Source organism: Pan troglodytes, chromosome 16, assembly GCF_028858775.2.
Source record: "Pan troglodytes isolate AG18354 chromosome 16, NHGRI_mPanTro3-v2.0_pri, whole genome shotgun sequence".
Lineage (NCBI taxonomy): Eukaryota > Metazoa > Chordata > Mammalia > Primates > Hominidae > Pan > Pan troglodytes.
In genome coordinates this window covers 70311645-70377674 of record NC_072414.2, presented here as the reverse complement: position 1 = coordinate 70377674, position 66030 = coordinate 70311645, and the positions used below count along the sequence as shown (strand labels likewise).

At 46.5% G+C, this 66030-nt stretch overlaps 1 long non-coding RNA gene and 1 pseudogene across 3 annotated transcripts; both read right to left on the bottom strand.

Annotated features, from left to right (window-relative positions):
• Nucleotides 1–20180: 20180 nt before the first annotated feature.
• On the bottom strand, nt 20181–38266 carry LOC107968532 (uncharacterized). Of its 3 annotated transcripts, XR_010151432.1 has the most exons (6): nt 38008–38266; nt 23075–23121; nt 22043–22186; nt 21734–21828; nt 20605–21069; nt 20181–20508 (listed from the first exon to the last, which is right to left on the bottom strand). It is a non-coding gene; the product is annotated as an uncharacterized LOC107968532 (long non-coding RNA). The 3 variants fall into 3 exon arrangements; XR_008539360.1 differs by having other exon boundaries at nt 20181–21069; XR_001709713.2 differs by having other exon boundaries at nt 20181–21069; nt 22043–22139.
• A 5984-nt stretch (nt 38267–44250) lies between these two features.
• LOC134808493 (RWD domain-containing protein 1-like) lies at nt 44251–65648 on the bottom strand (annotated as a pseudogene).
• Between the last annotated feature and the right edge of the window lie 382 nt (nt 65649–66030).

Genomic DNA, 66030 nt, shown 5'->3' with positions numbered 1-66030 from the left:
TCCCTGAACACAAGCACCAAGTGTTTACTCTCTCTCCCTATCTCCTAGCACAGGCCCTGGCATATGGCCATTGCTCCAGAAAGTCTTGTTGAATAAATGAATTGATAAGTGAATGAATAAATGAATGAAAGAAACCTGATTCTGCATGTAAGAAGTTCCAAACCTGTGCAACAGACAAATGAGACATAAGTGATTTGAATTATGAAATGATTAATCTTTCAAAAATAATTTTCTACAGGAATTCTGTAAATAGCAAGCTATCCTACTGATTTTGAAAATATGACTTATATTTTAAAATCCCATCGATGGAAACCTGACTCTTGTAAAGTGGTGGCCTGGACACTTTGGTTTGGTTCAACCACCATTTAAGTATTATGTACTAATATCAGAACAGTGAGGAGGATGAGACCGGCCCTTGAGAAGCTTACAAATAGATAACATTAGTACAAGTGATAATAAAAGTAATAATAGTTAACACCTATTAAACCTTGTTAAGGCAGAGGGCAGTGGTTCACACCTTTGGGAGGTCGAGGCCGGCGGATCTCCTGAGCCCAGGAGTTGGAGATCAGCCCAGGCAACATGGTGAAACCCTGTCTCTACCAAATATACAAAAAATTAGCTGGGTATCGTGGTGCATGCCTGTGGTCCCAGCTACTCAGGAGGCTGAGTTGGGAGGATTGCTTGAGCCCAGGAAGTGGAGGTTGTAGTGAGCCAAGATTGCACCACTGCACTCCAACCTGGGTGACAGCGTGGACTCCATCTCAAAAAAGGAAAAAAAAAAAAAAACTTGTTAAATACTTTACATACATTATCTCATGAGCACAGTGGCTCACCTGTAATCCAAGCACTTTGGGAGGCCAAGGCAGGGAGATCATCTGAGGTCAGGAGTTCAAGACCAGCCTGGTCAACATGGTGAAACCCTCTCTACAAAAAAATACAAAAATTAACTAGGTATGGTGGCACACACCTGTAGTCCCAGCTACTGGAGAGGCTGAGGTGGGAGAATATCTTGAATGTGGGAGGCAGAGGTTGCAGTGAGCTGAGATCTCCGCACCACTGTACTCCAGCCTGGGTGACAGAGTGAGACCTGGTCCCCCCCCCCAAAAAAAAAAATTCCTCAAAACACCCCTAGAAGGCATGGTATCGGGTTGTTTTCAGCTATAACTAAAAGAAACATTCAACTCAAACTGGCTTCAATATAATACAAGCCACACTTTGTACCAAATGAAGTTCTTGTATTTTCTCAGAAACATTAGCCAGCTGCATGGGTAACAGAGCAGCTCCCTTACAGAATTAGAGAGAGGTGGAACTTGAGCAGCTTTGTGAATGTCTCACCTGCCAGTAAAGAGCAGTCCCATTGAACAACACACATGTATCTGATGGCTGATCTTAGCCAGGCCCTGTGGTAAGGGCTGGGGGCACAGGATATAAAGCTAGCTCCAGGATATAAGGGTTGTCCCTTAGTTTGAAGAATTGGGACAGTGAGAAACAGACAGTAATAATGTGTCTGAGGAGTCAGAAAAGATGTTACTGAGAGGCAGTAGTAATTGAACTCAGATACTTGGTGGTCAAGATCTTTGTGGACATTTGATAGTCATTTCCTGTGTCTCCTGTTCAGATGACTCTGAACTTCCCCTGGGCAATTCAGCTCTTCCCCAATTCCCATCCATAGGTCCACCATGGATCCAGTATTCGGATCAGAAATTGGGGATGTAACCTAATTAGAAGCAACAACTCACAACAAGACTTGTTGGGGCTTCTGAGAAAGGGAGGCTTTCTTTTTTCCTCAACAAGTTGTGAGAGTGAGGTTCTGACATCTGGAACTGCTGCAGCCATTTTATCACCACAGGGGTGAGTTTGGAGGTGTGGCCTCCACTGTGTGGCACCTGAGAATAAAGCCATTCTCGGTTGAAGGCACAGATAAGAGAGAGAAATTCTGGATCCCGGGTGTCATTCTTTCGGATTCTGAATCAAGCCTTACCTGTTCTCTACAAGAACTTCCTTTGGAATTCTCTTCAGTTATGTGAGCCAATGAACTTCCTTTATGGTGTTAAAATGTATAGGAGGTCGTTGGTTTCAATTGAGCTCCTGCACTAGGCCCAACAGACCAAACCATAATGGAGTCACTCACATTGAAGTTCCATGCCACCAAGCCTAAATTAAATTGTTTACCTGACCTTAGAAGAAATCAAGAAAGAGAAGTAGTCAAATCCCCAAACAGGCCAGCTTTAGCTGGTGTGATAAGGAAGTCCCTTCTGCTTCTACCTTATAGGGAAGGTAACTTTGAAACAACCAATCTGCTTTTCGTTCTCTGTTTCTACTTTCTTCAGCCCTTTTCTGCCCATAAAGCCAACCTCCTCTGCTCAGCTCATTGGAACACTCATTTTATTTTATAGTGTCAAAAGACAAAACAAATTAGGCTGAGCTGAGGCTTGAGCCAGGAGTTTGAGAGCAGCCTGGGCAACATCATGAGACCCCGTGTTTATTTGTTTTAAAAAAGTATAAAGAAATTAAAAAAAAATTTTTTTTAAGTAAAAAAAATAAATAAATAAAAAACAAATGTAGTTTTGTTTAAATATCTCTCCATATCAAAATATCAATGACATTCTTCACAGAAATAGAAAAAAAAATCTTAAAATTCATACGGAATCACACAAGATCCCAAATAGCCAAAGTTATCCTGAGCAAAGCTGGGGGCATCACACTACCAGACTTCAAGATACTATTACAGGCTGGGCACGGTGGCTCACGCCTGTAATCCCGGCACTTTGGAAGGCCGAGGTGGGTGGACCACCTGAGGTCAGGAGTTTGAGACCAACCTGGCCAACATGGTGAAACGCTGTTTCTACTAAAAATACAAAAACTAGCCAGGCGTGGTGGTGCGTGCCTGTAATCCCAGCTACTCGGGAGGCTGAGGTGGGAGAACCACTTGAATCCTGGAGGTGGAGCTTGCAGTGAGCCGAGATAGCACCACTGCACTCCAGCCTGGGTGACAGAGTGAGACTCTGTCTCAAAAACAAACAAACAAACAAACAAACAAAGCAAAATATTACTACAAAGCTATAGTAACCCAAACAGCATGGTACTGGCATTAAAATAGATGCATAGACCAATACAACGGAATAGAGAAGCCAGATAGATGTAAACCCACAGGTTTATAGCCAAGTCATCTTTGACAAAGGCTACACATTTATAGCCAGCTGATTTTTCATAAAGGTGCCAAGAACATACATTGGGAAAAGAACATACATTGGGGAATATATTCAATAAACAAGGCTGTGAAAACTGGATATCTATATGCAGAAGAACAAAACTAGACCCTCGTCTCTCATCTTATATGAAAATTAAATCAAAATTGAATAAAGACCTAAATGTAAGACCTGAACTATGAAACTACTAGAAGAAAACATTGGAGAAATGCTTCAGAACATTAGTCTGGGGAACGATTTTTTGGATAAGACCTCAAAAGCACAGGAAACCAAAGCAAAAACAGACAAGTGAGATTATATCAAGGCTTCCGTGCAGCAAAGGAAATGATCAGCAGAGTGAAGGGACAACCTACAGAATGGGAGAAAATATTTGCAAACTATCCAACTAATAAGGAATTAATAACCAGATATATAAGAGGCTCAACTCAATAACAAAAAAGTAAATAATTCAATTAAAAAATGGGCAAATGGTTTGATAAACATTTCTCAAAAGAACAAGTATATGAAAAATGATCAATATCACTAATCATCTGGGAAATGCAAATCAAAACCATAATGAGATATCATCTCATTCAAGTGAAAATGACTCATCAAAAAGATAAAAAATAACTGGTGAGGATGTGGAGAAAGGGGGCCTCTTGTACACCGTTGGTGGGAATGTAAGTTAGTATAACCACAATAGAGAACAATATAGAGGTTCCTCAAAACTAAAAATAGAACTACCATATGACCCAGCAATCCCACTGCTGGGTATATATCCAAGAGAAAGGAAATCAGTATATCAATCAATGAGATTCTGCACTCTTATGTTTATTGCAGCACTGTTCACAATAGCCAAATTATGGCATCAATCTAAGTGTCCATCAACAGATGAATGGATAAAGAAAATGTAGTATATATACACAATAGAGTATTATTCAGCCATAAAAAGAATACAGTCCTATCATTTGTAGCAACATGGATAAAACTGGAGGTCATTATATTGGGGGTCCCGAGTTTTTATTTTTCTTTCACAGAGCCATGCACAGAGATACAAATATCACATGTTCTCATGCACACGTGGGAGCCAAAAAAGCAGATCTTATGGAGTGAGAGAGAAGAATGACAGTTACCAGAGGCTGGGGGAGAGTTAGGGGGTTGAGGGGTGAATGAAGGGAGGTTGGTTAAGGGGTACAAAAATATAGTTAGAGAGAAGGTACAAGCTCTAGTGTTTGGTCTTGCTTTGTTGCCCAGGCTGGAATGCAGTGGCACTATCTCGGCTCACTGCGGTTTTAACTTCCCAGGCTCAAGCGATCCTCCCACCTCTGCCTCCCGAGTAGCTGGGACCACAGGCATGTGCTACCAAACCCCACTAATTTTTATTTTTTGTAAAGACAGGGTCTTTCTATGTTATCCAGGCTGGTCTCAGACTCCTTGCCTCAAGCAATCCTTCTGCCTCAGCCTCCCAAAGTGCTAAAATTAGAGGCGTGAGCCACTGAGCCCAGCCCAATTTGTGTTTTTGTTTGTTTTCCAAAACTTGCACCAAAGGAATTTAACTGATGTAGCTATTTACTAGCTGTGCAGTTTTGGGCAAGTTACTTAACATCTCTGAGCTGCAGTTTCCTCAGCTGTAAAGTGGGGACAATACTACTGACTACTTGGATTGTTGTGCCAATTAAATGTATGTGAGGGTTTGTATTTATTTCCAATGGTGGCTGTAACAAATTACCACAAACTTAGTGGCTTAAAACAGCACAATTTAATTATCTTACGGTTCTGGAGAAGTCTGAAATGGGTCTTATTGGGCTAAAATCAAGGTGTCAATAGAGCTGCACTCCTTTCCAGAGGCTCTAGAGGAGAATTCATTTTCTCGCCTTTTCTGGCTTCTGGAGGCTTCAGACATCCCTTGGCCCTGGCCCTCTTCCATCTTCAAAGCCAGCAATGGTGTCACTCAGACCTCTGCCTCGGTCTTCACATCTATCTCTGACTCTCTACCTCCTTCTTTCATTGATAATGAATCTCGTTATTACACTGGGGACATTGGATACTGAAGGATAATCTCCCGATCTCAAAGTCAGCTGATTAGAAAACAATTCCATCCTAAGCCTTCATTTCCCCCTTTGCCATGTAACATCACCGATTCACAGGTTCCAGGGACTACGGCATGGACATCTTTGGAGAGGTGGGGGAATTATTCTGCCTACCATAGTGGTCTATTCGGGTATGGACATGTATCTAGCACTCAGTGAATCATTCCCATAGACTTTTAAGCACAGATGAAGAACATTTAACCCCACTTGGAGGGAATTAAAAAAGGTTTCTAAGAAACGTTAAGAGAAAATGATTTTTTTTTTGAGCTGTGTCCATTTAAAAACAGTGTCCAAGGCAGGCGCAGTGGCTCATTCCTGTAATTCCAACACTCTGTGAAGCCAAGGAGGGCAGATCGCTTGAGCACAGGAATTCGAGACCAGCCTGGTCAACACGGGGAAACCCCATGCTGAAACTCTACAAAAAATAGAAATATTAGCCTGGTGTGGTGGTGCACACCTATGGTCCTAGCTAGTTGGGAGGCTGAGATGGGGGAATCACCTGTGCCCAGGGAGGTCTGGGCTGCAGTGAGCCATGATCATACCACTGCATTCCAGCCTGGGTGATAGAATGAGACCCTGTCTTAAATAAATAAATAAATAATAGAATAAAATAAAAGCAGTCTGCCATTTATTGAATACCTCAGACAGTGTATTCAACAGTTTAGGCTGTTTGCATAAACTATTTGTAATCCTCATAATAACCTTGAAGATAAATATTATTAGCCCTGTTGTACAGAGAAGAAAACTGAGACGTGGAAAAATATAATCCCTCATTAGCACTCACTCATTAGTTGGTGGAACTAGGAAAAGTCGTTTTTGATAAGAGCAAAAGAAGAAAAAATGTCTAACGTTTAGGGCCCCTGCTAAGAGGAAGATGGGCCCAGGAGGGGCCTTGCACTGTGGTTTCCCAGATGGCCAGAGAACAGTGTCTGGGTGCTGGGAGGGATGTTTGGGGAGAGAGAGAAAAAAGGGTACAGGAATATAAAGGGAATTTGGGATGATGTGGAAGCCATGTCCCACTTAATTTACAGATTTCATAAACACTTTAAAATGTCACATGGCCAAGTGTGGTGGTTCACACCTGTAATAAATGTGAATAAAATAATAAAATTAAATGTCAGCACAAGAAGGGAAGATAAGAAACCATCTAGTTTAATGGCTTTATATATGAGCATGGGACTTGCTTAAATTCCCACAGTGAGTTATCCAGTGAAATAATGGCAGAGCAAGAATGGGAAACCAGATTGTGGGCCCCAGTCCCATATGTCTTCCACGCTCTTCTGCAGGCGGAACCAAATGGTTTGTGCCTAGAAAATAGGTGAAGTTCAGAAGTTACAGCTTGAGCTGCTGTTAGGCCTAGTGGCCTCCAGGGGGCAGCAGTAGGCATTGTCCCTTCCAGTGATGTAAAGAGAGACAATAAGCAGCGTCTGACCTTGACATCCGTAGTTAATAAAACACTGAGGGAACAATAAGGGATTGAAGTTCACACTGTATCCTGTAGCATGGCAATAAAAACGGATTTTTTTTAACATTTAAAACACCCAAATGGCCCTTTCAATCAAAGCCAAAGGGTCTTGCTCTGTCGCCCAGGCTGGAGTGCAGTGGTGCGATAGCTCAGCGCAGTCTCGACTTCCCATGCTCAAGCGATCCTCCCACGTCAGCCTCCCAAGTAGCAAGGACTACACGCCAGGTGTACGCCACCATGCCGGGCTAATTTTGTTGCCCAGGCTTGTCTCAAATCCTGGGCTCAAGCAAACCTCCCACCTCAGCCTCACAGAGTGCTGGGATTTCAGGGGCAAGCCACCATACCCAGCCTCAAAGCAGTTAATCTACTAGACTAGATGTCTATTCCAAATGAAGCTGTCCCTACTCAAAACATTGCAGTCACTCTTCTTTTAGAGTGGCCTTCAGAGCTGGGACTGGACCAGAAGGGTCAGGCTTGAGGGTGAGCATCTGCTTTGGAGGCCATTCATCTAAAGCCTGTAAGACTAAAATCTGACTTTTTGAGGTGCCCTGGGCCTGTCTCCTACAAACTTCCACTCCTCCCCCACTGATAAAGAAATATTATCCTGGACTGGGCATGGTAGCTCACACTTGTAATTCCAGCACTTAGGAGGCTGAGGCAGGAGGATCGCTTGAGGCCGGGAGTTGGAGATCAGCCTGGGCAACAGAGTGAGATCCCATCTCTACAAAAAATAAAGAAATTAGCCAGGTGTGGTTGTACATACCTGTAGTCCTTGCTATTTGGGAGGCTGAGGTGGGAGGATCACTTGAGCCCGGGAGTTGAAGGCTGTAATGTGTTATGACTGTACCACTGCACTTCAGCCTGGGTGACAGAGCAAGACCCTATCTCTAAAAAGCATATATATACACACACACACACACACACACACACACACACACACACACACACACACACAATCCTGGTTCAGGCCACCATCATCTCTGCTCTGGATGATGACAGCAGCCTCCTAACTAGTCTCAGCACAACAGCCAGAGGATGCTGTTAAAGTGGAAGCCAGCTCATGTCATTCTTTGCTCAGAACTCCACACTGGCTCCCATCTTAGTCAGTGTAAAATTCAAAGTCCTCACGATGGCCTCCAGGGTCCTGATCTGACTCCTCCTCTTTGGCCTCATCTCCTACCTCCTTTGCTCACTCTGCATTAGTCTCATTCCTTGCTCTTTGCTGTTCCTTGAACACCAAGCACAATCTCTTCTTTAGGCCTCTGCATTTTCAGGTGCCTCCTCCTAGATAGCCACATAGATTGCTCCTTCACTTTCACTGGGTCTCTGCTCCAATTTGCCCAGCTCGGTGAGGTCTTCCTGAACACCCAACATATATGGCAAACCCCAGCACCCCTTATACTCATTCTTTTCATTCCTCTCCGTAGCACTTATTGATACAGAATGGCTGAGCGCCCAGCTAAACTCCACCCTTAAGCCTGGAGCCATGGCCCTAAGTGAAAACAGCTGACCCCCTTTTTTCCATGAAAATGTTGCTTGTTTGGTCTGCCCTGCTCCTCTCCCGTGCCCATAAAAAGACTTCAGCTGGCAAAGCAACACAAGCGGATGACCGGTGGGGATGCAGGCTGCTGGGAGTTGGGGATACAAGAGGCTGAGCAGTGAGCAGAGAAGCAGCAACTGAGCGTTGGAGACTATGGATAGATGCAGCTAACTTCAGACAGTGCGGCCTCAGGGAAAGATCACCCTCTTCCCGCACCATCCCCTTTCCAGCTCCCATGTTGCTGAGAGCCATCACCCAATAAAATCCTCTGCATACACTACCCTTGAACCCGTTCTTGTGACCTGATTCTTTCTGGATGCTGGACAAGAACCTGGGTGCTGAGAGGGCAGGGGCTTGGACACTGCTGCAGGGATGCACAGAGCCTGCTCTCACCAGAGAGAAGTGACTGGCCGGTTCCAGCATTCGTTCCCTCCAGTTCCTGTACTCGCTTGCACGCTCCCTCTTATGAGGAGTGGCCAGCGGTGGGCTGAGTGAAACAAGCCACTCCAGTTCCTGCCCACGAAGGGGGTCAAGGTCAAGGGAACCACCCCATCTCATTAACATGGTCTAATATGCTGCACATTTAACTCATTTGTTTGTTGTCTATTTCCTACTAGAACGTAGGTTCCATGAGGCAGGGACTTGGTTGTTTTGTTCACTGCTGTATCCCCAGCCCCTAGAATTGGCACATGGTAGGTGTTCAATAAATATTTATTGGAAAAAAAGCATGAATCAAGTGATCCTGCAGGCAAGCTCAAAGAGAGACGCAACTTGTCTCTCTGAACCTGGAGTGGGAAACATCAGAGGCAAAGGTACCTCTATTGATTCTGGTCATATTCACCTCTGTGACTTCCGTTAAGTGAGCGCTTAAATTTTCAAGTTGAAAAGGTTTTTCCCCATTGAGGGTGTATCTATGGTGTTGGCAGGAGGGATGGTGGAAAATTGCTCAAGCAGCAGCAAAAAGCAGAAGCCAGACAAGCTGAGGCTCCTCCAGTCCATGCGGTGGAGAGACCTAGGGAAGGTGTCTCATTCCTGGGTCAAATGTCACATAACCTAGTGCTTTTTCTCTCTTAGTTTTAAAACTGCCTTTGGAAAATTATGACAGTAAGAGAAATCTGACATAGTTGACTCCATCTTGCTTCTGACTTCCAAGCTGTTCTTGGTCATTCCTGGGTATAAGTCAAGTTAACCTTGGGAAGAATTCATAGTTTAACTTGAAAGCAAAGATGATAATAGTCCCTTCCTAAAACTAACTCCCTCCTCGCTCAGGGACTGACAACAGCCTATGTCAGACTAATGAAAAGCCATAAGAGGCTAGGTGCAGTGGCTCACATCTGTAATCCCATCACTTTGGAAGGGGGGGAGGTGGACAGATCACTTGGGGTCAGGAGTTCAAGACTAGCCTGGCCAACATGGTGAAACCCCATCTGTACTGAAAATACAAAAATTAGCTGGGCATGGTGGCACATGCCTGTAATCCCAGCTACTCAAGTAGGTTGAGGCAGGAGAATCGCTTGAACTAGGTAGTTGGAGGTTGCAGTGAGCCGAGATTGTGCCACTGTACTCCAGCCTGAGCAAAAGAGCAAGATTCTGTCTCAAAAAATAATAATAATAATAACTTTTTAAAAAAAGCCATTAGAATATGGGAGGGGCTTGAACTCTGCTAGAATGTAGGCATAACTTCTATAATCCCTAAAACATGAGCAGTAATGCTCAGGGGTCACGTGGCCAGAGGTCACAAGACTTGTGACTTTCCTAATTGCTCCTATAGATAACATCACTATTGTAGAACCTAAGATTAGATTTTTTTGAGATGTTTTCCAGACTGACCCTACCTGGACTCGTGACTCATGACTCAACTGGTCCTGTGGCCCCACCCAGAGGCGGGCTCTGTGCATGAGGACTGCTTTCCACGCCCTTGTAATTTTATCCCCAACTAATCAGCAGCACCCATTCCCTAGCCCCCTGCCCACTAAATTGTCCATTAAAACCCTAGCCTCTGAGCCTTCAGGGAGACTGGTTTGAGTGATAACTCTAGTTCTCCTGTCTGGGTCAGCCTCGTGTCAGTTAACTTGCTCCACTCCAATGCCACAGTTCCAGTGAATTGATTTTGTCTGTGCAGCAGGCAGGAAGAACTCATCTGGTGATTGCAGTTTTAGGACCCAGAATACCTTTGTGTGTTCTTAAAACAAGAAGCTTTGTCCCTGGAAATGTAATGACTTGATCCTGACATTCAGAGAGAAGGGAGATTAACATACAATGTTCATGGAAGGAATTGAAGTTTGGTTCCATAGCTCAGAGCATGCCACATCCCTCTCCTATGTTCTCCCTTTCCATGCCCTCGCCATCACCTCATGTGGGGCTGGATTTCCCTGGCCTCCTGACTCTATCTGTAACAGCCAGCTGAGCTTCCCGAGGCACCAAATTGATGACAGCCACTTTCCTGTTCAAAACCCCCAGTCTGTGCACAAAAGATCAAAGTCTAAACTCTAGCTCGGCTGGGCGCGGTGGCTCATGCCTGTAATCCCAGCACTTTGGGAGGCCAAGGGGGGGCTGATCACTTGAGGTGAGGAGTTCGAGACCAGCCTGGCCAACATGATGAAACCCCATCTCTACTAAAAATGCAAAATTTAACCCGGTGTCGTTGCGGGCGCCTATAATCCCAGCTACTCGGGAGGCTGAGGCACAAGAATCGCTTGAACCCAGGAGGCGGAGGTTGCAGTGAGCTGAGATGGTGCCACTGCACTCCAGCCTGGGTGACAGCAGGAGACTCAGTCTCTAAATAAATAAATAAACTCTCCAGCTTGATATTTGAGCCCTCTCACCTTCCTGGATCTTCTGCGTCATCTCACTGAGTCATCTGCTTTCCAGGGGAAGCAGGCCCTGAGCTTCCCCACATCAGCCTCTCTGTTTCTGCTGTTCCTCCCTCACCCCCCATTCATCTCCCATGAATGCCACCCCCTTCCTCTCCAGCTAGGCAAACCCACCCATCCATCACCCTGCACCCTTTTTTTCCCTGAAATCTTCCCAATCTTTCACACCTCAATGTCACTGCTTCTCTCTCAACATGGGTGACATCATTATTGCAGCCTTCCTGACAGCTCTTCCGGCAGACCCATGGAAGCGCTCTTTCAAACCAGGCACTGCTGAGCAAAAGGGAGGCCGGGTTGGAAGGATTTGGCAGGGCTACTGAGGACCCTTCAGCACCACTGCCTCCCACTAGGCCCATCTCTTGAGGCCCTCCCCCAGCCTCTTGGCCTTTGAACTTTCAGAGCCCTGCCCTACACATTCTGCCTGCTCTTTGTCACCCCATTCCCTGAGCTCAATCTTTCATAATGTAAGCATCTATCTCCTGGCACCAGGTATGTCTGTAGGATTGAACTTTTTTTTTTTTTTTTTTTGAGGCAGGGTCTCGCTCTGTCACTCAGGCTGCAGTGCAATAGTGTGATCTTAGCTCACTGCAGCCTCTGCCTCCTGAGTTCAAGCAATTCTCCCACCTCAGCTTCCTGAGTAGATGGGACTACAGTCATGTGCTACCACTCCCAGCTAATTTTTGTATTTTTAGTAGAGACGGGGTTTTGTCATGTTGCCCAGGCTGGTTTTGAACTCCTGATCTCAAGTGATCTGCCTGCCTCAGCCTCCCCAAGTGCTGGGATTAAGGCATGAGCCACTGCACCCAGCTGCGTTGAACATTTTCTATTTTTCATACAATTCAGCCCAAAACATAAGCCCACTACTGTATCTGGTACTCAGCTGAAGAAGCTGCTGTCTGTCTATGCTGGAGGAAGAGCTGGCTGTATTGATCTTATTCAAAGATACTTTTGTCATGCAATAATGCAATATATAGAAAACCTAGAGGATTTTCAAGGTCATTTTGACTAAATAGGATTTTTACTTTAAATGCTGACTTTAGAACCTATGCCTGTATAAGATGTGGCTCTGCTATGTAGAGTTTGTGAGATTATTAGGAAGTATGACTCCATTTGGAAAAATAGCTGCTCTGAATAGGTAGAGACCTTTGCAAACTGTCTCTGAATCCTAGGATGTCTTCTCCTGTAGGGCGTGAGCCTTGGGAGGAAGCTGGGAGCTGATTCAACTGATGCGACAGTGTTCTGACCCCTTTTTGTCAAATGAAGCAAGTGAGGCCTGAAGGAAATAATGTATACAGTGGTCCATTTCCAAGAAAATGTGCCTTAAATCAGCTTAGGTTAGCAAACTACATAAGAAACAGGATATACTAGGCCCCTGCTTGGATAGCCGATGCCTGCTTGTTGTGCGCAGCCCCCTCACCACCCCCTGCCGCCTTAGTTGCCCTCACCCGAACCAAAGAAGTTTAGTCTAAAATGAAAGTTTATTAGTCTGCAAAATAGCTTGCTTTGTCTGTTCTTATCAGCCTGCCCAGCTACGTAGGTCATAAGTCAAATACTTAAAGAGCCCCTGAGCTAACTAGGATTGCGATGCATTGTGGGCTGCAACAAAATGCAGCAAGACAACCATAAAGAAAACACCTAAAGCCCCTATCCAACAACCAATAGACGACGTCCAGGAAGATTGTGACCCCATAGTACTCAAGCCTATGAGGAACAGGGGAAGGGACCTGCTCACTAGGGTATAAATTGCTTGTTAAAACTGTGCTGGGTGTGTCTGCCCATCAGACACCCAATCTTGCAAGACTATCATTAAAAGTCTCACTTTTGCTGATCTCCAGGTCTCCGAGTTCACTCTTTGGGTTTGGACAGGTAAGTTTGTTTCTCACAAGGCCCAGAGAAAGGAAGCAACTTATCAGAAAGTCTGAAGGAGAAGACAGCAGGTGAGACCCAGCTTGGCAAATTGTCACAATCAGGACACCACCATGATCAGATACCACGACTGCTGCTGCTAGCTGAAGAGTCACTCTGTGCCTGCCACCATCTATACTAGTTAATGCCTCATGCTCTGCTTCTTAATACACATAAAGTGTGTGACTGGACACTGGAATTCTCAAGGGCCACTGAAAAATCAGCAGACCCAGCAGAGGTATGGCCTCCTCCTCACCTTCCATGCAAGCCCATCTGATATGCTGAGCCCAAATCACACCACAAATCCTGCTACAGGGGAGTCTGGGAAATACAGATCTGAGCTTTCCAGCTTCCTCAGTGGAGGAAGGCACACAAGGAGAATGAAATTGATGCTGAGCACCAATTCATCATTATAAACTTGTTTCTGTTAAACAATTAGCTGCAGTAGATTCAGATTCAAGTGTCTACAAATCAAAACCCCTGTCCCACACAGGTTCTGTCTCTGGTGAGAGTGTCCCTTCTCACTTCCTCCAGGAGATGCCTGTTCCATTGTGTGACAGACTGTCTATGAAGATGTTTTCTTTTATGTTGAGCTGAAACCTGTGCTCATCTGGTTCTCACCTGTCCCGACTTTGCTTTCTGGGACCAAACAGAATGCATTGACTCCTGTTTCCTTTTAACTGCCCTTTGGCGATCCGAAGATGGTGATAGTAATGTTCCCCATACTGTTCAGCAGCGCTGAAAACACTGGTTTCCAAATGAAAAAGCACTGAGGCAAGCCAGGCACCAGTGTAAAGGTGAAGAGAGTTGTGGCATTAAAGAGATGACAAGGGCAACCATTCATTGTCTTCCACTGAGGGGAGAATATATTCACCTTGTCTTAGCAAAGGTAAAAACCACAGCCAATCCACAACTCCCAGGCTACTAAGAGGCTGTAGAAACCAATTAATTCAAAATGCATTATATACCATGCGCTAAATTGGTCACCAGAGGGAGTCTAGGTATAACAGGATCTTTGGCTAGAACCATCATTATGACAGTTTGTATTTGGAGAGCTTTTTCCTTCTCTCATCCAAAGGAGTCCCAGCACCTTGCCACCACCTGTCTCATTAATGAACACACTCTCTCAAGTGAGCGAGGCAGGTGGCCAGTCTCATTATCTCACTTTTTAAAGAAGGGCACCTAGAGGTCAAGTGACTTTTGTTTCACAGCACGCTAATTAAAACCTTCTGTAGCTGTTATTTGCAAGTTCATGGGCTCCTTAAAAGCTTTGTCAGTGATTTCAAAAGCCTATTTCACTTACTGACTGCTTTAACACTCCCATTAAGAAGCGAAGTAAAAAACAAACCAAAAAAGAGCAGTTTTGTTTTCATTCTGGTTATGTATGAATATGTCAAAGGATTTGGTTAAAAAAATTAACTGCCTGCTGAGGCAGGATTTATTCATTCACAATCTTGCTGGTTTCTCACTTTGAGTAAATATTATGGACTATACAAAGACCAAGACCTTGGCCCCAAGAAATTACATTTATGGACTATAATTAAATGTTATGAACTATACAAAATCAGGACCTTGGCCCCAAGAAATTACAGGTGGGAAGGCTATAGGGGTGGGCTAGAGGAGGATAAAGCCATTTCTGGCTGGGGTGATATGGAAATGCTTCGTAAAGAGATGGCAAAGGATGGGGGAAAAAACAAAGAAAGCAGTGGGCATTCATTCCCTACTGTGGGGCATCCTGGGCACCTGGCCAAGGCGTGCTGGATGCCCAGTTCTTGTCCTGCCTCCTGCTCTGCTCCCCAGGCTCTCACAGATTCTGGTGCATCCCACCATCTTTCCAGCAAATTCCATTTTGGCTTAAGCCAGTCTGAGTCTCTGGGCGGTAGACTACTTTCTGGGCAGTACCAATGAGTGAACAAAGTCCTGGAGGAGGAGAAGACCAGGCCTTTCAGTGGATTGGACAGAGTAGATTTGCAATGGTAAGGTGTGAACTGCCAAATCTTCTTCCAGATGGTTCCAAGTACCAAACTCACATTTTAAAAGTGTGCTGCCATCATATAAAATGTGACCATTGGAGGAAGCTGGGTAGAGGGTACATAGGATCTCTCTGTATTTGTTTGGCAACTTTCTGTGAGTATAATTACAGCAGGTCCTCAGGTAATGTCATTTTGTTCAATGTTGCTCCATTTTGTTTCATTATAATGTTGATGAGAAAAAAATGGATTCCTGGCTGGGGTCACTGTCTATAGGGAGTTTGCACATTCTTCTATATCTGCCCGGGTTTTTTCTCTACTTACTCTGGCTTCCTCCCACATCCCAAATATGTGCACATGAGGTGAATTGGCATGTCTACATTGTCTCAGGACGAGTGTGTGTGTGTGCATTTGTGCGTGCACACACCCTGCGATGAGATGGTGTCCTGTCCAGGGTGGGTTCCTACCTTGCACCCTGAGGGGCCAGGATAGACTCTGGCCGCCTGTCACCCTGAACTGGAATAAGCAGGTTGGAAAATTAATGCATGAATAAATTAAAATTATTTTAAAATAAAAATTTGGCCGGGTGCGGTGGGTCATGCCTGTAATCCCAGCACTTTGGGAGGCTGAGGCGGGTGGATCACGAGATCAGGAATTCAAGACCAGCCTGGCCAACATATTGAAACCCCGTCTCTACTAAAAATACAAAAATTAGCTAGGCACGGTAGCAGACATCTGTAATTCCAGCTACTTGGGAGGCTGAGGCAGGAGAATTGCTTGAACCTGGGAGGTGGAGGTTGCAGTGAGCCAAGATTGAGCCACTGCACTCCAGCCTGGGTGACAGAGCAAGACTCTGTCTTGGGAAACAAATAATAGTAAATAAATAAATAAATAAATAAATAATAAAAATTCATGAAGTGTATGATAATCATCCAGAAGTTCAACAGTATACACTGCAGTACAAAAGTGCTCAGCAAGCTCTCTGGATCTGAGATTGTTTTGGAACTCCAACTCCATGGTGGTAGGAGGTGCTCCTTACAATGTTGACTTTGCAAACATTTGTTCCTTGATTTTCTTTTTTAACATTTTTTATTTATTTATTTTGAGACAGAGTCTCTCTCTGTTGCCCAGGCTGGAGGGCAGTGGCATCATCTCAGCTCACTGCAGCCTCTGCCTCCTGGGTTCAAGCAATTCTCATGCCTGAGCCTCCCAAGTAGCTGGGATTACAGGCATGAGCCACCACACCCGGCTAATTTTTGTATTTTTAGTAGAAACGGGGTCTTGCCATGTTGGCCAGGTTGGTCTTAAACTCTTGACCCCAGGTGATCCACCCACCTCGGCCTCCCAAAGTGCTGGGATTACAGGGGTAAACCACAGTGTCTGGCCTTTTCCTTGATTTAACCCATCACTATGACAGCTGTCACTCACTGATTCGCCAAAAATGGGGTAATTGCCTACTTTTTTTTATTACTCTTTGTTAAATGCATGTATAGCTCACATTTATTTTGGTGTTTAATATTATAAGTGTTTTGGGTCTTTCTTTATTTAGAAGTTTGGTGATATTTTAATGACCAGAAATGTGCCATAAGAACTTAACTCTTATTTCTACCAATTAGCCTGTAGTGGCTGGGCTTGGTGGCTCACACCTGTAATCCTAGCACTTGGGGAGGCTGAGGCAGGCAGATTGCTTGAGACCAGCCTGGGCAACATGGTGAAACCCTGTCTCTAAAAAAAAACCAAAAATTAGCTTATAGTAAAATTGGTTTTCTTATACATCATTTCACTAAAGTCATGGGTTACAAAAACCTATTGACAACATTAAGTGAGAACTCACTGTATTTTTAAAAAGGTTTTTTGGGGTTGAGGGAAGGCTGAGGCAGGAGGATCACTTGAGCCCAAGAGCTCAAGTACAAACTGGGCAACATGGTGAGACCCCCCAACTCTACTAAAAATAAAAACTTAGCCAGGCATGGTGGTGCCTGGAGACCCAGCTACTTGAGAGGCTGATGTGGGATGACAGAACAGGTGAGGATGTGAGAAATTGCCTCCTGGATCCACTACTGCCTGAAGTTTAGTCTTACAAACTGCTGGGATGTGATGTGTGGGTGTGTTGGCCCCAACTAAAAAGGCCAGGGGAGAGGTGAAAGGACAAAGATGGTGTCTTCGTCCTTTTGAACTGTCAAAACAAAATACTATAAATGAGTAGTTTAAACAACAGATTAACAAACGTATTTCTTTTCCTTTCTTTCTCTCTTTTTTTTTTTTTTTTTTTTTTTTTGAGACAGGATCTTGCTCTGTTGCCCAGGCTGGAATGCAGTGATGTGATCTCAGCTCACAGCAACCTCTGCCTCCCTGGCTCAAGCAAACCTCCCACCTCAGCCTCCTGAGTAGCTAGGACCACAGGCCCAAGCCACCACATCTGGCTAATTTGTGTGTGTGTGTGTGTTTAATAGAGATGGAGTCTCACTATGATGCCCGGGCTGGTCTTGAACTTCTGAACTCAAGCATTCTGCCCACCTCAGCCTCCCGAAGTGCTGGGATTACAGGCATGAGCCACCTTGCCTGGCCAGAAATGTATTTCTCTCAGCTCTGGAGGTTGGGAAGCCCAAGATGAAGGCGTTGGCATATTCAGTGTCTAGTGAGAGCTCACCCTCTGGTTCATGGATGGCGACTTCTCACTGTGTCCTCACATGAATGACAGAGACAAGGCAACTCTCTGGGGCCTCTTTATAAGGGCACAAGTCCCACTTATAATCCTTCTATATCACCACATTGGTGATTAGGTTTCGACATCAGAATTTTGGAGCAATAAAACATTAGCATAGCAGATGGGAAGAACAATAATCAGATGAATGGATAAATGGCTGCTCACTGGTCATGCGCGAGACACTGAGCCAGGGGCCATGTGTGGATTTCATTTAATCCTCACATCAACCCTTCCTGGCAGGGAATATCATCTGCCTCTACAGATGGAGAAAAGAAGCAAAGTGACTTGTCTTAGCTAGTAGGTAGCAGAGGTATGATGAATGTACAGGTCTATTGGCTAAAAGGCAGTACCGCGGCCACCAGGCACTGCTCCACCCCAACCTGCACCTCCAGCCCCTCCTCAGCTCTAGGGGCACAGACTATTTCCCCTCAAGGTACTAAAAAGGCTTCACATTACCTCATTACACCCTATCCTGTTTCGTTTTGTTTTTTCATCTGTAGCTGTTTGATTTACAAAACAAAAGCAGGAAGCCACTCAAATATCCATAAACAGATGAATGAATATACAATGACATTTTACAGCAGAGTATATTTATCAGCAATGTAAAAAGAATGAACAATTCATATGTCTACACTGATAATATCAAAATAAGCATGATGACAGAGCACCCAGGGATTATAAGAGGAAATACTTTATTACATCAGTCCAAAAATTCCAGAAAGTGGAAATTACTCTATTGTACAGCAAAGTAAATCAGTGGTTATCTGGAGGGCAGAGAGAAAGACTTTATAAAAGGCTCCAGGTAAATGTAAAGGTGATAGATAAGTTCATTATTGTGACTCTGATGATGGTTTCATGGGATTACATGAAACACAAGACTTATACTACAGCTTAAATATGTGTAGTTTATTGGATGTCATTTATACCTTTTATTTTATTTTGTTTTTGAGATGGAGTCTCACTCTGTCGCCCCAGCTGGAGTGCAGTGGCACAGTCTCCGCTCACTGCAACCTCTGCCTCCCAGACTCAAGTTATCCTTCCCATCTCAGCCTCCCGAGTAGCTGGGACTACAGGCACATGCCACCAAGACTGGCTAATCCCATCCTGTTTTAAGTGAAGTTGCCCCTGCCCCATGCTCCTGGCCACAGCTGATTGAATCTGGCGTGGTCGCCGCACCTGAGGGCCAGCAGTCCGCAGCTGTCTACCACTGGTGCAATACCGCGGTGCTGGACCCACTGGCATGTATGTTAATAATTTTGATGAATCTTGCCAAATTGCTTTCCACAGAGCTTGCACCACTGGATACCTCCACTTCCCTATGCCCTTTGATAACCATCTGTTATCAGGATTATTTTTCTTTTTTTTTTGAGACGAGGTCTTACTCTGTCACCCAGGCTGGAGTGGGATCATAGCTCACTGTAGCCTCGACCACCTGGGCTCATGTAATCCTCCTGCCTTAGCCTCCCAAGTAGCTGGGAAAACAGGCACACACCACCGTAGCTGGCAGATTTTTTTTTTTTTTTTTTTTTTGAGACAGTCTCGCTGGAGTCAGGCTGGAGTGCAGTGGCGCGATCTCGGCTCACTGCAAGCTCTGCCTCTCGGGTTCACGCCATTCTCCTGCCTCAGCCTCCCGAGTAGCTGGAATTACAGGCACCCGCCACCACACCCAGCTAATTTTTTGTATTTTTAGTAGAGACGGGGTTTCACCGTGTTAGCCATGATGGTCTCCATCTCCTGACCTCGTGATTCACCTGCCTTGGCCTCCCAAAGTGCTGGGATTACAGGTGTAAGTCACTGTGCCCGGCCGCTAATTTATTATTATTATTATTTTTTGTAGAGAAGGGGGTCTTACTATGTTACCCAGACTAGTCTCGAACTCCTGGCCTCAAGTGATCCTCCTGCCTTGGCCTCCCAAAGTGCTGGGATTACAGGTGTGAGCCACTGGCCAGGATTTTTTTTTTTTTTTTTTTTTTTTTGAGATGGAGTCTCGCTCTGTCACCCAGACTGGAGTGCAGTGGCGCGATTTTGGCTCACTGCAAGCTCCGCCTCCCGGGTTCACACCATTCTCCTGCCTCGGCCTCCCGAGTAGCTGGGACTACAGGTGCCCACCACTATGCCCGGCTAATTTTTTGTATTTTTAGTAGAGACGGGATTTCACCGTGTTAGCCAGGATTGTCTCGATCTCCTGACCTCGTGATCCGCCCACCTCGGCCTCCCAAAGTGCTGAGATTACAGGCATGAGCCACTGCGCCTGGCCAGGATTTTATTTTTTTAAGAGGGTCTTGCTATGCTGCCCAGGCTGGCCTCAAACTCCTGGGCTCCAGCAATCCTCCCACCTCAGCCTCTCAAGTAGTTGGAACTACAGGCATGAGCCACGATGCCTGGCTTGTTATCAGGATTGTTGATCTTTACAATTCTCAGGGTAATGTTTTAAAAATCAGCTTTATCAAGGTATAATTTCATATGATACCCAGGTAGTTTTGATTTGCATTTCCCCCTTTAAGAAGTGAGGCTCCACCTCGTTTCATAAGCTTAAATGATGAGAAGATTTCAGGGTCCCTCAAGGAGAAATACTGTCCTGCTTGGTATCTTACCTTTGCACAAATTCCCATTTTGTGCCAGGCAGTAACACACCCTGTTTATCTTAAATCCCCAGGTACAGTCGTTTGGGTCTTCACTGGTTTTAATCCCAAAGCTGTATGAGCTTCATGTACATTATCCTGTCTGTTGCCCATAACACTTCTATGAGATGATGATGATGATTTTCATTCTAAGAATGAGGAAGCAGAGGAGACACAAGTAAGCCAGAGGCAATGCTGGGTTTAAACCCTGGTTGGCTTGAGGCCACAGCCCACAATCTTCTCACCCTCTCACTCCAACTTGAATTGGAATCAGACCACCAAGACTCCCACCGCAGCTTGGCCATTAGTTGCTGTGAGACAGTGAGAAAATCCCTTCCCCTTTCTGGTCTCTGTGCAATGAGTGGATGGAGTTGCTGACTTCCATGAGCTGGATGGGAGAACAGGGCAGGAAATGATCCAGGACTGTGAAGCTGTCAGTCTTCTCCTTGTTCATCAGAGTGAGTAAGTAGCAAAGCAAAGGAAAAGCAAAACTCCCACTCCCCAAAATGCAGGCAGCATCCATTCAGTCCTGAATTCCGGGGAAAGGCGAGAGATGGGGACAGGTCCATATTTCAAGCGTTTATCCAACATATGCAGGGCAGGCCAGCCTCCTCAAGAGGCTTTCTTTGTCCCAGGAACAAATTACAAAGGCAGGTGGAAGTAGTTATCCTCGTTGAAAGAAACAGGGCACAGGAACTTGCTCAGAGGCCCTGAAAGATGATGAGAATGAAAACCAGATTTCACAGGGTTAAGGGAGCAAGTAAAGGAGAGCTCCCATTTAGTTTTAGAAACACAAGACACACATTTTAAAGGAAGGGGAAATGAGGCATAGACAATCACAAGACTTACGCAAGGTCACACAAGTTTTAACATGTGAACACAGGTCTGTTGATTCCCAACGTGATGTTTACCATCTCCCCATCCCCCTGCCAATCAGCCAAGCTTTACCCACCTACCCATGTGCAGGGAGACTTGAGAAGGCCTACACTGCTGGAGAGGAGCAGTAGGATTTAAGTCTTGATGACGCTAATAGGATACATCTGCTGGGCTTCCTAATTTAATTGGACTGTTATTACTTGCACACTGATGATGCTGTTGAATACTTTGCCTTTGGATGTTTGGTTAAAATGACTCTGTGTTTTGCCCCACCATTTGCTGGAATCTGTAGGGACAGAACTATACTCTCTAAAGAACTGTACTCTCTACAGAACTATACTCTCTAATTGTTCTTTGGAACAATTCCAAAGGTGTGGTTCATCCTAACACATGGGAATTTTTACCCACAGTTTATAAAACGTCTCCATCCTTTTAAGCCCCTCTCGGCTGTCCTAGTACATGAACTATATTTCCCCAGGGAAGCTCAGAGAAGCTCACCTCTCTCAAAGGTGCCACTCCATGTTGACCACAGTTCTGGCGCATTCTGTCATTGGGGTGGGTGGATGAGCTGTGCTGGGGCGAGCCTGGTGGTGCTGAGAAATGAGGAAGGCAGTGCTGAGGAAAGGCCAGTCCATACATTGCTGACTATTGTCCCAGCTGTCTTTTGTCATTACTATCCATGCCCTAGATTGCCAGGGCCTGGAAAAAGGATACAGCTTTGACTCTAGTTCTCAACCAGGATGAAAAGGCTGAGCACCAAGGCTTTGAAGTTCAAATAAACTGGGTTTGAGTCCCAGCTCTGCTTACCAGCTGTTGACTTTGGGCAAGTTACTCCACTTCTCTGAGTCGCAGTTTGTTCATTATCAAAGTATGAATGAATAATAACAGCACATACACTATAGGGCTGTTGAGAGGATGAAATGAGATAATGTGTGCCAACTGATTAGGACTCTGTAAAACATAGCAAGGTACCATTGTTTTACATACCATTAAAAAAAAGAAACACTCTCAATTAAACTATTGCATAAGCCTTTCTTATCTAAAACAGATAGATACTATCTTTCTTCAAATAAGAAAGATATCTATGAAAAAGCTCTGACTTTACAAGTTGATATTTAATAATGTCACTTGTATACATATATAAAAGGGAAAATGTAAGCAGAATAAATTCACTTCAGAAGGGTGCAACTCTTTTGAATCAATTTAAATTAAAAAAATTTTTTTCTTTTTCTGTACTTGAATGGATGCAAACCGAATCACTTTTTGATTTAGCATCACTGGTGACCATATTTGCCACATAATATTGTTATGGACACTTTTCTGGCCAGAGAGCCGTGGCCGATGGTGCCTTTGCCCAAGTTTTGCTTGGGCTGCTGGGCTCGTTCCACCCACTCAGGTTGGTTGCTGGCAGGTTGCACTCAGCTCACACTACTGGCCTGGATCTCACACCTCCAAGAGAGACTGGAGTCAGGCGTGGAGTGGTCAGGGGTACGTGAGCAAGCTGAGCGAGTGTGGGGTCTGGCCACCACGCAGTCAGACACACTGGTTGCCATGAGACAGACAGCTCCAGTTGCTGGCATGGGTGCCAGCTCTCTGTGAAGCTGCAGCTGGACCAGGTGCACTGCAAGCAAGCATCTTCCCCAGCTGGCACCAGGGAATATGGCAGCACCCGGAAGTTTGGAGATGCCAGGAACCACAGGGCCTCAAGGAGGGAGTCACAGCCCTGGCTGACGGACCAGGTCTGGACTCCCTGAAGGGCCACAGCTCTTTGCCCACAACGTGGCAAGCAAGGGGTATGTTTCAGGCCTGTTTGTGTTACAGCAGCTCTTTTAGCCTCACCATTGTGTGGGTCTTGAGTTCTTGTCCTGCAGTCCTAAGTTCTTGTCCTGCAACCAAGAAGAATGATGTAGTCAGACAAGTGGAGGGTGAGCAAGATGAGGGGGAGTTTTATTGAGCAAGAGAACAACTCAGAGAAGAACCTGCACTGTAGCCAGGGTGTCTGGAGGAGTGTTCGGCCCCTAGCAGAGAGGGTAGCTCCTCTCTCCAGCTGGTAGTCCAGTCATCCCTGTGTCCTCAGCTCTGCTCTGCTCCGGCTGAGCCCACAGCTTTTATGGGCCTCAGAGGGAAGGAAGTGAGCACCAATTGGTCCATGGGCAGACACAGGCGGGCCAGAAAAGACACAAGTCTCCACTTTGGTCCATAGGATTGGCAGCCCAGTCCCCAGCCTTCAGACCTTCCTTGGCCTGAAAGTGGAGCCTCACCAGGGACCTGCCCCCCTCCACCCAGGAGCCCATCTGCCTGCTGCGCTGACCATGGCACCCAGGCTGCTTGTACCAACGGGCACCTGCAGGCCAGCACCAAGCCACCCTCAGCCCCTCACTCCCCGACCCCTCATTGTCCAAAGTCCAGAGGGGAAAAAGGCAGCAGGGCGCAAGCACGTGCACACCCTGCCTGGGCTCAGTCCCAACCCCACTCTGGGGTTGGAGCAGGTGCCAGCAGTGGGGAGAGACCAGGCAGTGGAAAGAGGCACTTCCGAGCCTGCAAGGGCAGTGCAGGGCCTTCCCAGGCCCCCAAGAGCACATGGAGGCCTGGGTCCACAAACCCAACTTGGGCGGCTGCAGCTGCACCCAGGAGGGCTGGGCTGCTGCCTGTTGCCCGCTCCTCCTGGCTCTGTGGAGCATGCAGCCCCGGCGGTATCCCCTCACAGCCTGAGGGAGGGGCTCCACGTCCTCTCTGGGCCCCAGGTGAGCATCCAGGGCAGAGGTTACATCACCACAAGCTCCCCGATGTTCCCCGGGTGCTCAGGGGCGGCCGGGCCATCAGGAGTGTCAGGCTCAGCGGTCACCCTGACCCCAGGGTGGCAGCGCCGCTCCCACTTCCAGCCCCGGCGGGGCTGTGGTGGCAAAACGGGGCCCCAGCTCTGTGCTCCCTCCCCAGTTCCTGCATTCCTTGTACAAGTGCAGAGCCACCCCGGGCCCAGCTCCGCTTCCAGGCTCTCTCTGCCAGACGGCGCTGCTCCCCCACCAGCTGGTGACTCGACCTGGCCCCATCACCCACCAGGGCAGCAGGCTGCAGTGGTGGTGGGGGTTGGTGGGGGTGGCTGTCTGCCTCCTCCCCATACCCTCCCTGCAGTGGCTGGCATGATGGCAGTGGCTGCTCCTGACGACCCGCCACCGCCATCGGTATCATCTTCCAAGCCATCAACAGTGTGAGTGATGCACCATTTCTTACAAGGGATCTTTCCTACTGTCCCCAGGATTTCCTCACAAATCACCCAGCCTCCCCAAGGTTTATATATGTGTGACAGCTATATCTGATGGCCACATGCTAACCATGATTGTAAGATGCATCCTGCGTTCACAGATGTCAAAATGTGAAAGTGTCAAAGTGTGTGTTATTTATTTATTTATTTATTTTTGAGACCAAGTCTTGTTCTGTTGCCCAGGCTGGAATGCAGTGGCACGATCTCTGCCCACCGTAATCTCTGCCTCCCAGGTTCAAGCGATTCTCCTGCCTCAGCCACTCGTGTAGCTGGGATTACAGGTGCGTACTTCCATGCCCAACTAATTTTTGTATTTTTAGTAGAGGTGGGGTTTCACCATATTGGCAAGGCTGGTCTCGAACTCCTGACCTCAAGTGATCCTTCCGCCTCAGCCTCCCAAAGTGCTGGGATTACAGGCGTGAGCCACCATGCCCAGCCGAAAGTGTGTGTTTTAGAATAATAAAACATGATACTACTGATGTGTTACAATCGGTGATGAAATGTAGTGAGACATTGGTAACTAACAATAATTAAAGCTTTTTATTTTTTTTTTGAGATAGAGTATTGCTCTGTCACCCAGTCACTGCAACCTCTGCCTCCTGGGTTCATGTGATTCTCGTGCCTCAGCCTCCCGAGCAGCTGGGATTATAGGCATGCACTACCACACCCAGCTAATTTTTGTATTTTTGAGAGAGATAGGATTTTGCCATGTTGGCCAGGCTGGTCTTAAACTCCTGGCCTCAAGTGATCTGCCCACCTTGGCCTCCCAAAGTGTTGGGTTTACAGGCATGAGTCATCATGCCCAGCCTAATTAAAGCTGTAAAGTTTGTAAATTGCTTACTTCAAAAATTAGAGTATTCATTTCTACTGTTCTTCACAGCCAAGTTGCTACTACTGTTATCACTATTACATTTACATAACATTCTCTAAGTGCCATTCACGGACATAAATGCTTTACATAAATTAGTAACACATTTAATTCTCACAACAGTCGTATTAGGTAAACATAATTATTATACTCACTTTACAGAGGAGGAAGCTGAAGCAGAGAGGTGAAGTAACTTGCCTGTTTGTTTCGAGTCTTGTTCTTAACTACTGCAGCAGGATTTCTCAATCTCAGCACTACTGACATTTTGGGCCAGATGAATGAATCTCTGTTGAAGGGGCTGTTCTGTGCATCGTAGGGTGTTTAGCAGCATCCCTGACCCGTATCCACTAGATGCCCATAGCACCTGTTACCCAGGTGTAGCAACCAAAAATATCTCTAGACACTGCCAAATGTCCCCTGTGGGGAGAAATCACTCCAGTTGAGAACCACTGCATTATACCTGGCCCCTCTGGGCAGCCACCGGGGAAGCCAGATCCCAGGCCTTGATGCAGAGTGTTTCATTCAAGTCTAGAAATTATGAGAAGAACCCAAGACTATGGTCATGTGGCTGGTCAGCCTCTGGTGGAGCCATGTAGACCTGCAGAGAGCTAGCTGCTGTGGTAGTGGCTGAGGCAGAGCCAGTGGCCAAGGGTTCAGGAGATAAGTGAGGCCAAGAGAGCTTGGGAGATGCATCAGCCGTGTCTGACATGACAACAACCTCACAGAGAAAGTATTAAATAAGTCTGCTTTGTCCTTCAGACCCATCGCACTCCTTTTTTTTTTTTTTTTGCTTTGAGACAGGGTCTCACTCTCTCACCCAGGCTGGAGTGCAATGGCGTGGTCTCAGCTCATGGCAAACTCCACTTCCTGGGCTCAAGCAATCCTCCTACCTCAGCCCCACTCCTCTTTGTTCCCTTCTCAGGGACAATCACTATCATGGATGTAGTACATATCCTTTTATATGTACATGAAATATAGTACATGAAAGTGTGTTTCATGCTTTCACTTTTATACATTTATATTCATCAATGATAAATACATAGAACTGATTTTTGTTTGAAAACATATAAATACATTTTTTTTTTTTTGAGACAGAGTCTCATTCTGTCGCCCAGGCTGGAGTGCAGCAGCACAATCTCAGCTTACCGCAACCTCTGCCTCCTGGGTTTAAGCAATTCTCCTGCCTCAGCCTCCCAAGTAGCTGGAATTACAGGCGCCCACCACCATGCCCAGCTAATTTTTGTATTTTTAGTAGAAATGTGGTTTCACTGTGTTGGCCGGGCTGGCCTCGAACTCCTGACCTCAGGTGATCCACCCATCTCGGCCTCCCAAAGTGCTGGGATTATAGGCGTGAGCGACTGCGCCCAGCCATAAATAAAATTTTAATTTTGCATGATACAATTCTGTTTTCACTCAACAGTATATTTTGAGATCTATCCATAATAACACATACAGCTTTAATTCATTCCTTTTAATTGCTGTGAAATATTCCATTGTATAATTATGCCATATTTTACCTTGCCATTCTCTTATTGGCAGACATCTGAGTTGTTTCCAGTTTTGCATACCTACCAACATCTGCAGTGAACATCCTTGGATGTGTTTGCTTGTGCGCACACTGAGCTTCTCTTGGGTATATGGAATTGCAGGCTTATAGAGAATGTAATTGAAATTAAATGTTCCATTTTGTGAGATGCTGCCAAGTTGTTCTCTACTGGGTCTATATCAGTTTACACTCCCACCAACAATGCATAAAAGTTAGCCTTTTCTACACTCTTACCAACACTTGATATTGCCATTTTAAGAAATTTGTGTGAATCCAAACGAGTCTATTCTTACTGGGGGTGGGTCAAGCATGTGAACAAACATCGTCCATCATGTGCGTCTCAGAGGGGAAAAGGCTGAGCGTCGCTCGGTCTGTGAGAACAGTCATGTTTGACCACAAACATATCGAGATTTAAAAGTTGATGAATTGCTTAACAACCCCTCATAGTAAGTCACTTTAGCCAGTGAAACAAAAACTGCTCTTAAAACAAAGCAGTCATCAAATTAACTGCTGTGATGAAAGGACTTCCCAGTGGATTTCATCAATGTGGTCTGAAGTTTGCACAGCAGGTCCCCGTAGATGTTCCTCAGTGGTGCAATAACATTGAATCTGGAGGTCTGCCCTCCCGTCCATGAGGCTCTGCATGTGGGCAGGTGTGAAATGAGAGCCTTGCCCCTATCCCGATGCATGATCAAGTATTGGTAGGGTAGATCGTGGTGGTCTGCATCTCTGCCCATCATGGAAGAAGCTGGGGTTGACCTAGCAAGACTGCTTCAGGAGGTGAGCTCTGCTGGTTTTAGTCCTTTTCTGTACTGGGACCACCTCTTGACCCAGGCCTTTTGGGCCCTTCTGGCTCACCTGCTGGCTCCCAGTCATGCACCTCCTCCCCTCCAAGTCACAGCCTTTAGGGTGTTACAAAAACACAGCAGTAAGCCCAGGAATCAGACCTGGGTCCCACTTGTAACCCATTGCTCAGTGGGCTGGCAACTGCATCTGTACAGTGGGGACAATCCCTTCCCCTGGGATCTGCAGGGGTTAGTGTGAGGAACAGCACACAGCAGGAAGGTCTTTGGAAACTACCAAATGTCAGGCCAGGTGCGGTGGCTCACGCCTGTAATCCCAGCACTTTGGGAGGCTGAGGCGGGCGGATCACCTGAGGTCGGGAGTTCGAGACCAGCCTGACCAACATGGAGAAACCCTGTCTCTACTAAAAATAAAAAATTAGCCGGGCATGGTGGTGCTTGCCTGTAATCCCAGCTACTCGGGAGGCTAAGGCAGGAGAATCACTTGAACCTGGGAGGCAGAGGTTGCGGTGAGCTGAGATCACATCATTGCACTCCAGCCCAGGCAACAAGAGCTAAATTCTGTCTCAAAAAAAAAGAAAAAAAAAAAAAAAAAAGAAGGAAACTATCAAGTGTCGTAGGTAACAGGTTAGTTGGGAGGAAAGGCGGTTTAGTGGAGGGAGCTCCAGTTTGGCTCTTCAGTAGCCTAGTCTTCACCACTTAACCACCTAAGTAACTTCAGGAAGTCTCCTCCTCTCTCTGGCCTCAGTTTCCCCATCTATGAAATTAGAGCATTGGACTAGATTGGCACTCCCCCAGCCAATGTCACAGAACTCCCAAGCTATTTCATAGAAAAGGGGTTCCGTTGTCTACTCAGTCTGAGTTCTTACCGAATGCGGTAACTACCATGAGCTCACATTGAAACGCAGCATTTAAAAGCTCTGAAACATCTTGCAGAAAAGGTGTCTCCCTAACATCTTTGGCTTTGGAACCCTTTTGCTGTTGGGTGAATTGTACCATTTTAACATCTCTGAAATCAGGGCTGTGTCTCACAATGGCTGTATCTTAGAATCTTTCAATTTTTTTTTTTTTTTTTTTTTTTTTTTTTTTGAGATGGAGTCTCACTCTGTCGCCCAGGCTGGAGTGCAGTGGTGGGATCTTGGCTCACTGCAACCTCCACCTCCTGGGTTCAAGTGATTCTCCTGCCTCAGCCTTCTGAGTAGCTGGGACTATAGGCACATGCCACCATACCTGGCTAATTTTTGTATTTTTAGTAAAGATGGGGTTTCTCCATGTTGGCCAGGCTGGTCTCAAACTCCTGACCTCAGGTGATCTGCCTGCCTCGGCCTCCCAAGGTGCTAGGATTACAGGCATGAGCCACCACGCCCAGCCTCAAATATGGTTTAGTAATAGCTATCAATCTGGAGTGTCAACTAAATGCAGGCACTAAGTGTTTAATAAATTAGTATTTATTTAGTTTTTTATTCAGTATTTCCAGTAATCCTGAAAATTAGGGACTGTTATTATCCCCACATTGCAAATGAGAAAACTGAGTTGCAGGGAGGTTAAGAAACTCACCCAGGATCACGTGGCTAATAAACAGAAGAGCTGGGACTTATATCCTGATGAGGCCAAACTCTTTTTTAAAAATAATAATAATAATAATTATTATTATTTGTACAGATGGGGTCTCGCTGTGTTGTGGGTCTTGAACTCCTGGCCTCCAGTGATCCTCCTGCCTCAGCCTCCCAAAGTGCTTGAGATTATAGGCATGAGCCACTGCATGCAGACAAGACTGATCTCTCAGGCCCATTTGGAATCCTGTCTGTGATTCAGTGACCATGAATGACATACGGCATGGTTCTCAAAGGCCTTGAAAGTACCATGTTCCTTTAAAAAGAGCAGAACCTTTCTAGCACTGGCATCAGAAAACAAGACAGTGGGCCCCTGAATGCGCCCAGGCTAGCATGTGGAGCAGCAGGGGAGTGGCAGTGGGAGGCAGGCAGGCAGGCATGCATGGAAGCAGAGGGACCTGGATCTGGCCTTCCAGCAAGGGGTTTTATGAAGTGGCTTTGCTGGGCAAAGGGGAGATCAAACAACTGACCCACCTAGCAATAAGGATTGCACCCTAGACCTGGATCCTGTTCTGAACTTTGCAAAGCCTTTCCCACTCTTGACAGTGCTCAAGGCACACCTGTGAGGTAAGCAGGTAGATTCACTGCCCTCACCCACCTAGGTGAGGATGCAGAGGCCCAGGGGAAGTAAAACCCAGAAATCCCTCTTTGCAGCTGTTTCTCACTGGGGTCTACACAGGCAGTCTGTTCTCCCAACTCTGCAAGATGCAGGAAAAAAGCATGCAGAAAAAAAGACATTGCTTCACCTTGGGATACAGATTTCTAGGCCAACCCGTTTCTGATGATGGCAGTTACAAAGGCCATCCCTTCCACTTCCTCGTGTCCCTCAACAGCCTGGTGGCCCCGCTGGGTTCCTAACATCCTGCTTCCCAGAGAAGAGCTGAAACTCATTCCTGTTGAAGTATCTCTGTCTGGTATCGGCTGTGTTCCTCACGCAAGACGGATTTGCGTCTTGCGAGGGAAGGAGGCTCTTATAACCAGGCACGTTTCTCAACCTGTAATGTGCATACCAACTCTGGGGGATTGTGTTTAAAATGCTGAGTCTGATTTTGCAAGTCTGGGCAGGGCCTGAGATTCTTGCATCACAAGCTCCCAAATAACTCTACGACTGCTGGTCTAAGGACCACACTATGAGGAACAAAGACAATGGTTTGGTGGAGAGCCTGGGGTTGGGATGTCTGAGCTCTGCTTCAACGCCTTCTTTCAGACGAGATCGGGTGCATTCAGGGTGGTATGGCCATAGACTTCAATGCCTTCTTTCTATCTAGCTGACTTCGGAAAGCTACTGACCAACTACTCTCAATTTTCATCTGTAGAATGAGAAATGTTTTTAGTAATTAAGAAATACCCAAATATTAGTAAATACTGAAAATAGTAGTACCTTCCTAGTAGAACTGTTGAGAGGATTAAATGAAAAAAGTACATACAAGGTACTTAGCTCAGAGCCTGGCGCTTGGTAAACCCTCGCTAAATATTAATTAGCAGCTATTATTAGGGGGAATGGAAAAGCTAGTCTGGTAGAATCACAAGCACCAGGAAGCCATCAGGGAGGTGGGGAAAAAGGGGGGTTCTTTCTGGAGTCAGGAAGGTAAAGCCATTCTTATCCGGCCTTGGAGCCTTGGAGGCAAGGTCCCCTCCTGTCATTCGTCAATGTTGCCCACTGGTTTCCCTGGAAAGAATGAGAATCCTGGGTCATTCTGGGCAGCGGTGACAGGTCCAGCCTCCTATCTCTGCAGCTTTGTCTTCTCAGGAGTGTCACTTGCTTACAGCCACCCTCGGCTGCTTCTTCTTAAATCATCTCCACATCACAATCACAGAGGGTTAGGAGCCCGCCTGCATCTCAGGGGCTCCAGCTGTCTCCCATGGAATACGAATAGCACTGTCGGGCTGTTTGTCTTGTTGCCTTTGCAATCTGCTTTCTGCACAATGTCTAGGTTGAGCACATTTGCAGGCTCAGTGAAGCCATTATTTTTCTTGGTGACATTTTCTGGCAGCAGTCTAAATTCATGAAGAGCTGAGGACAGCGTTTGCCTATGCCTGGAACTGGGTGGCCTACTTCCCCATTGCCATCTGTGTCTATTTGTCCCTGGACTTAGACACAGACTCATTCACACCCAGACCAAAGAATCCCAGGTCAGTGGAGCTCAGGTGTAGCTCTTGTCAAATTAAAAGGTATGTGGGATGCCCCAGGGATCCTGTTAAACTGCAGACTCAGTAGGTCTGGGGCCAGGCCTGAGAGTCTGCATTTGTAACAAACTCTCAGCGCCATTTCATCTGATGGTGCTGGTCCATGGACCAACCACACTGAGTAGCCTAGTGGTTCTCAAGCTTCATCCTGCATCAGAATGACCCTCAGGTCTTATTAAAACACAGATTGCTGGGCCTTTCCCAGTCTGATTTTGAAGGCCTAGGGTAGATTCCAATATTTTGCATTTCTAAGAAGTTCTCAGGGGATACTAATGCCGCTATTCTAGGGACTACACTTTGAGAACAATTGTTCTAGTTTCCTGACCTTTCCATTACCTTTATTATTACTCCTTGAGTTCTGTGACTTTCTTCGAGTTCTCTAGTCCTGACCACTTGCCACAGTTCAGTCCTGCTGAGTACCTCCAGTCTGTCATATCTATAACTGACAATGCCCCAACTTGGCCAATGACACCTTTGTGTTCCTTTTGGCCTCTGTCTTGAACCTGTTGCCCTGGCTTGCTTCACACTCTGCAAACTTGCCAGCCTCATTTTCTCACCCACAGCTTCTCCTGGTCCTTTCAGCCTGAGCCCTAACGTGGTATCTCCAGCCTTGGTCTTTGTATCACTGCTCTGCCAACCCCAGACTTCCTGCCCTGGCTGGCCTGGGTGAGGGGTTCACTCCTGCCCTAGGCACCCCCCTCTTTTTCTGGCTCCTCTAGGGGCACCAGGCAGCTGTCAGGGCCCTGGCATGCAAGGCTGTGCCCAAGGGAAGCGGACATCATGGAGCTAATTAAACCAACGTGGACCCAAGTGCCTGGAATTCAGGAGGCTGTCCTCTCCCACCCACCCTAACAGAGCCCCGTAGACGCTGGAGTGAGTTAGTTTGACCTTCTGGATTGATGCAGTTAATGAGATGGTTGTGTAATGCTTTGTTTAACAGAACTGGTTTCTGGGCCCGGCCCAAGGCTAGGCTGGACTCTGGCTGGCTTCCATGCCCCAGCCCTGCTTGCTCCCTTGAGCCTCCCCCTGGCCAGTGCGTGACAGCTCGAGGCCCTGGTAGCCATACCTCTGTGACTAATAATCTTTGGCCTCAAAGATGCAATTTCCTTTATCTTCCTTGCTATAGCTCCCAAAGTTCTTTCTCACCTATATGACAGCTCTTGCTTCAACTATTCTAGGTCGTCTTCCCGGAGTCTAGCACACGGGAAGGCCAAAGGCTTGGTATCAGACTGGCCTGGGTTTGAATCACAACTCCATCACTTTCTAGCTGTGTGACCCTGGGCAAGTGATGTAACCTCTCTGAGCCACAGTTGCCTCATCTGTAAAATAAGGAACACAGTCCCCATCACCTCACTCCTAGGGACAGTCCAGGGAGAAAGTGAGAGGATGTGGTGAAGCACCCAGCACAGTGTCCAGTACACAGGGGTCTAACTGGTTACCCCCATCCAACCTCAGCACCCTCCAAGGGGCTGGGCTTCACACGGCTCAGCTCTTCAGACAATAAATGAGTGAATTGGGCCGGGCGCAGTGGTTCACACCTGTAATTCCAGCACTTTGAGGGGCCAAGGCAGGTGGATCACTTGAGGTCGGGAGTTCGAGACCAGGCTGGCCAACATGATGAAACCCCATCTCCACTAAAAATACAAAAATTAGCCAGGTGTGGTGGTGCATGCCTGCAGTCCCAGCTACTCAGGAGGCTGAAGCAGGAGAACTGCTTGAACCTGGGAGGCAGAGGTTGCAGTGAGCTGAGATCGCGCCACTGTGCTCTAGCCTGGGCGACAGGGTGAGACTCTGTCTCAAAAAAAAAAGAAAAAGAAAAGAAAGAAAGAAATGAGTGGATGGGATTCTAGGCTGGTTTGGTTCCTTCCTGGCTCTAACTTGAGTGAGAATAGCAGAGTGGACTAACAGATAGTACCAGGGAGAGGACCTGAAACCTAGGCCTGGTTGAGCACCCCTCCCAGCCTGTGTGACCCCAGGGAACCCACCTTCCCTCTCTCTGCCTTGGTGGTGTCATCCGTAAATGAGACCACTCAATTGTAAAACCCAAGTTCTTTCCAGCTCCATGATTTGAAAATAGCTACTAATAAAATCAATAAACATGTCCAATTTTTGACAATTTTTGTCAGTGAAAAAAAAATTGAATAAACACGTGCTGGCTGGTGGCTGGGACTTGTGTGACCATGTGGAGTTGCTAGGGTAGGTTCTGGACCCTCCTTAATCCCTGCTCTTGGTGAATGCTGAAAACTAGGACACAGTTCCTCCAACCCTAGGTCACCCTTCCGTGATCCCGTCTCCATCGCGGAATTCCTAAGCCCTTGACTTCTAAATCGTGCTGTTATGGTGTCTGTGTTTTTCCTCTTTCTCATCCAAGAGCTGCTTCCTGGTGAGTCGGACATGTTGAGCCACATGTGGTAGAGCAGTGAAAGGTTCCAAAACCTGTAGGTGGTCCCTCCCCAGTGGGCTTGTAATCACTTCCCGGATTCCAAAGCCTCATTATGTGAAATCCAAGCTGGAAGCCCCATCCAGGGTTTGCCTCTCCCATCTCAGCTGTCAGCGGGTGCTTGAATTGTTTAGAACTGTTTGGAGGGAGGTGGGAGGACTGAGGCTCAAGAAGGTCTGTTTGCAAACTGCCCCTCCCATCTTCCCCTTGTTAATGTTGGCCCTGGTGGAGTCTCCTTTAGAGCCGTGGTCTCATCCTCTGGTGTCCCTGCTGTGGGTCTGCCAGCCTCACTGGGCTCAGAGGCGGAGCATTTGACCTGGACCTAACCCTCTCACTGGGGTGGGGGCTGTGGGGCAAAAGGCGGGGCTCTCAGGGAACAACTATTTTCCTACTTGTTCGCATTATCAGAATTAAACTTGAAATGAATCTAGACATCTTGTTGTACCATTCCTTCCTTAATACCTTCCATAAAGAGGGACTGAACACCTCCTACAACCCAGAACAGGTACTATGGGAAGCTTCAAAGAAGTATCACATACTAACCCTGCCCTTTAGGAATGAATAATGTAGAGACAGGTAGGAGGTAGTCAGCTCTTCATTTATTAATGTAGAGACAGGTAGGAGGTAGTCATCTCTCCATTTATTCTTTTTTTTTTTTTTTTTTTTGAGACAGAACCTCACTCTGTCACCCAGGCTGGAGTGCAGTGATGCAATCTTGGCTCACTGCAACCTCCACCTTTCAAGTTCAAGCAATTCTTGTGTCTCAGCCTCCCGAGGAGCTGGGACTACAGGCGTGCACCACTATGCCCAGCTAATTTCTGTATTTTTAGTGGAGATGAGGTTTCATCATGTTGGCCAGGCTGGCTCGAACTTCTGACCTCAAGTGATCAGCCTACTTCGGTCTCCCAAAGTACTGGGATTACAGGCGTGAGCCACCAGGCCCAGCCTCCATTTATTCTTTTATGTATTGGGCCAATAATCTGTCACTGAGCCCTGCTTTGTCTCTTAGCTCTCAGGTATAAATGGATGTTTTTTGAGGGAAGAGGGAGGACTGAGGCTGAAGAGATTCTGATTCTATATGTCCACTCCCTTCTTGGGGCTAGTGCAAACAGGGGATATTGAGTTGGGAAAATGCAGCCCTTAACCTGGGGTTGCACCAAGCCTAGCACACAAACAACTAGATATGAGGCAGACTCTTTTAAGTGCCTTTATAAGGCAGAAAAAGTGAACTGGGAGTGTGTAGGAGGCAAAGATCACTCCCAACTGGGGAACCCAAGGCGGCTTCCTGGAGTAGCTGTGCCTGTAAGAATGAGGATAGAATCCCTTCAACTAGAGATGGAAAGGAGAGAATTGCAGGTACTTATAGATAACGGCAATGTGTAAGAAAACCCATGGAAGGGCTGGAAAAAGCAAGATGTGCTCAGGGAACAAGTTCGTTAGAAATTAAGCAGGAGAGATTATCCTCCTCTACTGAATAGCTGTATGGTCTTGGCCAAGTCACTTAAACTCTCTGGGCTTTACTGCTTTGTGTATACAATGGGGAAAAGGCAGACAGCTCCTGTGAAGTCCCTTTTCTTCCTTCCTTCCTTCTTTCCTTCCTTAATGAACAAGACTAAGTCCCCGCCCTCCTGGAATTGGGAGGAAGAAAATAACAAATAGGACAGGCCGGGCACAGCAGCTCATGCCTGTAATCCTAGCACGTTGGGAGGCCAAGGTGGGAGGATCACTGAGATGAGGAATTTGAGACCAGCCTTGACAACATAGTGAGGCCTTGTCTCTACAAAAAATACAAAAATTAGCCAGGTGTGGTGGCGCACATCTGTAGTCCTAGCTACTTGGGAAGCTGAGGCAGGAGGATTGCTTGAGCCCGGGAGGTTGAGGATGCAGTGAGCTGTCATTACACCACTGCATTCTAGCCTGGGTGACAGAGCAAGACCCTGTATGAAAACAAAAGCAATAACCAGATAATAAATAGGACAGAAGGTGCTAAATGCCTTGGAGAAAAATAATGGAAGTGGAGAATGGGTAGCAGTAGGATAGCAATTTAAGCAGGATGTCAGGGCCAGGCTTGGTGATTCACACCTGTAATCATAGGACTTTGGGAGGCTAAGGTGGGAGGATTGCTTGAGCTCAGGAGTTCAAGGCCAGCCTGGGCAACATAGTGAGACCCTCATCTCTATAAAACAATAGAAATTGAAACAAGATGTCAGGAAGTTCTCACTGATAGGATGACAATTGATCAACAACCTGAAGGAGATGAAAGAGGCAGCCACGTGGATATATGGGGAAGAGCTGTCTTCTGGATAGAAGAGACAGGGAGTGCAAAAGCCCTGGGGTTGTTGCAAGCTTGGTGTGTTCAAGGCCCAGCAAAGTGGAAAGCATGGCTGGGATAAAGAAGAGTAGATCTGCTGGGTGTGGCAGTGCACACCTGTAATCCCAGCACTTAGGGAGGCCGAGGCGGGTGGATCACCTGAGGTCAGGAGTTCGAGACCAGCAGACTAATGGTGAAACCCACCTCTACTAAACACATAAATTAGCCAGGCATGGTGGCGGGTGCCTGTAATCCCAGCTACTTGAGAGGCAGAGGCAGAAGAATCGCTTGACCGAGATCACATCACTGCACTTCAGCCTAGGCAACAAGAGCAAAATTCTGTCTCAAAAAAAAAAAAAAAAAAAGTAGATCTCCATGGAAACTGGCTCCAGAAGGATGTATAAAACTGGTCCTCTTTTTGCCAGGGTAAGTTTCATTGTGTAATCAGAAATAGCTTGATTGGGCTGGTTAGCAGGAAGCACTTTCAATGCTAGCATTAGCAGCTGGCCGAGTGCCTGGGGTGCCTGGTGCACCTGGGGGCAGTGATTGGCTGGGCCTGTTGTCTGAGAGCCTACTTCCTGATGCACCGACTGCAGGGATTCTCCAGGAGCTCCTGCCTCGGACTCAGTTTGCAGCTGTCTTTGGAGTATAGCAGGGTATAGCACAGTGTCACCCATGCTGCAGCAGCAGGCCTCTGGCACTAATGCTGCTACTTCTCTCACTGGACACTAGCCCTATGCTGATCCTCAGTAAGGTGACAGGACAGTGTGGGGAGAGAGCATTTGATAATTTAACAGAGCCCTGCTTCCCAATCCCCAATATTTCCTTTTGCCCCTGGCCTGGGAAGTTATTCCTTCCCTCATTCAACCAGCCAAAGGATCCCTCGCTTGCTACTCAAGGGAAGCAAAGACTCATCAGAGCTCCGAGAACAAAGTAATTTTGGCTTTGGAGTCACCAAGGCTCAGGGATATCTATGGGGCTGAGAGATGAGGATGAATGAGGATGGGGCTCTCAGGTCCCAGGCGAGAAACAAGATTATGATTGGGAGGTAGGAGAGGAGGCAGAGGAAGATAAAGACTGCAAATGGTGGGGTCCCTTTGGAAGGACACTGTGGATGCCGGGGCCCTTCCAGGTCAAGTGCACAAGCAGAAGGGGTCACTGTGGGCTGTCCAGGCTGACTGGTGTCCTAGACGGCATTACCCAAGCTCTGGGTCCTGCTTGATGCTGGCTCCGTCTTATGGTTCTGTATGCTCAAGAATGGGCTGGATGTGGACCCTGTGTCCTGGGAACCCAGAGGCCAGACCACTGGGCTTCGGGGAGGATAACAATGTCAAACCCCCATATTAAGAGAAGCAAATATTTATTACATGTAGCATTCATTCCACAGCACTACACTTGTAGTACCTCAGTTAGTCCTCACAACAACCCATTACAGGAGGCACTATTTTTCTCCCCATTTTACAGATGAGAAAATTGAAGCCATTAGGAGGATAAATAACTTACCTAAGGTCCCAGGGCCAGCAAGAAGCATGGCTGGGATTTGAACCCAGACAGCCTGGTTCCAGAATCTCTTCTCTTAACAGGTTCCTAACATCCACCCCCAACCCCCTTAACTCTCCATAAATCTTCCCAGAGTTTACATGCAATCCCAGGTAAAAGTGAAGCGGAATCCCAAATTGACTACAATTACATTTCTACCACCTTCTGGAATGGGGCTCACCAGTGACATTTAGTTTACTTACAGGTTAATGAAGAGTGTGTGGACTAAGATTTATTCCCATTATGATAGCCATCCAGAACTTGAGTACCACTCCTGCTATTGCTGCTGCTCCTCCCGCAGTCACCACCATTAGGTCACCTTCCATGGAGCAGGTCAGGAAATTGAGCCACCGCACCTAGGGTAAGAACAAAGGTACACCCACTACCGTGAATATGGCTTCCCCTTTCCTGCTCAGGGGTTTCTGGTTCTTGGGCTGAGCCATTCTAAGTGGGTGAGGTTGAGGCACTTCTCACTGACTCCAGCAGAAGGCTTCCTGGGATTGACTGGAGGCATCCGTCACCCCATTCATTCAGCCTATTACGCCCGCGGCTCTACCCTCATCTGGAAAGAATGAAGGCAGAAAAGCCCTATGGTCCCCTAATGCAAACCATTTGTGGAGTCAGAAGGTAAATGGATGTGATTCACATGAACATTCCAGCTTCTCTTTCAAGAGCCAGTGGTCAGCGTGGAGAGGGCAGGGCATTTTTGCAGAAAAGGGACATTTCTGGTCAGACTAGACTCATTCTCCCATAACATCCCTGGACCTCTTTGGGAAGCTGGGTCTGATCCCCTTTTGGTTCCCTCCAGATGAACTATGTGTGTGTGTGCAAGAGGTCGGTGTTTTAGAAATTCCAATTGGACAACTTTGGCACTATCTTAATTTCTTACAGGTCATGGCCCAAGATACAATAATAGATTCAACATACCAAAGAATACTGAAAGGACACTTCACAGTTATCATCCCATTTCAGCAGAATGTAAACTCCCTGAGGTCAGAGGTGTTTATAATTGGTTTGTTCTCCACAATCTAGGACAATGCCAGGCCCCTATGAACAGTTTTATCTCAACTCCCTTTCCAGTCTCTCTTTTCTCTATATGTCTCCTGACTGCCTGCCATCCTGCCACACCCATCCTCTGTCCCTTGTATACTGCCAAGCACTCTCGTGCCACAGGACCTTTGCACATGCTGTGCCCAGTTAACCCCCATCACTTCTGAGCTCTCAGCTCAATTATCACATGCACAGGGAAGTCAGCCTCCCAGACTCGGTCAGTTCCCCCATTACAGATTCATGTTACATTTTGTAACCCTCTTTGATGCATCTGTGACAGTTATTTTGTACTTTATATGAATCTTTGATTAGTATCTGTCTCCCTCTCCACACAGTCAACCTCATGAGGACAGGAACTGTGTCACCATCTCCCCCACTGCCTTGCCCAGGGCCCAGCACCTAGTAAGTATGAAATGGTTACATCAGCATTTGTTGAGCACCTGGTACTGTGTACCAAATGCTGAACAACTCTGAAAAATAGATATCAGCCTTCTTTTACAGATAAGTAAACTGAGGCCTAGAGAAGAAAGGAGAAGTGCTGAAAGTCACACAGTGGCAAGGGCCAGAGGCCGACTGATTCCAGTTCTTCTGACTCACACCCCAGGATCCTTTCCATCTGTGTTGCCACCTACATGTCTACAAATTGGTTGAAGGATTAATCTGGTTATTTGGGATGGACAGCATCAGCCTTGCATATAAATTTACAGACAGAAGAGTTATTTCAATATGAATTAGCAGAGCCCTTGCCCAAGAAAGGAGGCTGCCTGGGTTCAGCTCCAGGCCAGTCCCTCACTGTTTAGCTTGGGGCAAAAAGTTCTCCACCCAGACAGTGAGCTGTGCTGGTCCTCTGGTACCTTCCAGCCCTGCTGGGCCATGAACTCTGAGGGTGGTGAGGCAGGCATTTCCCGGGCCCCCCAGTAGTGTGCCTCTTGGTTATGCGATTTCTAGAGCAGGCCACATGCACACCAACTGCACTTTGGGAAATCGCCCCAGGTCCCAGTTCACAGAATTGCCAGGAAAATGACAGCTCTGAGTCCACATGAAAGGCATTCTTGGAAAATGTCTCTCCGCCCTCCCTCCTTCCCCAGCTGGAGAACTTTTTGCCGTGAATTGTTGCAGCAACTGCTGGGATCAGTTTGAGAGGAGGGAGCTGGGTCTCATTTCTTTATTGCTCCAATGTGTGCAGAATCAACTCAATTCTCTGGTAATTTCCCTTCTCTCCATCTCCCCATGTAATGAAGATGCCCACAGAAGTGGAAACAGCAGACAAAGGGCTTTGGGTTCCCTGGACTCTCCTGCAAAGCTCCCCAGCCACATTCCAGACCCTCTAACTAAAGTACAGAGGGAAGGGGGAAGGGACTGTGGGGTCTGGGTTGTAAACGTCCCCCCTGCACCAAGTTACCAGGAAGTGGACAAAGAAGCAGCAAAGGGGCAGTTCCTCCATGTCGTCTGCACATCCCAGAAGTGATGGCCGCGGTCATTACTGACAAAGATGTACCCATGTTGGTGGGTCTGGACAGGAGGAAGTGGAAAACGGCAAAGTAAGGCTGCGGACTTTCATTGGGACGTGAAGCTACATCGTACTTAAGCATCTGCTCTCAAGTGGAGTTTTTTTGTTTTTGTTTTTGTTTTTGTTTTCTGAGACGAAGTTTCGCTCTTGTTGCCCAGGCTGGAGTGCAATGGCGTGATCCCGGCTCAACACAACCTCCGCCTCCCGGGTTCAAGCGATTCTTTTGCCTCAGCCTCCCGAGTAGCTGGGATTACAGGCATGTGCCACCACGCCTGGCTAATTTTGTATTTTTAGTAGAGACGGGGTTTCTCCATGTTGGTCAGGCTGGTCTCAAACTCCTGACCTCAGGTGATCCACCCGCCTCGTCCTCCCAAAGTGCTGGGATTACAGGTGTGAGCCAACGCGCCCGGCCTATTGCTTTTTTTTTTTTTTTTTTTTGATAGACACAGGGTCTTGCTATGTTGCCCTGGCTGGTCTTCTCAGCCTCTCAAAGTCCTGGGATTATAGGCATGAGCCACCACGCCCAGCTTCAAGTGGAGTTTTGTTCGCACTTAGCCCCTCCAGGGGAGCAGGGACGAGTACCTTGTCACACTTCGGGGATTATATTTCCAACAGCTCCAATTCTGTACAGCAGCGCTGTCCTATATACATTTTTTTTTTTTTTTTTTGAGAGAGAGAATCTCGCTCTGTCACCCAGGCTGGAGTGCAGTGGCACTACCACAGCTCACTGCAACCTCCGCCTCCTGGGTTCAAGCGAGCATGTCTGGCTAATTTTTGTATTTTTAGTAGAGATGGGGTTTCACCATGTTGGCCAGCTGGTCTCAAGCTCGTGACCTCAAGTGATCCACCCCCCTCAGCCTCCTAAAGCTCTGGGATTACAGATGTGAGCCACTGCGCCCAGCCTCCTGTATATCTTTCTGCATGGGATGGGAATGTTCTATCTCTGAGCCATCAATAGAATAGCCACCAGCCACATGTGGCAATTGAGTACTTGAAATACAGCTAGTGCAACCAAGGAACTGAATCTTTACATTTTGTTTAATTGGAATTAAGTTAAATAGCCACATGCAGTTGATGGCATCTTATTGAATGCTGCAGTCCTAGAGTTTGGCTACTCAAAGGGTGGTCTGATGACCAGCAGCATCACCTGAGAGTTCATTAGACCTAAGCTCCACCCCAGGACTATTGAATCAGACTCATGTTAACAAGATCCCCAGGTGCTCCATGTGCACATTTACATTTGAGAAGAGTTTCTCTGGAGCACAGCCAAGAACAAAGGAGCAGCAAGTAAAAAATAACAAAGAAGCAGAAGAAAAAAAATGTCTGGTGGATTGGGAGAACAGCTATCACAAATTCTCTGTACCTTTCTCATATAATTCCCTCCACACTCATTTAGGGTATACTAATGCTTACTTTGGACACAATTGCAACATCTTTGGCTACAGTGTTATTTTCCAGCCTGCAATAGATTAGAAACAGCAGTATAGAAGCAGCTAGAGGCACAATTAGAGCATCTTTACCACCACTGCAAAGTGCTACATGAATGTAAAAATGCTGATTGCCCGTGCCATTTTGGAAGGCAAGGTCTGGAGCATCTCTCCAAGACCATATTAGAATTTCTTTACTAGCATTCTGCAAGCCAGGGCAGCGTTCCAGAATTTCATTTTTAAGTACATGTTAGTGTCTGGCACAGATAATAAAACACATGCTGCATGCCGATGAAATTTAATGTTCAAGCTAAATAATAAAATGTTTTATTTATGGGCAAATTTTACATCTCCCCATAGGGAGGTAAGTTAGTGCGCAAGCCCTTCCCACTTCTCCTAGGTCTGATGCGAAGCCAGCTTGTCTCCCCTTGATACCCCAGGGGAAAGACAGGTGGTGGCGGGGTGGGGGTAAGGTAAGGAATACAGGGAGAGAAGGCTCTATACTTATTAGCCTGGGTACAATGTAGCTGAATGACAATTTTACAGGGTTTTCGGTGTATAGACAGTGGAGGTAGGAGTTAAATAGGACTACCTTTCTGACCTCGGCCGAGTCTCAGTTGTTAAGTTAGGCAGGATTGATGGAGAGGGCTGTGTTTGAGAACTTAAAAACAAAACAAAACAAAACAAAACAAAACAAAACAAAAAAACTCTAAAGAGACCACAGATGATTATGATTATGCTAGGAAGGATTCCCAGCCCTTACAGACCTTATCCTTATCAGCTTGCTCTTTCATTTCAGGAGTCAATCAGCAAATGTTGATTAAGCTCTTACCATGTGCCATGCATTGATCCTAGGTACTGGGGATAAAGAGTATGAAGCAAATCAGAGGCCTTGTTCTCAAGGAGCTTGCATTCCAAGCACAGGTTATGGGGCATAAACATGAGATTTCATGAAAAGGAGGCAGCCCCTGAAGGTCTAGAGGAAGGGCGTTCCAAAGAGAAGGACCAGTAAGGGGCAGACAGCATGTGTCACCACATTCCAGGAAAGTGGGGGAGTGGAGTGAGACAGGGTGGGGGTCTGGAGGAGGGGGTAGACCATGCAGGGCCATGGTAAGGTGGTAGAATAAGCTGTGTCTCAAGCAGAGGAGTGATATTGTCAAAGCTCACCCTGGCTGAACTGTGGCAGTTTGGGGAAGAAGCTGTTGTATTCCATTTGACAGACAACGGTGGCTTGACTGGGGGCAGTTGTGGAGGTGTAAGAAGAGGCTAGATTTAGGATATATCCTGCAAAGGGAGCTGATGAGTCCTTCTGATGAATTGGATGCTCGTGCAAGGGTTGAGCTCAATTGTCTGAGCAAGTGGGTGAATGGTGGCATCATTTGGAGGAGAAAACTAGTATGTCTTTCTTTTTTTTTTTTTCTTTTTGAGAGAGAGTCTCGCTCTGTCACCCAGGCTGGAGTGCAGTGGCACAATCTCAGCTCACTGCAATCTCTGCCTTCTGCGTTCAAGTGATTCTCGTGCCTCAGCCTCCCGAGTAGCTGAGATTACAGATTAATTACAGATTACAGAGTGCACCATCAGCCAGGCTAATTTTTGTATTTTTAGTAGAGACAGGGTTTCACCATGTTGGCCAGGCTGGTCTTGAACTCCTGACCTCAGGCTATTCACCCACCTCGGCCTCCCAAAGTGCTGGGATTACAGGTGTGAGCCACTGCGCCTGGCTGAAAAAGCTAGTATTTCTTTAAGTTTGAGATGCCATTAACTATCCATGAGGAACAATATTTAGGAAGTTGGATGTGAGTTTAGAGACGGATTGGAGATTTATTTAAATGTGAGGGTCGTCAGCACATAGAAAGTGTTGAAGCTACAGGACTGAGAACAGAGAACAGTTAGGAATGGATAAGAGAGAAGACTGAGCCCTGGGCATGCTACCCTTTAGAGAACTGATGGAGGAGGAGAAGCCAGCAGACGAGACTAGGAAAAACAGCTGGAGACGGAGGAGAAGCTGGTGGAATTAGTCACCATGTCAAATGCTGCTGGGAATTTGAGTAAGATGAAGACAGAGAAGTGATCTGTAGCTCTGGGCTGGTATAGGTCACTTGTGACTCTGAGAAGGGCCTTTTTAGAGTCAGCATGGATAGAAGAGCCCCATTAGAGTGGACAGAGGCATTTACTTATATACCAAGGACACCAAGAATTGAGTAACATCAGTTGGCTCTGGGGAGGGAAACCAGGTGGCTGGGACCAGGAGTGGAGATAAGCTTACTTTTCATCATGTGCTTCTTTTGTACTATGTTACAAGCACCTATTCAAAATGCCACAATGGGGTGAGGAAAGAATGGGCAGTAAAACAGAAGAGTGGGGACACCAAATATAGACAACTCCTTGGAGATGTGCCGGGAAAAGGAAAAGAGAAATGGGTTAATGTGGGGCCACGCTAAGGTTTCCTAAGAGGATGTTTAGGCACGGATGAGAGTGGTCCTGCAGAGAAAGGGAGATGGACAGTGTGGGAAGAGAGGCGATAACTGCAGAAGCGAGATCCTTAAAGAGGCCCAGGTGGGGCTGACCTGAGATGGAAGTCAGGACAGACATTTCATCTCATGTGGCAGGAAGGAAGGTGGGGCTGTAGGTTTAAATACAGTGCGATGGTGGAATAGGCAGGGGAGATGCTGAGGTCATCAGTTAAGGGTGTCTGTGTTGGGGCAGGGAGAAGGTATTGAAGTTTCAAGAAAAGAGAATGGAGGCCTGGCCTGGCCACTACCCACTCTCCTGGCGCAGCCACAGCCTTGGCTGCTGCAGGATGCCTGGGGGTCTGGGCGATCCATGGACAGCAGTGAGGGCTACATTGACAGATTACGGCAAAGAGCAGAGCAGTTAGCTGGAGGATAGGGAGTCCGTCTACCCTGCCTCCTTCACAGACAGGTGTCTCTCAGCTACCACTGCATAGCTCCAGTCCTGCTCACGTTCTCTCACCAGCAGTACATCTGTGCTGTAAGGATGTTCAGGGGATGAGTGAAGAGGAGTCTGAAAGTGTCATTAACTGGCTTGATTGCACCTTGATCCAACTCTGCTAACATCTAGTCTCCCCAAGTACAAATGGACTCTCATCATACCACATTCTCCTTCAGTAGTGCTTCACTTGACGAGGTTGTGCTAAGTGTTATCAGAAAATCCACCCTGGCCAGGTGCAATAGCTCACGCCTGTAATCCGAGCACTTTGGAAAGCCGAGGTAGGAGGATTGCTCAAGCCTAGGAGTTTGAGAGCAGCCTGGGCAATGGGGTGAGATCCTTGCCTCTAAAAAAAAATTTTTTTTTTAAATTAGCTGGCCACTGATCTGTTCTGTCTCTACAGATTTGGCTGAGCTTCATTCTACTGATCTTTCCAACCACTTTATTTTAGTTGTCCCTCATGGTGGCAGCCCTTCTTGGGCTCCCTCAGGTTTGCACCATGCTCTGAGCATCCATGACAATCCTTGGCTCCTCAATACCCCAAAGCCAACAACAGTCCAATACCAATATCATATTGTCTCCACTCCATCATCACCAACCCAATGCCAATATCCAAGGCCAACACCTCAAATTCACCCAGCCCCTTGTCCCATCATCAATATCTCTCCCTAAAGCTATCTGGTGTGTTGCTACCAGCTGCTCTTCTGAATTCCTGGTAGTCCCAGCTCTGTCCCATTCCTGTATTCCCATGCTACCCTACTCCCTGGTGGCCCCTCACCACCAAGAAGCATCTAAGGAGCCAAAGGACCACAGCTGAAGATCCTCTCAGCCAAAGAAGAATCAAGGCAGGCCTCCAAATGCAGAGGAACCCAACTAGCCAACTAGAAGGGAAGTATTTCCACCTTTTTCTTCCCGGAGACGCTCCACCCCCAACTATCACACTTCAAGTTTATGACCCTAAACCTCAACTAGGCACTCAACACTGCCAAACGAACCTCAAACTGCTTTAGGAAATCTGCTTACCATTCCCTAGAGTGATCATTTCATACATTGTTTCTTCTTCTCTGATTTGAAATTTTAAGTCAGTTTATTAAGTTCAACAATGAAAGCTATCAGAAGAATATTCCCAGCTTGGCATGGTGGCTCATGCCTGTAATAACAGCATTTTGGGAGGCTGAGGTCAGAGGATTGTTTGAGACCAGGAGTTTGAGACCAGCCATAGAGAGACCTTGTCTCTACAAGGAATTTTAGATATTAACCAGAAGTGGTGGTGCACACTTGTAGTCCCAGCTACTTGGAAGGCTCACATGTGCCCGGGAAGTTGAGGCTGCAATGAACTATGATCACACCACTGCACTCCAGCCTGGGTGACAGAGTGAGACCCTGTCTCAAAAAAAAAAAAAAAAAAAAAATTCTCCTTATAATTATTTCTTCTTGGAGAAAAGGAAAGGAAAATCAAAACCCTCTGAGCATAGCCAGGATGCTGTGGCAGTTGAGCTTCTCTGCAGATGGGGACAGTCCTCTGGTCAGTGGAGTCACTCTCTGGGTCAGCAGGTTTGGAGTCTGGATCATCCTCCTCATCCCCTGGCTCCAGGTCATCCATTTCCTGGAACAAAGACTCAATTACCTCCACATTGTTTCCAGCATCCTCCAAAAACTGGATATCAGATGTGTCAAGATTTGGATCTGTTTCAAGTAGCTGTTTCCCACTTAATTTATTTTTTCCTGCTTGTTCCTCTTCCATCCATTTCTTTTTAATTTCCAAGCCTTCTGCAGCAAACTCAGCCTTCCAGTTTAAGACATTCTCAATTATAACAGGAATACCATAGAATAATTGCTTTTCGGCTTATTTGGATTTTTTGTTTCTTTTTTTTTCTTCTCTTCTAGTTTTTTTATCTGATCTATTTCATTTAATTTTTCTTGCACAACTGTCACTAAAGATAATCACCATACCAAGATTTTCTTCAGCCTGTAATGCTAAGATTTTTTAAATGTCTGAGACATTATCTTCTAGATTTTCTGAGAATACTTCATAAAGGCAAGCTTTATCTGGGTATTTCTCCTTGTCTATAAACTTGAGGGTAGTCTGGACAGTTTCATCATTTTCTCCAGCCTCAGATGTCACAGTAATGGTGAAGCTGGCTGGATTTTCTCTTTTTTTTTTTACTTTTTTTTTTGAGACAAAATCTCACTCTGTTGCCCAGGCTGGAGTGTAGTGGCAAAATCACAGCTTACTGCAGCCTCTACCTCCTGGGTTCAAGCCATCCTGCCACCTCAGCCTCCTGAGTAGCTGATTCTATAGGTGCCCCGTTTTGGGCAGGTGGCAGCAGTGGCACCTGGGGAGCTCCCACCAGCTCCACGGAGTGTGCAGCCCCAGCCAAGCCTCCCTGCTGCAGCCCGCATGATGGCAGCCGCTGCCCTCAACAGCACTATACCCAGCACATAGTAGGCCTTCAGCTGAGTGTAACCTGGGTGTGGTGGCTCACTCCTGTAGTCCCAGCACTTTGGGAGTCCAGGGTGGGAGGGTCGCTTGAGCCCAGGAGTTTGAGACTAGCCTGGGCAACAAAGCGAGACCTCATCTCTAAAGATAAAATAAAAATTAAAAAAAAAAAATAGGATGGCCAAATAGGAACAGCTCCAGTCTACAGTTCCCAGCGTGAGCGACGCAGAAGACGGGTGATTTCTGCATTTCCAACTGAGGTACTGGGTTCATCTCACTAGGGCTTGTCGGACAGTGGGTGCAGGACAGTGGGTGCAGCGCACCGATCGTGAGCCGAAGCAGGGCAAGGCATCGCCTCACCCGGGAAGTGCAAGGGATCGGGGAATTCCCTTTCCTAGCCAAGGGAAGCTGTGACAGACGGTACCTGGAAAATCAGGACACTCCCACCCTAATACTGCACTTTTCCAACAGTCTTAGCAAACGGCACACCAGGAGATCATATCCTGTGCCTGGCTCAGAAGGTCCCACGCCCATGGAACCTCGCTCACTGCTAGCACAGCAGTCTGAGATCGAAATGCAAGGCGGCAGCGAGGCTGGGGGAGGGGCATCCACCATTGCTGAGGCTTGAGTAGGTAAACAAAGTGGCCAGGAAGCTTGAACTGGTTGGAGCCCACCACAGCTCAAGGAGGCCTGCCTGCCTCTGTAGACTCCACCTCTTGGGGCAGGGCATAGCTGAACAAAAGGCAGCAGAAACTACTGCAGACTTAAATGTCCCTGTCTGACAACTTTGAAGAGAGTAGTGATTCTCCCAGCATGCAGTCTGAGATCTGAGAACGGACAGACTGCCTCCCCAAGTGGGTCCCTGACCCCCGAGTAGCCTAACTGGGAGACACCTCCCAGTAGGGCCTGACTGACACCTCATACAGCTGGGAGCCCCTCTGAGACGAGGCTTCCAGAGGAAGGATCAGGCAGCAACATTTGCCGTTCTGCAATATTTGCTGTTCTGCAGCCTCCGCTGGTGATACCCAGCAAACAGGGTCTGGAGTGGACCTCCAGCAAACTCCAACAGACCTGCAGCTGAGGGTCCTGTCTGTTAGAAGGAAAACTAACAAACAGAAAGGACATCCACACCAAAACCCTATCTGTACGTCACCACCATCAAAGACCAAAGGTAGATAAAACCACAAAGATGGGGAGAAACCAGAGCAGAAAAGCTGAAAATTCTAAAAATCAGAGTGCCTCTTCTCCTCCAAAGGAACACAGCTCCTTGCCAGCAACAGAACAAAGCTGGATGGAGAATGATTTCGATGGGTAGAGAGAAAAAGACTTCAGATGATCGGTAATAACAAACTTCTCCGAGCTAAAGGAGGATGTTCGAACCCATCGCAAAGAAGCTAAAAACCTTGAAAAAAGATTAGATGAATGGCTAACTAGAGTGAACAGCATAGAGAAGACTTTAAATGACCTGATGGAGCTGAAAACCATGGCATGAGAACTACATGACGCATGCACAAACTTCAGTAGCCGATTTGATCAAGTGGAAGAAAGGGCATCAGTGATTGAAGATCAAATGAATGAAATGAAGTGAGAAGAGAAGTTTAGAGAAAAAAGAGTAAAAAGAAATGAACAAAGCCTCCAAGAAATATGGGACTATGTGAAAAAACCAAATCTACATCTGATTGGTGTACCTGAAAGTGAAGGGGAGAATGGAACCAAGTTGGAAAACATTCTTCAGGATATTATCCAGGAGAACTTCCCCAACCTAGCAAGGCAGGCCACCATTCAAATTCAGGAAATACAGAGAATGCCACAAAGATAAGAGCAACTCCAACACACATAATTGTCAGATTCACCAGAGTTGAAATGAAGGAAAAAATGTTAAGGGCAGCCAGAGAGAAAGGTCAGGTTACCCACAAAGGGAAGCCCATCAGACTAACAGCAGATATCTTGGCAGAAACTCTACAAGCCAGAAGAGAGTGCGAGCCAATATTCAACATTCTTAAAGAAAAGAATTTTCAACCCAGAATTTCATATCCAGCCAAACTAAGCTTCATAAGTGGAGAAATAAAATCCTTTACAGAGAAGCAAATGCTGAGAGATTTTGTCACCAGCAGGCCTGCCTTACAAGAGCTCCTGAAGGAAGCACTAAACATGGAAAGGAATAACTGGTACCAGCCACTGTAAAAACATGCCAAATTGTAAAGACCATCGATGCTAGGAAGAAACTGCATCAACTAATGAGCAAAATAACCAGCTAACATCATAATCACAGGATGAAATTCACACATAACAATATTAACCTTAAAGGTAAATGGGCTAAATGCTCCAATTAAAAGACACAGACTGGCAAATTGGATAAAGAGTCAAGACCCATCAGTGTGCTGTATTCAGGAGATCCATCTCACACGCAGGGACACACATAGGCTCAAAATAAAGGGATGGAGGAAGATCTACCAAGCAAATGGAAAACAAAACAAAACAAACAGCAGGGGTTGCAATCCTAGTCTCTGATAAAACAGACTTTCAACCAACAAAGATCAAAAGAGACAAAGAAGGCCATTACATAATGGTAAAGGGATCAATTCAACAAGAAGAGCTAACTATCCTAAATATATATGCACCCAATACAGGAGCACCCAGATTCATAAAGCAAGCCCTTAGAGACCTTCAAAGAGACTTAGACTCCCATACAATAATAATGGGAGACTTTAACACCCCGCTGTCAACATTAGACAGATAAACAAGACAGAAAGTTAACAAGGATATCCAGGAATTGAACTCAGCTCTGCACCAAGTGGACCTAATAGACATCTACAGAACTCTCCACCCCAAATCAACAGAATATACTTTCTTCTCAGCACTACATCGCACTTATTCCAAATTGACCACATAATTGGAAGTAAAGCACTCCTCTGCAAATATAAAAGAACAGAAATTATAACAAACTGTCTCTCAGACCACAGTGCAATCAAACTAGAGCTCAGGATTAAGAAACTCACTCAAAACTGCTCAACTACATGGAAACTGAACAACCTGCTCCTGAATGACTACTGGGTACATAACAAAATGAAGGCAGAAATAAAGATGTTCTTTGAAACCAATGAGAACAAAGACACAACATACCAGAATCTCTGGGACACATTTAAAGCAGTGTGTAGAGGGAAATTTATAGCACTAAATGCCCACAAGAGAAAGCAGGAAAGATCTAAAATTGACACCCTAACATCACAATTAATAGAACCAGAGAAGCAAGAGCAAACACATTCAAAAGCTAGCAGAAGGCAAGAAATATCTAAGATCAGAGCAGAACTGAAGGAGATAGAGACACAAAAAACCCTTCAAACAATCAATGGATCCAGGAGCTGGTTTTTTGAAAAGATCAACAAAATTGATAGACTGCTAGCAAGACCAATAAAGAAGAAAGGAGAGAAGAATCAAATAGATGTAATAAAAAATGATAAAGGGGATATCACCATCGATCCCACAGAAATCAGAGAATACTATAAACACCTCAACACAAATAAACTAGAAAATCTAGAAGTAATGGATAAATTCCTGGACACATACACTCTCCCAAGACTAAACCAGGAAGAAGTTGAATCCCTAAATAGACCAATAACAGGCTCTGAAATTGAGGCAATAATTAAGAGCCTACCAACCAAAAAAAGTCCAGGACCAGACGGATTCACAGCTGAATTCTACCAGAGGTATAACGAGGAGCTGGTACCATTCCTTCTGAAACTATTCCAATCAATAGAAAAAGAGGGAATCCTCTCTAACTCATTTTATGAAGCCAGCATCATCCTGATACCAAAGCCTGGCAGAGACACAACAAAAAAAGAGAATTTTAGACCAATATCCCTAATGAACATTGATGCAAAAATCCTCAATAAAATACTGGCAAACCGAATCCAGCAGCACATCAAAAAGCTTATCCACCACAATCAAGTTAGCTTCATCCCTGGGATGCAAGGCTGGTTCAACATACACAAATCAATGAAAGTAACCCAGCATATAAACAGAACCAAAGACAAAAACTACATGATTATCTCAATAGATGCAGAAAAGGCCTTTGACAAAATTCAACAGCCCTTCATGCTAAAAACTCTCAAAAAACTAGGTATTGATGGGACATATCTCAAAATAATAAGAGCTATTTATGACAAACCCACAGCCAATATCATACTGAATGGGCACAAACTGGAAGCATTCCCTTTGAAAACTGGCACAAGACAGGGATGCCCTCTCTCACCACTCCTATTCAACATAGCGTTGGAAGTTCTGGCCAGGGCAATCAAGCAGGAGAAAGAAATAAAGGGTATTCAATTAGGAAAAGAGGAAGTCAAATTGTCCCTATTTGCAGATGACATGACTGTATATCTAGAAAACCCCATCATCTCAGCCCAAAATCTCCTGAAGCTGATAAGCAACCTCAGCAAAGTCTCAGGATACAAAATCAATGTGTAAAAATCACAAGCATTCCTATACACCAATAACAGACAAACAGAGAGCCAAGTCATGAGTGAACTCCTATTCACAATTGCTTTAAAGAGAATAAAATACCTAGGAATCCAACTTACAAAGGATGTGAAGGACCTCTTCAAGGAGAACTACAAACCACTGCTCAACGAAATAAAATAGGACACAAACAAATGGAAGAACATTCCATGCTCATGGATAGGAAGAATCAATATCATGAAAATGGCCATACTGCCCAAGGTAATTTATAGATTCAATGCCATCCCCATCAAGCCACCAATGACTTTCTTCACAGAATTGGAAAAAACTACTTTAAAGTTCATATGGAACCAAAAAAGAGTCTGCATTGCCAAGACAATCCTAAGCCAAAAGAACAAAGCTGGAGGCATCACGCTACCTGACTTCAAACTATACTACAAGGCTACAGTAACCAAAGCAGCATGGTACTGCTACAAAAACAGAGATATAGACCAATGGAACAGAACAGAGCCCTCAGAAATAATACCACACATCTACAACCATCTGATCTTTGACAAACCTGACAAAAACAAGCAATGGGGAAAGGATTCCCTATTTAATAAATGGTGCTGGGAAAACTGGCTAGCCATATGGAGAAAGCTGAAACTGGATCCTTTCCTTACACCTTATACAAAAATTAATTCAAGATGGATTAAAGACTTAAATGTTAGACCTAAAACCATAAAAACCCTAGAAGAAAACCTAGGCAATACCATTCAGGACATAGACATGGGCAAGGACTTCATGACTAAAACACCAAAAGCAATGGCAACAAAAGCCAAAATTGACAAATGGGATCTAGTTAAACTAAAGAGCTTCTTTACAGCAAAAGAAACTACCATCGGAGTGAACAGACAACCTACAGAATGGGAGAAAATTTTTACAATCTACCCATCTGACAAAGTGCTAATATCCAGAATCCACAAAGAACTTAAACAAATTTACAAGAAAAAACCAAAGAACCCCATCAAAAAGTGGGCAAAGGGTATGAACAGACACTTCTCAAAAGAAGACATTTATGCAGCCAACAGACACATGAAAAAATGCTCATCACCACTGGCCATCAGAGAAATGCAAATCAAAACCACAATGAGATACCATCTCACACCAGTTAGAATGGCGATCATTAAAAAGTCAGGAAACAACAGGTGCTGGAGAAGATGTGCAGAAATAGGAACATTTTTACACTGTTGGTGGGACTGTAAACTAGTTCAACCATTGTGGAAGACAGTGTGGCGATTCCTCAAGGATCTAGAACTAGAAATACCATTTGACCCAGTCATTCCAGTACTGGGTATATACCCAAAGGATTATAAATCATGCTGCTATAAAGACACATGCACACGTATGTTTACTGCGGCACTATTCACAATAGCAAAGACTTGGAACCAACCCAAATGTCCATCAATGATGACTGGATTAAGAAAATGTGGCACATATACATCATGGAATACGATGCAGCCATAAAAAAGGATGAGTTCATGTCCTTTGTAGGGACATGGATGAAGCTGGAAACCATTATTCTGAGCAAACTATCGCAAGGAGAGAAAACCAAACACCACATGTTCTCACTCATAGGTTGGAATTGAACAATGAGAACACATGGACACAGGGTGGGGAACATCACACACGGGGGCCTGTCATGGGGTGGGGGGAGGGGGAGGGATAGCATTAGGAGATATACCTAATGTAAATGATGAGTTAATGGGGGCAGCAAACCAACATGGCACATGTATACATAGGCAACAAACATGCATGTTGTGCACATGTACCCTAGAACTTAAAGTATAATAAAAATTTTAAAATGAGTGTATTGAATGAATAAACAATATCTTTGCCAACAAGGAGTGATGCCAAAAAGCTGGACACAGTTTTTTGCAATGAGCATATATTACTCTTACAATCAGAAGAAAACATTATTATTATTATTATTTTTTATGGAGTCTTGCTCTGTTGCCCAGGCTTGAGGGCAGTGGCAGGATCTTGGCTCAATTCAGCTTCTGCCTCCTGGGTTCAAGTGATCCTCCCACCTCATCCTCTTGAGTAGCTGGAATTACAGGTGAGTGCCACCACACCCAGCTCTTGAGTAGCTGGAATTACAGGTGAGTGCCACCACACTCAGCTCTTGAGTAGCTGGAATTACAGGTGAGCGCCACCATACCCAGCTAATTTTTGTATTTTTAGTAGAGATGGGGTTTCACCATGTTGGCCAGGCTGGTCTCAAACTCCTGACCTCAAGAGATCAGCCCGCCTTGGCCTCCCAAAGTGCTGCGATTACAGGCATGAGCCACTGCACCCAGCCAAGAAAACAGATTTTTAAAGTGGTGGTGGCCCTTGGAGTTCTGCCTCAGTCCTCTGTTTTCTCATTCAAATGGCCTCCCTGCACTCAGTCCTTTATGCCTGTGTTCCCTTCTCACCTGGCCGCTGTCAACTCCCACAAAACTCATCTCCCCTGCTCCTCTTCAGGCCCAGGTAGCCAGGTGCCTGCAGGGCCTCTCCTCCTGAGATCCCCTGTTGCAAACATATGCGTCATCTCCAGGCCTCTGCCCCGCCCTGCTCCACTTCCTCTTCCCTGCCTCAGTGACCAACCCCACCAACCTCCCTGTGCTCTAGCCAGCATCCTGGAGGCCTCTTAGACTCCCCTGGCCCATATCCAACCCACCACCAAGCCCTGGCCTTCCACCTCACATGATCCCTCCTCCCATCCCTGCTGCCACCACTGATCCCCGTGGTCCTCTGGTTTCTCCTGTGTGGGCACCAGCTGCCCTGCCTCTATTCCTGTCTCAGCCAACCCATCCTTCACACTTCAGCCAGAGTGACCGTCCTCCAGAGTAAATAGGGTCACCTGACACCCTTTCTTAAATATCTCTACCCTCATAGTCTGCAGGATAAAGTCCAAATTCCACAGCATGGGCCATTCAGGGTTTTCTGCCTACCTCTCTATTTACCAGTCTCCAGCTCCTCCCGTGCAGGGAACACCTCCAGGCCCTGTGTCTGCTGTTATGTCTGCCTGGAACGCCCTCTCCCTCTTATACTGGAAAACCACCCATTACAGGGCTCTGTTCTGTGAAGTCTTTCCTGACCCATCCAAATGGAGGTGTGGTTCTCTCCTCCACATTCCCATACAACTGTGTACCCCCCTCACCACCGGACTGTGTGCCCTCAAGGGCAGGGCCCTGTGCAGCCTCAGCACCTGGCACCGAGTTGAGTGCTCATTCCCTGAGAACCCGCATAAGGTGCCCACACCAGGCCTTCCCAGTGGCTCTGAAAATGAGAGCGTAGTGGGACCTGGGAGGTAGCCTTGGCCCTCATGGGTAAAGATGGTGTCTGCCTTGTTCTTGGCTGTGTCCGCCTTGTTCTTGGCTGTGTCCCATTGCCCAGCACAAGGGCTGACAATAGTAGGGGCTCAGTAAACCCTCAGCATGCAGACATGAATAAAATGAATCCGGGGGCTGAAAAAGCCCACAGATCTTCGGCCTAGCCCACATCACCCACCTATGCCTCAACGTTTCACAAAGGAGGAAGTTGAAGTCCCCCCAAGGGCAGGGACTTGCCCAAGGTGAAACACTGGATTCCTTCCCTGACAAAAGACCAAAACCCAGGTGTCCTTCTTCCCAAGATTTCTTCCTCTCCAAAATCTACCAAGGCAAAAAAGTTTCCAAAGAGCAGGTGGGGCTTATTGCTGACACCCCCAGCCCCATGCCTGAGCACATACTGTGGGCCAGGCTTAGTGTTGGTGTTCTCAGGCATTACTGCATGTGCTCCTGTGTCAACATGAGGAGGGAGGTACTATTATTATTTCTGTTTTACATCTGAGAAATTGGAGGCTCAGGCTGCTGAAGTTACACGGCAAGAAAGTGCAGAGGCCGGGCATGGTGGCACACATCTGTAATTCCAACATTTTGGGAGACTGAGGTGGGAAGATCGCTTGAGCCCAGGAGTTTCAGACTAGCCTGGGCAACATAGTGGGATCCCATCTCTAAAAAATATATATATATATAGAGAGAGAGAGAGAGAGAGAGAGGCAGGTGTGATGGCATCTGCCTATAGTCCCAGCTATAGGAGGCTGAGGCAGGAGGATTGCTTGAGCCCAGGAGTGTGCACCACTGCACTCCAGCCTGGGTGACAGAGCAAGACCCTTTCTCCAAAAAATAAAAAATAAAATAAAGTGCTGGAGACAAAATTTGAATTCTGGGCCGGGCATGGTGGCTCATGCCTGTAATCCCAGCACTTTGGGACCCTGAGGTGGGGGGATCACTTGAGGTCAGGAGTTCGAGACCAGCCTGGCCAATATGGTGAAACCCCGTCTCCACTAAAAATACAAACATTGGCCGGATGTGGTGGTGCATGCCTGTAATCCCAGCTACTCGGGTGGCTGAGGCAGGAGAATTGCTTGAACCTGGGAGGCAGAGGTTGCAGTGAGCCGAGATCGCACCACTGACCTCCAGCCTGGGCAACATACCAAGATTCTGTCTCAAAAAAGAGAAAATTGAACTCTGACCTGACTCCAAGATTGGCATTCTCAGATCCCATGCTCCGCCCCTGGATGGCTTGGCTAGGAGTGTCTGAGGGGCGGGGCTGGCAAAGCAGTGCCTCCTACATGAGGGAGAGGGAGAAGACCTGATAGGGTGATGGCCTCTCTGGGACCTGGTCCGGCACTTGGAAGCCTGAGAGGAAGGGGGCCTCCCTTCCCAAACACCCTATGGCAACATGCCACAGGCCCTTCTCCACCCCTGCCTCTGCTGGTCTCAAAACTTGCAGTGCATTTCAAAGGGGATAAACCTGAAGGGCTTCTATTCAGGTGAGAGAAAGGCAGGATCCAAATGAAAGTCAGGTTGCACCCAGAGATGTTCAAAGCTGTTGTCATGGGGCATGGGGACTCTTCCCTCCATGCCCTGTAGGACCATCCAGTCCCTTCTCCACAAGCTAAACATGCCCATCTGTGTCCCCAAGCCAGTAATAGTTGTTGGTTTTCAACTGGATAAAGTCCAGATCCTTTAGCTTGGCATTCAAGCTACTCTGGGATCCCATTTTTGACTATTTGTCCTACCTCATTCTCTCACTAAGCAAGCTCTTTGCATCATCAAGTTAGGCTGCTCACCATTGCTCTAAACATGTTTGCTGCTTTCCTGCCTCCGAGGCTTTGCCCATGCCTTCCCCGCTAGAGTGCTTTTCATTCCCATGTTCTCCTATTGAAATCTTACCATCCTGGACATGCACAGTGGCTCACGCCTGTGATCCCAGCACTTTGGCAGGCTGAGGTGGGCAGATGACTTGAGGTCAGGAGTTTGAGACCAGCCTGGCCAACATGGCGAAACTGTCTCTACTAAAAATACAAAAATTAGCTGTGTTTGGTGGCACGCACCTGTAATCCCAACTACTCAGGAGGCTGAAGCAGAATTGCTTGAACCCAGGAGGTGGAGGTTGTAGTGAACTGAGATCGCGCCACTGCACTCCAGCCTGGGCAACAGAGTGAGAGGCTGTCTCAAAAAAACAAAACAAAAAAAAAAAGGGAAAGAAATATTACCATCCTTTTAAGCCCAGGTCCACTGGCACCTTCCGCTTTTCCCCTTCCATAGATTTTTTTTTTTCTCTCTTAAATCCCAGGGCACTTCACTTTGTACAGACCTGCTGGCTCATGTGTGGATTATCTGTGTCTGTGCCCTTCTCCTAGATACCACATGTGAGGGCAGCAGCAGTGTCCTATTCATCACCATAGCCCCCCGAGGGCCCTGTGCTCAGTAGGTGCTCTAGGAATGTCTATCAGACTAATAAAGGCATGAATGGACTCCTAAAATCAGTGGGAAGCATTTCTGATCCAAGGGAACCTGCATTTTAACAGGGACCACCACTTGCCCTAACGCAGAGAAATTATCCAAAACTAGGAAATAAAGCAAAAGGAGTATCATGTGCCCTTTAAAAGTCTCCTTAGAGTATGTCTGACTTACTATTTACCGTTGATTAGTGGCCAGACTTTGTAAAAACTGATGTTAACTGTAGAAAATTGATGTTGCAATTAATTTCTATATACTTCAAAAAAATTACCCTGAAGGTTGTGATTTGGTTGTCCTGCAGGACATTAACCAGTTTTGTATGTTACTTAGCTATCTTAACTAACCAGCATTCTTACTTAGCCATCTTAAGCAGCCAGCATTCTTTTTTCACTGACCATACTTCAATTTGTAATATCTTCCTTTGAACCAGCTTTGCCATTCTGCTGGGTTCCCTCATTCATGAGTTAAAAAAATCTTTCACTTGTGTTCACTATATGTTTGTGTAAGAGTTATGTCTTTTAAATTTTTGAAAATTATGCTTTGACACAACTTTGGGCACATTAAAATCATCTGTGAGGCACTTAAAAGATATAGAATCCCAGCAATTTGGGAGGCCAAAGCAGGCAGATCACTTGAGCCCAGGAGTTTGAGATCAGCCTGGGCAACATGGCAAAAACCTGTCTCTACAGAAAATAAAAATAAAAAAATTAGCCAGGCATGGTGGCACACACCTGTGGTCCCAGATACTCAGGAGGCCAAAGCAGGAGGATTGCTTGAGGCTGGGAGGTTAAGGCCGCAGTGAGCCACGATCATGCCACTGCACTACAGCCTGGGTGACAGAAGAAGACCCTTTCTCAAAAATAAAAACGAAGAAAGATACAGAAACCCAGGTTCTACCTCTGGGATTTTGATCCAGAAACTTCTGGATGGGACTTTGCTGCCTGTTTTTTTAGTACTCTCAGAGAATTCTAATTAATAATCAGAGCTGAGAACCTCTCTACTGAAGGGCAACAGCCTTTCCTAGGCTTTTTTGTTACCACAAACAAGCACTCGTTAAATGTTTGCCATTATTGCCTGGCACAGTGCATGCACCTGTAATCCTAGTTACCTGGGAGGCTGCGGCGGGATGATTACTTGAGCCAGGAGTTCAAGTCTGTGGTACAATATGATTGTGTTTGAGAATAGCCACTGCACTCTAGCCCGGGCAACATGGTGATACTCCATCTCAAAAAAAAAAAAAAAAAAAAAAGCCTTTGTTACTGTTAGCTCTGATGATGGAACTTCAGACACAGGGATGAAGATTTGGTGTACTGGTACTCTGGGTGTTCCTGAAATCATACCAGCTTCACATTGGGCCTTTTGGATCATGAGAGGCCATGGTATACAATACCAGGTGTATCATTGTATTAGTTTCCTTGGCTGCTGTAACAAATGGCCATATACTTAGTAGCTTGCAACACGGATGTATTATCTTACAGTTCTAGAGTTCAGAAGTCTGAAATAAGCCTTACCAGGCTAAAATCAGGGTGTGGATAAAGCTGTTTTTTTCTGTAGGATCCAAGGGAGAGTCTGTTCCTTGCCTCTTCCAGCTCCTGGTGGCTGCCAGTGTTCTTTGGCTCACGGCTACATCACTCCAGTCTCTGCTTCCGTGGTCACGTGGCCTTCTCCAACCACCCACTTTGATCTCCTCCCTCTCCTTCTTATAAGGACCCTGTGATCACATTGGGCTCACCCAGATAAGCCAAGATAATCTCTTCATCTCAAGATCCTTAATCTAATCGCACCTTCAGAGTCCCTTTTGCCACCTAAGGTAACAGTCACACTTTCTGGGGATTAACGGGTGGACATTTGGGGAGGCATTATTCAGCCTACCAGAGTTATCCTTCTCTGCAGCCTCAGGATCCAAGGCATCACCCACTGCTGAGAGCTGACCACTCCCCCACCACCCTACATCACCTGGAGCCATGGAGGACCCACTGTGTTCTCAGTGCAGGGGATCAGATAGAGCAAGTGAAGGTTTTGCAAACCTCCAAAACTAGGGGTCCTATACTGAAAACAGTAATAAAGTTGGAATTCCAGGAGACAAGAGGGAGAATTTAGAGGCAGCTGCCTGTGGGAGGTCCGTAAAGCCGACATGAATGTCTGCCTGTCACACAGTCGGGTCACCGCCACCTCTCTTCAGTAGCAGTCTGCCTTCTAGGCTGCAGCTTTATTTACTGTTGTATTAAGTTATTAAAATGAAAAAAAGCCCCACCTATCTACTGTTTATTTTCCTAGATAATAGAAACTAGTTAAGATTGCTGCATTATGTCTCCATTAAGTAATTATGATCTAAGAGCTCCACAAAAGCCCGTCAGAGAACAGGCAGAAGGTTCATTTTCCTCCCTGCATCTGAATGTGGCCTGGGTTTGCAAGGGCAAACAGGGACACTGTGTGCAGTGGAAAAAGGCCTGCCTTCCACAGCCCCGTGCCAGGGTGAATGGCTTGGCAAGTGGGGTAGGAGCTTGGATATCTGGCAAGTGGAGTAGGAAAGCCAGACTCCCTTGAACAGTGAACAACCTGCGCATCTGAACACAGCAGCCCTCTTTTCCCATCTGCATCCACATCCTCCCCTCTATATGTGAACTCATTTCACCAGATCTTAGGGTTTACAAACACTCAAAGCATCCCCAATATGACCTCAACAACCCCATGAGGCTGGCCAACTTGGTATCACTGTCCCATTTTAGAGATGAGAAAACTGAAGTTAAAGACATGAATGATTTGCCGTCACCTGGCTAGTGGGTGATGCAGTTGGATGCAGAAGTGTCCCTTTCTCGACATCACTCAGTGCAAGGTGGCCCTGGGGTGGGGAATGGGGCATGCATTTTAGTGGGCAAGGCTTTCATCTTGGCTGTCAGCAGCCCAGACTTCAGGAAGATCCTCTTAAAGAAAGTTACCCACTTCCCATACCTCTGCCTGCCCTCCTCAGGGTTCTCACGTTCTTCTAATCCTGCCTCTGAGACACTCAGCAGATGCCACGCCCCCTCAGCACGACTGCTTCTGCTTCCACAGTGCAGGCTGTGGGGCAGATGATCCACATTTACTTATTCAAAGAAGTGAGGGAGTTAACGTACTTTGAATGGATTTTATCCCTAATTGAACAGGCGTGTAACCTTGCAGTGGGTCCTGACTGAGGGATGTCACACCAGGACACAAGCCTTCTGGCTTTTCATGAAGCATCAGGATCAAAGGCAGAGAAAGCTCAACCCACACTGACAGGAGGAAGAGACAACCTCCTTGGAGGACCTGGAAAACAATTTGGCACCTTGTTTTGGTGTAACTGAAAAGGTGCTCTAACTGGGAGCCTAGGGTTGGCCAAGGCAGGCACGTGGGTTCTGCTGAGCAGCTCAGCAATGCCCTAGGCTCAGCGTTCCCTGCCTTTTCCCACCGAAGGGCCCCAGACATCTCACCCATCCTTTGTTGGAAAATCTTCTACTCCCTTGCTGGCAAGAGATAAAGCCCACCTGGAGATTTATGATGAAAACACTCACCAGACCAAGGAACCCACTGGAGAGGGCATGCAGTGGAGTAGGGGGTCACAGATGGAATTCCGAAGGTCTGTGGACTGGGATGAGTCATAATAAAAAAGGACATCTCTATTTTCCCTATCCTCTAACTGAAGATCAGCATTTCCTTCCATTATGAATGCAGACAACAAATCCCAGCAGTTTTAGCAGCACTTGGCATTCTGTCCCACAGAATTCACTGATATTTTCACACCACATCACAATGGCTACAGGTGTCTTGAGATATGGTTTACGCTCTTCACTACTTCAAAATTATAGTACTTATAGACACACTGCCCTGCTGGATTTTTTTTTTCTTTTTTTTTTTTTGAGATGGACTCTCACTCTGTCACCCAAGCTGGAGTGCAGTGGCATGATCTCAGCTCGCTGCAACCTCTGCCTCCCGGGTTCAAGCGATTCTCCTGCCTCAGCCTCCTGAGTAACTGGGATTACAGGCATGTGCCACCAGGTCCAGCTAATTTTTTGTATTTTTAGTAGAGATGGAGTTTCACCATGTTGGCCAGGCTGGTCTCAAACTCCTGACCTCAAGTGATGTGCCTGTCTCAGATTCCCAAAGTGCTGGGATTACAGGCATGAGCCACTGTGCCTGGCCAACTGCTGGATCTTAATTGATGGGTTAATAAAAAAATATATTTCTATTTCCAATTAAAAAAATATTTTGATAACCAAATCTCAATATAATTGGTTGCCTTTGTAATTCTGTTTTTGTTTTTTGTTTTTTGTTTTTGAGAAAGGGTCTCATTCTGTCACCCAGGCTGGAGTGCAGTGGTACAATCTTGGTTCACTGGAGCCTTGACCTCCCAGGCCCAGGTGATCCTCCCACCTCAGCCTCCCAAGCAGCTGGGACCATGGTTATGTGCTACCATGCCCAGCTAATTTTTAAATTATTTTTTAGAGACTGGGTCTCACTATGTTTCCCAGGCTGGTCTGGAACTCCTGTGCTTAACGATCCTCCTGCCTCAGCCTCCCAAGTTGTTGGGACTATAGGTGTGAGCCACCATGCCCAGCCTCAGTATGTGTTTTTAAAAATGCATTTAAAAACATTATTCTGAGCAGGGGTCCATGGCACCAAGAAAGTAAAAATGTGAAGAACTCGTGCGTACAAAGTAACTTTACAGAAGGCGGGAGGCTAGAGGTTACATCACTTAAGAGGAGAATGTCTGGGTGAAAATACACTTTCAGCTGGGCACAGTGGCTCATGCCTGTAATCCCAGCATTTTGGGAGGCCGAGGAAGGCAGATCACCTGAGGTCAGGAGTTCGAGACCAGCCTGGCCAACATGGTGAAATCCTGTCTCTACTAAAAATACAGAAATTAGCCAGGTGTGGTGGCAGGTGCCTGTAATTCCAACTACTCGGTAGGCTGAGGCAGGAGAATTGCTTGAACCCAGGAGGCAGAGGTTGCAGTGAGCCGAGATCATGCCACGGCACTCCAAAAAAAAAAAAAAGAAAGAAAGAAAGAAAGAAAGAAAAGAAAAGAAAAAGGAAAGAAAATGCACTTTCTAGGTAGGGCACGGTGGCCCATGCCTGTAATCCCAGCACTTTGGGCGGCTGAGATGGGAAGATTATTTGAGCCCAGGAATATGGGACCAGCCTGGGCAACATAGAGAGACACGCCTCTACCCCCATCTCTACAATTTCTTTTTTCTTTAAATTAGCGGGGCGTGGTGGTACATGCCAATAGTCCCAGCTACTCAGGAGGCTGAGGTGGGAGGATCTCTTGATACCAGGAGCTTGAGGTGAGCTATGACCACGCCACTGCACTCCAGTCTGAGTAAGAGTGAGAACCTGTCTCAGAAACAAAAAAGAAAAACATTTTTTAAAATTACAGATTCTAGGGCCCTGTCACAGGCCAGGCTCTCTGGGAAGCAGACCCCGAGATGGAGTTTAGAGTTCAGAGTTCCGAGGGTTTGTCAGTGTTGTGAGGATCTACATTTGTGGAAGGGCGGGATGGAAAGCAGGATCGGACAGTCTCAAGAGAGGCCTCAGCTGACCCTACGGGGAGCTCTGAAGATGGGATGCTCCTTCAGAGTTGCTCTAAGTTGGGGTGAGGGGGCCAGGCCTTTATGCCCCATGTTCATCAGTCGTTAGATGCAGTTACCTCAGGGAAGGGATCTGACTTTGGGCAAGGCCACTGTCTCCAGCTGAGGCACCTCTCAAAGAGGACTGCCAGCTAGCTGAGGGCTTCCTGCCAGCAGCACGCCCAGGAGCTGGGGAGAAAGTCATTCATTCCTACGGGAGGGTCTGGGTGGTGGCTCACAGAGTCCACTGAAGGCTTCTACTGCAGAATTATTGTAGCTAAATTCCTGAACGCGGTCCAGAGTCTGTCATTTTAAAAGTTCTGTCAATGATTCGGATGGTCTGCCTGGTTTGGAAGCCCTCAATTTCAGGTAGTCAGAGCTCGAGAGGGCTCTGAGATCATGGAGTCTGAGGGACTTGGTTCGAGGCTATTCAGCCGGTCAGTGGCAGAGCCAGGAGGGTGCTGACCTGACCTTGGCCATGGCCTCGCTCCACTTTTAAATTTCATTCAACAGATATTTATTGAGAATCTCCCACCACCACGTGAGGCACTGGGGATGCACTAGTGAGCAAAAGAACACAGTCCCTGCCCTCGTGATACTCACAGTCCTGCGCCCCAAAATTCTCTCAGCTAGGCCTGCATCCACTCAAACACTGCTCATGGGACTGTGAGTTGGCAATCTCTATCAACGCCATAAATGTATCTACTCAGCATTTCCACTCCTAGGTATTTATCCTACAGCTAAACCTCCATGTGAGTGAAGTGACGTACGTACAAGAATATTCACATATTCACCAGAAATTCTTTATAATAGCAAAAACCTGGAAACACCCTAGAGGTTGATCAATGGGGTTCTGGTTGAATAAACCATATCCTGGGTAAACATTAAAAATAAAAGAGGCACCTTTCTATACACCGATATGAAAAAAAAAAAACCCAAAAAACAAAAACAAAACTCCCAAGGTATATTGGTGAGCAAAAAAAGGAAGATACAGATAATACCAATTGTAACATGCCACATTTGGATGAAAAAAAAAGAAAAGATACATGTGAATTTGTTAAGATTTTCAGTGAACCAAGAGCTTTAACAAAGAGGGAAACACTCAGTCCAAATAGAAAAACAGAAACCGCTCAAGGTTTTTCACACAGAGATCATTCATAATCAATTCATAATTCAGGAAATTGGTTCAGTAAGTGATACAAGAGCTGAGAAACCAAATACACCTATCAGCTGACCCAGGACCTTGGGAAATAATAGCCTGTAAGGGCTTAGCCTCCCGGAATACAGAGAAGAGAAGGAAGAGGCTGAGGAGTGAATTGCAGGTGACCATAATAGTGTCCAGGATAATATGTTTAATAAATGCATAGAGTACGTCCCAGAGGCCACATAAGAAATAGTCATGGTGCTTGTCTCTAGGAGTTGGAGACTGGGAAGGAGATCTAGATTATATAGGGTGCCCTTTGGCATGAGTGTATGTTGCCTATTTGAAACAAGACACTTGCCTGACATTCATATTTAGCACATTGGTAAAGGCAAAGCCATTATATTTTTTCACTGGAAAACATCCTCCTGGAAACGAAATGCCAGCAAAATCTCCCCACACATCTCCTGTAATTATACCCCCGAAGACAGCATACCAATTTTTTCTGTGCATGCTTTTCACAAGTGTCCTCTTCAAATCCTCCTTGGATGAAGCGCAGCCCTGAGAGAAGGCAGAGGCCACTGGAATGGGGAGGATGTTTCCCTCTCATCAGCAGCTGGCTTGCTGTGTGAGCTCACACCACATCTGTGGCCACTTAGGAAGCTGCCGGCTGGAAGGCCTCAGCTGGCATCCCGGAGCCGTGGTGCCTGCCAGCGTGTATCTGAAAGGGCTGCTGCTTCACCCTCCGGGGAACAGCACACACTGGGTGCCACTGGCCAAAGCCTACAAGGGAGGAAGATGCGGGCTCCTGGGCTCTGCCCTCGACTGACAAGTTCTGTAACTCCATATAGAAGATGGATGGTGCAAGAAGTAGAAAGGCCAGCTCTTGTCGTTGACAATCAATCCTGGTAAACCGTACGAGGCACGGGAAGTATAACTAACTTGCCCAAGGTCACGCTGCCCTACAATGGCAGAGGTGGGATTCAGCCCAGATCTTGGTGAGATCATGAGCCCAGCCCTCTCACTGTGCAGACAGGGATACCCGGCCACTGAGGGTCACAGAGGCACCAGCCCGAGGGGCTCTGACCTTCCATGTTACCTCCCTTGTCCCTTAGGGGGTCTCAAATCAGACTGCCCCAACTCTACTACAACTCTCAGAGCCTCAGTCTTCTCTGCTATCAAGTGGGACTTTACTACATATTTAAAAGATTGTTATGAGGTTTAAATTTGTCAATGACCGTAAAGCATTTGGCACATAGTGGGCTCAACAGATGCGAGTCCATTTCTTCCTTTTGTTTCAGTATCTTAATTCCTGCTCCTCGTACTGAAACCTCACATGGTTACTAGAGGCTCAGACAAGAACACTGACCTCTCTACAACAGCCTCGGGCTGTACCGGAGTCCCACTGTTGGGCCTGGGAGCTGGGCTGTGCATCTGTGGATCCTTCTGCCCTGAAATCCAGATCCATGTTTGCTTGGCAAGCCGTCTTCCCTCCTAACTCAAGGCAGAGAATTCAAGTTGAGTTAACTTTCCCTGCTATTAACATTTCCACAAATGCTTTCCCAGCTATTTTCATCAATTCTGAACAATTTTCTTAAGAAGAAAGGGAAACGCCCTCTCAGCTTCAGCCTCCTGCTCCTCTGGGTTCTCTGGCAGATGAACTTCTGTTTGCTCATCTGGGACTCTGCTCAGCTCCCTGATTCCTCTCCCCCCAGAACAAGGTGGTCTCAGTAAGTAGCCAGATCCACTACCCAGTGGTGCAGGTTGCACCTCTCTTTCTGAGTCTCCCAGGCAAGTGTTCCGGGCCTGTCTCCTGGCCCCAGAGCTCTTCTCTCTGCCTGGTGGAGGCC